Source organism: Anomaloglossus baeobatrachus, chromosome 2 (assembly GCF_048569485.1).
Source record: "Anomaloglossus baeobatrachus isolate aAnoBae1 chromosome 2, aAnoBae1.hap1, whole genome shotgun sequence".
NCBI classification, from domain to species: Eukaryota; Metazoa; Chordata; class Amphibia; order Anura; family Aromobatidae; genus Anomaloglossus; species Anomaloglossus baeobatrachus.
In genome coordinates, this window is record NC_134354.1 from 485,968,693 (window position 1) to 486,040,781 (window position 72,089).

Below are 72,089 nucleotides of genomic sequence, written 5' to 3' on the forward strand. Positions count from 1 at the left end.
CCTCAGCGACCGTATTTACTCCTGTGTCCCACAACTTCCACTGGTGTCTCCTGCTGCATCCAGTCGGGCGGGCCTGTCCTAACTGAGGAAACTCAGAAGCACCCTCCTCAGTGACAGTGTTCTTCTGTGTTCCAGACTATTCTGAGGTAAAAGTCTGTGTGTTCTCTAACTTCCCTCATGCTGCCCCCACCTTCCTGATTACTCACTAGTGCTAGGGCAGTCCGTTGCTATGGTGACCACCTCTAGCCCAGTTCCAGTGGCTGGATGCTAAGCTGTGTGTGTGTTATGTAAGTGAACATGAGATGCAATACCCTGTGGTGACTGAAGCCTCAAGGGTGCCACATTAGGTTCCTGTCTCACTTTGCAGGGGGGCGAGGGACACTGTTAAAGCCAGTACAATGCGAGCAGGTTGTGGGCTGGATGGCAGAAAATGCATCCAATCTGTTTACCAGCACCACCCTGTCTTCACAGGCAAATTTGTCCAATTTTTTAATTTAGGCCCTCTGTGTATTTGAGTTTGACATCCCTGCCATATACTATGTCACCTACTCTAATCATAGGCGACTCGCCTGATCATTTTGTAAAGATCGAGATCGGGATCAAGATAACATGATCTTGCATCCGATCACCGATCTTGGACTTTACAGTTATGGGATGGGGCGGGGGGAAATAAAATAAAGAATATAGTTAATAATAAACATTGTCATTATAATTATAGGTCCCACGACGCGTCCTGCAGACTCTGTCTCCCACCGCTTCTGCTTCCGAGTTCGATCATCGCTGTGGCCTCCCGGTAAGCACTGCTGACTAAAGGACCTTCCATAACATCATAGTCCTGTGACCAGTCAGGTGTGAATTTTATATTACCTCGTTGGTTACGGACGGACTGGTCACATGGCTATGACGTCATGCAAGGTCCTGTAGTGTCATTGGATAGGGATGGGTGAGCATGCTTGCCGATACTCAGTGATCGCTCGAGCATCTCAGTACTCGAGATACTCGGCGAGCACCGAGTACCGGCGAGATGCTCGAGCACATGCTTGTCTCCCCATCCCTGCATGTTGGTGCTCTTTACAGAGTCAGCCCACATGCATGGATTAGCTTCCACACACTATAATGCCACAGCAGGTGAATAGCGGCGCCGGAAATCAGGTGATTGGAGATCATCGTTGCTATAGTAACCCGCTCATTAGGTTACTATGGCAACGGTGGCAGTGGTAATGTCACCGCTTACGAAACCACAGTCTCTGCTAACTCATTGAATGATTAGACAGCAAAGGGAGCAGAGGTGTTCTTCCTCCTCCTGTGCTTTCTAAGTGTGTCTGTGTATTTTTTTCTAATAAAGTATTTTTCTCTGTGTGGTGTTTTTTTTTTAATCCTTTATTGGAGATTCTTAATGGCCGGGTCAAAATTGGCCTGACATTAAGAATCTCGGGCTTAATACCAGGACGCGTATGATCATAATGTTTTTTAATAATGTGTTTTTTTTTACAGCCCCTGCACCCGATCTGGACCCGATCTGTAACACGAACTTCCCAGGAATCTTTACAGTTCGGGATCACCTATCACTAACGATGAGCGGTTGGCCAGCTATTAAGGCTAAATTCAGACATTGCAACTCTGAATATTTTTTTCGCAGCATTTTAATGAGTGTGATACAAATTGAAAGCTGATTTTACAGCAACAGCAAAAGCGATAGGATTTCATAAAGCTAATGATTGCTTATTTAGCATGACTGAAATGGGAAAGTGCTGTGTTTTTGAAAGAATGCTAAGGCTGTGTGCACACAGTGCGTTTTATTACGCTTTTTAAACTGCAAGTAAATTCTTATGCTAGGAAAGAGAATGAGAAACCTGATGTGTATTTCCTATGTTGAGTTTTTTTTTCTGTTGCAGTTATGGTTCAGAAAATAATCCGTTAAAGGGGTGTAATACTCTGACAACATTGTTTTCAGCAGAGTCAGAGATGTGTCCAGGCATCTTTCCCATGCTGTTCCGATTCCATTTCAGCTGTCTTTGTATCTATTTAATTAATTTCAGGTCCCCTCAGTCCTCCTGGGGGGTCTTTCGGAAAAATGCTTGAGTTTCCCATTAACTTACATTGACTCAAAACAAGCACTCAAGCAATAGAAATTTGTCAGCTCAAGTAATGAAACCCGAGTAGTTTAGTTTTTGTCAGCTCAAGTAACAAACACCCGAGCAATTCCAGTATCTGAATGTAGAGACGGGTAAGTTGTAATATATTATCTAGCTAGATCCACCCTAAAGGCCCTGTCACACACAGAGATACATTTTTGGCAGATCTGTGGTTGCAGTGAAATCATGGACATATTGTTCCATTTGTAGACAGCCACAAACCTGGCACTGATTGTCCACAATTTCACTGCAACCACAGATCTGCCACAGATTTATCTGTGTGTGTGACAGGGCCTTAAGTATGAATCATCGTTAGAGTGGCTCTTCATCTTGTGCACTGAGGCTCTCTCAGGCTGGCAGTGTTGCTCCAAATCTACAGTGACAAGCCAAAGGGTAACTATGTTTTAAACTTTTTACTTTTATTCTCCGTGTCTCACCAGCCATTACAGATTTCAGTGTGTGACTACCTTCATTTTATAGACAATCATCTTGGCTATCCCATACATAAATTTGACTTGCAACTATTTAGCATATGATTAATTATGCACATTTTTTGTCATGTCACTGCACTGTTTCTGTTTTGCTCCTGGTGTTTATTTTTTTTTTCTTCCTGTATACTTCAAATTACAACCTGTTGTCACATTCCCTAACAGCTCAGTTTTTTAAGTTCATTCCTGAAAGGTCACTGGTTTGAACCAAGGAGCGGCCATGAAGAAGATTTCCCAGGAAAAAAGAAACATCATCATCCAGCTTAATGATAGCACTCTCTTGCCCAAGAAAATTGACAAATTGCAATATGTGAGTGTCATGACAGTTAGAACAATATGAAATTAAGTCTGTTCATCCATTCAAAAGCCAAAGGGTAAATGTCCAGGCAAAATATCAAGTCAACAAATTGGCTCATCACAAGGTCTATCAGTTCTGGCACAACAAACACGGCAGTGGAGGTGGCTTGTATGTTTCATAATAATGAGATCACAGATGTCCATGTAAGCACTGTGTGATGTTTGTTACAATAGTCTGAACATGTGGGACGGGAACTCAAGCATGTTGCTCAAGCACCTGCAATACATGATTAAGGAGCTTACCCGAGCACCCTGATGGTTGATCGAGTATTGAGCAGTGGTGATCACGCTCGCTCATCATTAACATCCACTTTTATGGCTTTCGATGATTCTTCCAGTCTCTCCGTATCTTTGTTGAAACCTGTTGATGACTCTCTGTGACACTCTAAGCTCAGTTTCAACTTTGTTCTGAGAACATCCTGCATGAAGCATGGCAATGAAAAGGTACTGTTGATCAATTGTTAGTGTCATCTTGACCTCATGATGTCAAAATGTGAACAGCCATGATGAGGAGGACTGTTTAAATACAAGTTCTAATTGATACCCGAAATGTTTTGGACGATTCATGGTTTAAACACCTGTTGTGAATTTTATCATTAAGCTCCTTGTTAGAGAAAAGTTGTGCAAAAAGTACTGAAAAACTGAACACTTGGACATGTGCATTCAAAAGTTTAGAGAAGGTCACATGAGGTTACCTGAAAAGGTTAGAGTGCATTTTATAATCAACCTGAAATTTTGACCGAAAGCCAAATATCCATGACTTCTTGTGAGTAGTGTAAACTCTAAAAATGTACTTTTTTCCTTAATATTTACCAAAAAGTAGTAGATTTTACTGATAATTTTATAGAATTAACAAGAATGGTTTATTTTTAAGACCTTATTTTTGTTTTTACAAATTTACTGAAGGTTCTAGAACATTATACATATATTGATACTTTTTCATATATTGCCTTTAAAACACATGTTTTCTAACAGGGAAAAAACTGAACTTAGAGTAACTTATTCCTGCTTAGCTAACATTTTCTTCCTCCTATATATGAATATCTGTTGCAGGTGTAGCGTTGAACCATGAAGTTCTCATTTATCTGAAGGGAGCTATTTTTCATTCTTTCCTAAAGCAGCTGTCTATCCATATTCATGGCTGTACATCATATTTCAGTCATCGTTGCTGTTTCAGAGCCATCTATTTTACTTTATCTTATTCTGCACTTGCTGTGTAATGCAGATGGCTGGCACTTCAAAACTTCTAGAAAAATAGATTTCAATTTATGTTCACAGCACTCATGAGAAATCTAAAGCATATATAAATATGAGAAGGATTTAATGAACATTTAGGGCTTAAAAATGCTGACAAGTCAAAGGGTCTTCTCCACAGTAGCTTCAGAGATGTTTATATCTAATGTGCAAAAACTACAAGACTTATAGGTTTCTCTGTATCTTTTAAAGTCCTTCCCAAATATATTTTAAAGGCTATTACGAAATAATTGTTTCTATACTCATATAATTTCAACAATGTTCTATCTGATGTTAAGAAGAAATATTCTAAAAGACTTGATGCTTGTGTATATAAATTAATATTTTCCCAGTTCAACAAATTTGTCCATAAAATTTGAAGCAGCAAAATGATTTGTCGAATGTAGTAATACTGCAAAGCTTCTAATTGCCTGTAACAACATGTAAAGGCCCCGTTACACACAACAAGATCGCTAACGAGATCGTTGCTGCGTCACCATTCTCGTGCCGCAGCAGTGATCTCGTTATGTGGGACACCTACCAGCGATCAGGCCCCTGGTATGAGATCGCTAGTCGTTGCTGAATGGTTGGGACCATTTTCTTCAAATGCGATGTCCTGCTGGGCAGGACGCATCGCTGTGTTTGACGCCTAACAACGACCTCCTAACACAGTCCCAACGCCAGCCGAGATCGTTATACAGGTCGCTGGTCATTACTGCGTCGTTGGTAAGATCTGACTGTGTGACATCTCAACAGCGTCCTCCTAGCGACTTACCAGCGATCCCTATCAGGTCACATCGTTTTCGGGATCACTGGTAAGTCGTTAAATGTGACGGGGGCTTAACACTCTAACCTTTATAAGGAGTGAAGATGAGCGAACCTGTTAGATAAAGGTTCGAGCCTAGGCTGGTTTGGCTCGGGCTCTGAAATCCGAACACTTTTCCCAAAAGTCGGCAATGTTCGGATTTGCTCGATAACTGTTTATGGCTTTTCTAACACTTTGGCTAATATAGTGATGCTGTATGATGAGTGGGAGTGGTGTATTTGATGAGGTGAAGTAGTGGGGAGAAGTCAAAGGCGCGGTGAACTTTTTTTTTTCTTAAGTGTATGTATGGATTTTCCGGCAGCCAAGCAGGCCGCAGAAAACATCCACAAAGTTCAGACGCAAGGGCTTGTGTCATTGGCTGCCTAAGTCACATGTCCCACTGCAAGTAAAATGTGGACATGTGGCTTTGGCACCATTTTGTGATTGCTAAAGCTTATGGACAATGCAGCTCCCGCTGCTGGTAGACAGCTTAGCTAGGGTTTTAATAAAAGGTAGATGAGATAGTTAGGACGTAGGGCGATAGTGTAGCATAGGGAAGTGCAGTGTAGGGTATGTTGTGTGCAACAAATTGGCATTTTATCATCAAGTGATAGCTAGTTGTGTGCTCCAGCTAAAACTTTTTATTTTTGCATATAAATGTAGCCACATCTATGTTCCAGCTTCAAATTGCTACTTCTGCAATGAAATAGGGCCACATCTGTTTTGCAGCTCCAAATTGCTATTTCTGCGTACTAATAGGGCTACATCTGTGTCACAGCTCCAAATGGCTATCTCTGCATGTAAATAGGGCCGCATCTGTGTTCCAGCTGCAAATTGCTATTCCGCATCTCAATAGGGCCGTCACTGCCTCTCTTGGGTCTTCACTGCATTACCTTCAACTTCCACTTGGTTCTCTACAGTGTCACCTTCAGCTTCATTTATGGGTCTCTGCAGCATTACCTTCTGCCAGGGTATCTCATCCCTCTGTTCCTTTTAGAGCTTTGGCACTGTATCTGTAGCACCCCTGAAGCCATCAGGGAGCTACAAAGTACTGCATCCCCACCAGGATGCAGAACCTACCCCCTAGGGACCCAGAAGACCAGTGTCAGTAACAACAAACACTCCAGAAAATCCTTGTTTTTTCCCCAACATCCCCCATAGAATGGTATAAAGCTAGGGTCGGACCAATAGATGGCCGCCTAGAGGTGGAGCCAATCCAGTCCACTAGAAAACAAAGTGGGAGGGGCAGATAGTGGACAGTCAGACAGTGGAGAGTGAAGAGTGAGGAGTGAAGAGAAAGAGTCTGACAGTGAACGTGAGCAGACACACTGACAGGGGTGAACAGTGACCTGAGGGCCCAGGCGTTTAGTTGCCGGTGGAGTACGGTGGAGTACTCTTGGAACTACGCACCAATGGGGTATAGGACCCTAGGTCAGGCAAAAGCTCCAGGCAGACCTGATAACACCTGCACAATCAGGGGACCAGCAAGGTCCTCACTGACCTTGATGTTCGGGACTCAGTAGAAAAGGGAAAACCGGGGACAGAACCAGAGTCTCCAACCCCACAGGGTTCATGCTACCGTCAAACAAAATGCTGCAAAAGACAACCTGGAGGGAACCCCCAGCTGTTCTATGCCACGGGGACCCACCAACCAAAAGATGGGAGCAGGGGAGGAAGCCACCAGGTTTCTAAACTGGCACTTGGACTAAGGGGACCTGAAGGTGAAACCAGCTGGCCTCGGGTGACCAGTTACCACCAGAAAGTGAGTAAAGAACCATTTGCACTGAAACCCTCTTGTGTGGCCTGCCTTCTTCCGACACCCATCACATAACCTACCCTCTGTGGTCCGACACTGCTTGCAGAGGGCCTAACATCCAGGCTGCCATTAAAACCAGCCCCAGTAGGGAACATTGTGCAGCTGCGGCTCCATCTATACACTGTGTGCAGAATTATTAGGCAAATGAAAATTTTGATCACATGATAATTTTTATACATGTTGTCCTACTCCAAGCTGTATAGGCTTGAGAGCCAACTACCAATTAAGTAAATAATGTAATGTGCATCTCTGTAATGAGGAGGGTTGTGGTGTAATGACATCAACACTCTATATAAGGGGTGCATACTTATTAGGCAACTTCCTTTCCTTTGTCAAAATGGGTCAGAAGAGAGATTTGACGGGCTCTGAAAAGTCCAAAATTGTGAGATGACTTGCAGAGGGATGCAGCAGTCCTGAAATTGCCAAACTTTTGAAATGTGATCACTGAACAATAAAACGTTTCATGGCATATAGCCAAAAGGGTTGCAAGAAGCGTGTTGGGAACAAAGGCGCAAAATAACTGCCCATGAATTGAGGAAAATCAAGCGTGAAGCTGCCAAGATGCCATTTGCCATCAGTTTGGCCATATTTCAGAGCTGCAATGTTACTGGAGTATCAAAAAGCACAAGGTGTGCCATACTCAGGGACATGGCCAGGGACTTTCAGGATTCCTTCTACTGTATTACTTTCTAGGATGTCATCTCCTATAGCGCTTTCCAGGATTTCTCCTCTTATAGTTCTCTCATCCAACAGACCATCAGCTTCATGCTTGGAAATCATAGGGGACACCACCATTACTGCTTTGGTCGGCTCCTTTTCTGCAATTTCATTCTGTTGATTTCTGTCATTACAATGTGTCAGTTTCAGTTCTGATTCCTCTCTCTTCTCTGCACACTCAGATTCTGGAAGGGAATCCACATTTTCAACAGAAACACAAGACACTGTCTCTATCTGAACTATATTTTCAGAGGGTGCAACTGGCTCCACCTCTCTACCCCTGTTGCACCTTTGGCAACAGGAGGTGTTTTTCCCATTTTTGCTCATCGGCATGTCACTGTACTCATTCGTCACTTTACTAGAGTCTGTGTGTTTACTGCAGTCATAGTCACTCCCCTTGGTGTCCTGGACTACCATGTCCTCATTTAACCAGGTGTCGGACCCCCTTTCTGGAGCTGTCCTGTTTTTAACAGTCACACTGTTGTTTATTCTCCCACAAGGGAAAAATATCTGAGTCCTGGCCTACAACAATTGGGTGCAGTAAGTCTGGGACTACACCAACATCATAAGTTACAAAGCTCCTCTCTGTTGCAATGACCACTCTGGTTACCGGGTACTCTCAACCATCACCGTGAAAGCAACTGGCATGGATCTTTCTTCCGGAAATCAGGTAAACTTCGGGTGTGACCCTTACCAGGGTCACCAAGGTCCCGGAGTCTACAAGTCCAGTCATGCATTGTCCATGCACTTCCATGGAACACAGATGTGGCTCCTCGTCAAACAGGCAGTCTATACTGCAGACCAAATACTTGTGACATGAACACCTTTGTCCCTGGCTGCAGTTCATCTATTCCACCGCTGCCACCCCATTGGATTTGGGATGTACCACCCCTCTCTGGGACCCCACTACTTTTTGGGCAACCACCCCTTTCTGGGAACCCCCCTTTTAGACAACCCAGTCTAGAAGGAGTACATTCTTGGGTCTCCCCAGGAGATTTTCATGTCCTAGTTCACACAGTCTCTTGGCTCGCCAAATGTTTACCTGGTCACCCCGTGTATGCATTGGGCTCAATACCACCTCATCAAATGGTTTATACAGCTCCTGCTGTTGTAGCTGCTCCTGCTGCAGCTCCTGATTCCCGGCCTGCACCAGACATGTAAACAGCTCCTTCAGTTCCTCGGAACGCGCTGCTCAACTCATGGCCGCTCTGCTCCAGGAGTCTTCGTGGACCCGGCTGATCCACAGCAATACCTCCTTGCAGCAGATAGACAGGGAAAAAGAGAGAGAGAAAAAAAACAAAACCCCGTGGACCCGGCTGATCCACAGTAACGACACCTCTGCGGTATGCAGCAAGCTTCGTGGACCTGGTTGATCCACAGTAACAACAGCTGTGATCCTACCTTGCGTGCTTCCTGGACTGCTGCCCACATTCTCCACCATACGTGAGATCTCACCTACTCACGTGATGGGGTACTCACTTTGTTGCGTTTCAGAGGTAGCACCAGGTCACTTAAAAGTTCAGCAATTCATTAAATCTCCTCATAAACTGCTCACCAGGAACATAAATGAGCCGTCCACTGGCTTTACAAAAATAACATCATACAGTTTACTGACCGTCATAAGTGTGGCTCTCCCTCACAGGTTTCAGTAACCCCAGTCAGGTTTCATCCACGGTTACCAGTCCCTTACTCTTAGAGGTTTCTGTCCCTCTTTACTGAGTCCAGCAGCCTCTTGTCCACCCTCAGAAGCTGCTCCTCAGACACCTGGACTCCTGATCCGCACACAATCCACTGGCTCCTTCCAGTGTGCTCACTTTTTCCTCTCAGAGGCTTCTCAGACAGCCTCCTCAGACTCCCAGTTTCTCTAAACATAATTCTGCCATGTTCCAAACACTGACTCCATTATACATGTGAAGTGTCAGGAGTGACACACCCATGGGTGGGGTATGTAGGTGGTCTGATCCAGGGGACCTTATAATACAAAGCTGTGGCATTACAGGTACCACAATGGAACTTCAGGCTTGCACCACTTTTGGGGTACATACCGCCCATTCACAACACAACCGGTCGCCTTTTCACAGATGTTAATATAAATAGTGAAATGGATGAATAATTATTTTTTATTATTAAGGCTCCAGAACTAAATGAATTAAACAAATGTTCCTGTGACAGAAAGGAGAAAGCTAAATGATGGCACTTCACTTCAATAATACATCAAACTCAAGGACACAGCGAGCAGAGGAATAGCTAAGGGTGGTTATCAATGATGCACTTTCTGTGGGAATTAAATATCCAAGATTTGTTTGACATTCGCTCCCTATTTATTATTATCTAGTCTTTTTCAAGTTCCTTGAATCATTGCAAGTAATTTTCAAATCTGTTTGAGTACAATGTCATCATAGCAAAACGTCTCATATGACATTGAAAGATGTCTGCCTCTTTATAGAGAACTAGATAACTGCATTAATCTCCTGTATTGTAATGAACGACATTCTCGGAAACAGTAAAATAGATGCCTTAATGGAAATGTAATCATTCAAGACATTCCAATAATAAATTGATTTTCTGGAGATTTTGTAAGCCCTTGCAGAGTATTTTTTCATTTGTTTTTAGATTTTACATTTTATTACCTAGTTTTTCTTTCCGTGCAGAACCCATTTCTTCTCTTTTTTCCCCGTTTGTATAATTAGAGATTGAGAGTTCGGAATCCTTACAGCTTCCTTTCAGCTCAGCACGGAGCCATGCTTGGTAGGATTCTGATGACTTGGAGAACTAAAGGAAAAGAACATTAGGCCAAATTAGGCCACACTGTTTAGAGAAAGCTAATTCTGCCTCGCTTCAGTAATGATGAATATGTTTTAGCTGCTGAATGAATTAAACAGCACTATTAATGCAGAATAATTGTGAAACTATCAGCAAGTCTGCTATGCTCCTTTTCTTATTTCGAGCCACTCATGTTTTATCTCAGTCAGATTCCTTGTGTGAAATCCCAGAGAAGCATTATTGATTTGCAGAAATTATCCTGTAAATAAATATTCTTTATTGATCAAACCTTTTCTCCATTTTAAAAGCAATTTAGTTGTCTCCGCTTTAGGCTGCTATATCATAAAGCAAAATACGATAAAAAAAGATATTACAATAGGATATGAAAATAGGCGCATGTTCGATGTTCCTTTTTTATTTTGACGTAATTATTATTTATTGTCCTTGTTCACATTGTTTGACCTCTTCATAACCAGGTGACTTATCATAGTTACTTTTTCATGTTTTACTTACCTCGTTCTACGAGTCATATCTTTTTTATTTTTCAATTAAAATATAGCTAAATGGGTAGAGATGAGCGAACCCAAACAGTAAAGTTTGGTGTTTGTACCTAATACAGACTTTACAAAAAAATCAGTGTTCGAGTTCGGAGTTTGGGTGCTTTACGTTTGCAAACCAATCGATCATCGCTGTGCTTGTGTATGCTCAGTACTCAGCCCTGTGCAAGCCACTTACAGTGTCTAAATGGCTCTCGTTGTGGGTAAAAACGTTATTGCATGTAGTGTGCCCCCCCAAAAGAAAAAAAAAAGAAAAACCTCTCTCTCCCAGTAATGCTCTGTCTATGGCTGGCTGTTTTTTTTGGTGGAAAGCCAAACTGTCCAATCAGTCACTTCCAATGGAATTCAGGTCAAGTCCGGGTCCTGAACTGAACTTTATCTAAAGACCGTCTGATCCCTCCAAACCCGAACACAAAACTTCATCTCTACATATGAAAGGTTGTATTTAACAGGACAAATATGGATGAGCCACAGGGCTGAACTGGGATGAGAAAGCAACTTGGCACCAGAACCTCGCCACCCCACATACTAAAACATCCTCCATCGCCAAAGATGAGGATAATGTCTATAATGAGAAAACGTCTTTAACACTAGAACTACTGAGGTAGTCATTTTGACTACTTTGCACCATGTATTTCTATATAGGTGTCACGAGTCCAGTAGTTCTAGTGTTAAAAAGGTTGTTGAGGATTAATTTTTATTTGCCCATAGAACTGTAGACAGAAAACAAAAGTCCCACCAATAATTACCCTCACTGAGTTCAATGTCACCTCTCCTTCAACAGAACATGAGAAGTGATACTGTTCAGTATATATACTGTATACAGAATAATACAAGTACTGAGAATTACGCCCAGTATACAGGATAGGAGAAGTGGCACTGTGCATTGTACATATACTGTACATAACAATACTAAGAATTGCTCCTGGAGTACTGGACATGAGAAGTGGTATATGTATACCGTATATTTTACCATATATTTTATATATGTATATATATATATATATATATATATACTGTATATATATATATATATATATATATATATATAAAATATAGCCATTCTATAGAACAAGAGAATACCAAAATATGGACTATATATGGTGTATCCTGTATATGTATATACACCATATAGGATACACCAGCCCCCCATATCCTATATGGTGTATATACATCAGCCACAACATGTCTTATCTGAATGTACATACACCAGCCGCAGAGTATCTTGCTTGCTATATATCCATTAGCCTCAGCATCTCCAATATGATGTATATACACCAGCACCAGTGTATCCTATATGCTGTATATACATCATATAGGAGATGCTAAGACTGATGTATATAAACCAAGTAGGATACCCTAGAGCTGGTGTATAGAAACCATATATTTAGATTGATAGAACCAATGGCGACAGTGTTTCTGATCTATGTAAAGCACTATGGTGCTTCTATGGTGCTATATAAGTGAATACATTCTATATTATCATTATTATTATTATTATTATTATTATTATTATTATTATTATTATTATTATATAGCAGGGGCATTGAAAAGGTAAGAAAAGATCATACATATATTTTGAACCTCATCCTGAACAAAATAAAAACACCACAGACAACACAATTATCAGAGCAATAACTCACTTAAGGGTGCTTTACACACTGCGACATCGCTAGCAATGTTGAGCATGATAGCACCCGCCCCCCTCATTCGTGCGACATTTGGTGCTCGCTGCCATAGCGAACATTATCGCTACGGCAGCGTCAGACGCGCATACCTTTTCAGCGACGTCGCTGTGACCGCCGAACAATCCCTCCCTCAAGGGGGAGGTGCGTTCAGCATCATAGCAACGTCACTGCGGTGTCACTAAGCGCACGTCCAATAGAAGCGGAGGGGCGGAGATGAGCGGGACGTAACATCCCGCCCACCTCCTTCCTTCCGCATTGCCGGTCGATGCAGGTAAGGAGATGTTTGTCGTTCTTGCGGTGTCACACATAGCGATGTGTGCTGCCACAGGAACAACGAACAACATCGTACCTCTGGCAGCAGCGATATTAAGGAAAGGAGCGACGTGTCAATGATCACCGTTTTTGAACGATTTTGCGATCGTTGATCGTTGCTCCTTGGTGTCACATGCTGCGATGTTGCTACCGGCGTGACCCCGACGATATAACGGTAGCGATGTCGCAGCGTGTAAAGCACCCTTTAGAACTTCAGATAACTTCTACTACATTATCTGTACTCTGAGAGATATCTCTGCATTCTCTGTGGTGTCATGTTGGACTGCAGGTAACATCTACCACATTATCTCTGGTCAGAGATACAGTGCCTACAAGTAGTATTCAACCCCCTGCAGATTTAGCAGGTTTGATAAGATGCAAATAAGTTAGAGCCTGCAAACTTCAAACAAGAGCAGGATTTATTAACAGATGCATAAATCTTACAAACCAACAAGTTATGTTGCTCAGTTAAATTTTAATACATTTTCAACATAAAAGTGTGGGTCAATTATTATTCAACCCCTAGGTTTAATATTTTGTGGAATAACCCTTGTTTGCAATTACAGCTAATAATCGTCTTTTATAAGACCTGATCAGGCCGGCACGGGTCTCTGGAGTTATCTTGGCCCACTCCTCCATGCAGATCTTCTCCAAGTTAGCTAGGTTCTTTGGGTGTCTCATGTGGACTTTAATCTTGAGCTCCTTCCACAAGTTTTCAATTGGGCTAAGGTCAGGAGACTGACTAGGCCACTGCAACACCTTGATTTTTTCACTCTTGAACCAGGCCTTGGTTTTCTTGGCTGTGTGTTTTGGGTCGTTGTCTTGTTGGAAGATGAAATGACGACCCATCTTAAGATCCTTGATGGAGGAGCGGAGGTTCTTGGCCAAAATCTCCAGGTAGTCCGTGCTATCCATCTTCCCATGGATGCGGACCAGATGGCCAGGCCCCTTGGCTGAGAAACAGCCCCACAGCATGATGCTGCCACCACCATGCTTGACTGTAGGGATGGTATTCTTGGGGTCGTATGCAGTGCCATCCAGTCTCCAAACGTCACGTGTGTGGTTGGCACCAAAGATCTTGATCTTAGTCTCAACAGACCAGAGAACCTTGAACCAGTCTGTCTCAGAGTCCTCCAAGTGATCATGAGCAAACTGTAGACGAGCCTTGACATGACACTTTGAAAGTAAAGGTACCTTACGGGCTCGTCTGGAACGGAGACCATTGCGGTGGAGTACGTTACTTATGGTATTGACTGAAACCAATCTCCCCACTGCCATGAGATCTTCCCGGAGCTCCTTCCTTGTTTTTCTTGGGTTAGCCTTGACTCTTCGGACAAGCCTGGCCTCGGCACGGGTGGAAACTTTCAAAGGCTGTCCAGGCCGTGGAAGGCTAACAGTAGTTCCATAAGCCTTCCACTTCCGGATGATGCTCCCAACAGTGGAGACAGGTAGGCCCAACTCCTTGGAAAGGGTTTTGTACCCCTTGCCAGCCTTGTGACCCTCCACGATCTTGTCTCTGATGGCCTTGGAATGCTCCTTTGTCTTTCCCATGTTGACCAAGTATGAGTGCTGTTCACAAGTTTGGGGAGGGTCTTAATTAGTCAGAAAAGGCTGGAAAAATAGATAATTAATCCAAACATGTGAAGCTCATTGTTCTTTGTGCCTGAAATACTTCTTAATACTTTAGGGGAACCAAACAGAATTCTTGTGGTTTGAGGGGTTGAATAATAAATGACCCTCTCAATAAACTTTTCACAATTTAAAAAAAAAAATAAAAAAAGAAATAACATTCTTTTTGCTGCAGTGCATTTCACACTTCCAGGCTGATCTACAGTCCAAATGTCACAATGCCAAGTTAATTCCGAATGTGTAAACCTGCTAAATCTGCAGGGGGTTGAATACTACTTGTAGGCACTGTATCACTGTATTATCTGAGCTGCTATATAGGACTACAGGTGACATCTACCACATTATCTGTAATCAGAGAATTATCACTGTCTTATCTGTGATGTTGAATGAAGTCCTATGTAAAACCACTGATAACATAGTGATAAGTAGATGGGGTGAATAAGATCATGGCAGAGGCTGTTTCAGCCTGAATTCATCAGAGCATTAATGACAGCAGTCCTGTCTAGAGTTAAGCACGGTCCGTGATTCGTGGTTCTCAAGTGCGCGGTTCGAGTGATTTTGGGGGCTGTTCTGGATCGAACTAGAACTCGAGCTTTTTGCTAAAGCTCGATAGTTCTAGTTACGTTTGAGAACGGTTCTAGCAGCAAAAAGGCAAGCTAATTACTAGCTGGCTTTCCGCTGTAATAGTGTAAGTCACTCTGTGACTCACACTATTATGAAATTTCAGCGTATAGTGTGCGGGAACAGCGCATTCAGATCACTGCTGCTGGGATAATGGCGATCGCCATTTTTTTTTTCCTTGTCTTCCTTCCCTAAGCGTGCACGTGTAGTGGGGCGGGCCAGCATGTCAGCCAATTCCAGACACACGCACAGCTAAGTGGACTTTTAGCCAGAGAAGCAACGGCATGTTTGATAGGATGTCCATGTCACATGTCCCTGCATTATAAAAACGGGTATCTGCCCGTCAGGACACCATTATCTGCCTTCTGCGTCTGGGGGTCAGTCACCGCTGGCATAGCTCCTGTCTCCGATACTGCTGTGTACGCTCTACACACAGCGTTATACAGAATAGGGATAGAAGTTTCTTTTAGCCCTTGTAAGGGCTAATAACAGCAGGCTCAGAGCCATAGGTGACAGTCAGGTCCGTGGAAACAGATTTTAACAGCTACAGATAAGAGCGTGTGTAGCTAAGGTCAGGGACTTCCTCGCTGCATTTCACCATTAGGAGAAATATAAAGTGAGGCTTCCTTTCCTCTACACAGACCCACAACCCTTCCACTGTACCCTCCTGCCCTTTGCACACTCCAGCTCATTGTTACTAAGCCATTATACTAGCAAACACTGAGTAAACTTAGTGGCATCCTAAAAGTGGCTGTTGGACTTCCATTAGTGTCCCACTAGTGCAAATCTATTTGCAGCACCTCTGCATTGCACACTCAAGCTCATTGTTACTAAGCCATTCTAATAGCAAACTATGCTGCCAGTTTAAGGGCCGTAGTTGCATTGTCAGGGATAGTTATTGTTGTTTATTCAGCTGTTACTAAAGCTAGACCACCGCTGCAATCTACACCACCTCTCAATTTTTACTACCATATTTTAAGTGCACAATCTTGTCGCAATCAAAATGAGTGGCAAAATGACAGATGCTGGTGGAAAGGGGAAGAGGCGTGTTGGAAAAGGAAAAAAGGGTTTGTCCGTGGGGAAGGTGGCAAAGCTCCATTAACATCTGCTGAAGATAAACCATCTTCCAGCAAAAGTAAGATATCTACTACTTACCGTGGACAATCCGATGTGCTCCCTTTTTTACGGACACGAACAACTGGAACAAAGGTAGATGATGGCCAAAAAAAGAAAATGCTTGAATGGATCTCAAGTGGTCCAACAAGTGCCCTCTCCGCCACCTCAACTACCGCATCCAAAAAACACCAGTCCTCTGAGTTGTCATCCCAATCACACTTGATTTCTCCCAGCTCTGAAGTCTCCATCCGCCCTGCACAGTATGGTGGAACTGAGAGGGCTGAGTCTGCAGAGCTGTTCAGTCACACTATAGCCTGGGAATCTGAGGTCTGCTCCCAAGCTACAGTGAGTACAGACCAGGAAATGGTCTGCAGTGATGCCCAGAACCTTTGTGACTCTGATTCAGGCCGTGAGGACCAAGTTTCTGAGCATAATGTTGACCCTTATTCACAAACTGTAACACCTGTTGTAATAGACAATGAGGAACATACTGATGACGATGAGACGCAGATACCAGATTGGGATGACAACTTAAATATTCGGTCAGGGCAAGAAGAGGCTTGGTCTGAGGGTGAGGGGAGTGCAAACACAACAATTGATGAGGAAGTTCTAGATCCCACTTACTGTCAACTCACAGTCAGGCACTCGAGGAGGTCAACAGAGGTGGTGGAGAAGGATGCTACTGACGATGAAGTTACCTTGTGCCTTCCTGGACAGAGTCGGAGTACTGGTAGCATGTCTACAACTGCATCCTCAGCCACCACTCTGCCTCTGAGAACTAGTCGGGGTGGATCAGCAGGTCGCATGCCCTCTAAGCCTTGCCTAGCCTGGTCCTTTTTTAACATAGAAAAAGATCGCCCAAATCATGTGATATGTAAAATGTGCTGCAATGCGGCCTAGCGGAGCGAACAATCCACCGCCTGCCCCTTCCAGTGCATCCACGCGCTCTTCATCTTCTAGGACTGTGGGGACAGCTGTCACACCTGGTTTTCCACGCACAACTTCCACGACTGTAACACAGGCAGTTTGCTTGGTAGGTCATCAGTTGGTTTGGAAGGGGAAACAAGTGCATGTGCACAGCTCTCTCAGACATCGATAGCACCAACGTTGGATAAAGGCAACATCATGTCTACGCCTGTACTTTCCTCACAAACCTGCATTTTTCCAGGGACACCCTACTCAACACCGTCTACACACAGCAGCCAGATCTCTGTCCCTCAGATGTGGACAAATAAAAGGCCATTTCCTAGATGGTGAAGGGTCTGCTGCACAAGTCTTGGAGTCCCCACGACTTGTGTGTCAATCCTCTGTCTGTCCAAGTTCCGCCACTGCTTCTGCCTCCTCCACCTCGTCTGGGTCCTCCACCTTCGCCCCAAGCCTGCCTGGTCAGGCCACCAGCGTTCTAACTGCGCAGAAGGAATCACGCACCCCTCATTACTATGCTGGTAGCAGAGCGGCTTCAGGCTGTCTTTAGCTTGAAATGTCTTGGAAATAAGAGTCATACAGCGGCTGAGTTTTGGGCAGCTCTGGAGACTGAGTTTGGTAAATGGTTGTCTCCACTCAACCTGCAGCCTGGTAAGGCCGTGTGCGACAATGTTGCAAACCTAGGTGCGGCCCTTCGCCTGGGCAAGGTGACACACGTGCCTTGTATGGCTCACATGTTAAACCTTGTTGTCCAGCAATTTTTAACACACTATCCCGGCCTACATGGCCTTCTGAACAGGGCACGAAAACTGTCTGCTCACTTTCGCCGTTCAACCACCGCTGCTGAGCGACTTGCATCGCTCCAGAAGTCTTTCAGCCTGCCGGTTCATCGCCTGAAATGCGATGTGCCGACACGCTAGAATTTGACTCTCCACATGTTACAGCGACTGTGGCAGCACCGTCGAGCCCTGGTGCAATACGTCATGACGTATAGCCTGGGCCAACGAGATGCAGAGGTGGGGTAGATAACTCTGATGGAGTGGTCTCAGATCAAGGACCTATGCACCCTTCTGCACAGTTTCGACATGGCGACGAATATGTTTAGCGCTGACAATGCCATTATCAGCATGACAATTACAGTCATTTACATGCTGGAGCACACGCTAAACACTATTCGGAGTCAGGAGGTGGGACAACAGGAACAGGAGGAACTACAGGAGGATTGATATGCGCAAGAGACAACAACATCACCAAGGTCCAGACGTTCATCATCACCAACGTGGCAGGCATGGCACCATGGGGGACAGGGATCAACAAGGGCGCATGGTAGCAAGCGAAATGTTGAGGAAGGTGCAGGAGAACATGAAGAAATGGAGGACGAACTGTCCATGGACATGGAAGACTCAGCGGATGAGGGAGACCTTGGTCAAATTTCAGTTGAAGGAGGTTGGGGGGAGATGTCAGAGGAAGAAAGAATGGTTAGCACCTCTATGCCACAAACACAGCGTGGACTTGGTCCGCATGGCTGCGCAAGACACATGAGCGCCTTCTTGCTGCACTACCTCCAACATGACCCTCGTATTGTCAAAATTAGAAGTGATAAGGAGTACTGGCTTGCCACACTATTAGATCCCCGGTACAAGTCCAATTTTGTGACATAATTGCAGCCATAGAAAGGGACGCACGTATGCAGGAGTATCAGCAAAAGCTGTTACTCGATCTTAGCTCGGCTTTTCCACTAAACAACCTTGGTTCAGGGAGTGAATCTCCCAGATGTAACTTGACAAACATGGGACGGTCTCGTCATCTTCAACAGTCTACATGTACCAGCAGCACCGTATCTGGTGCTGGTAACAGCAATTTTATTGAATCTTTTCATACTTTTTTTAGACCATCCTTTGCAAGGCCACCAGAGACAACAAGTCTGACACATAGTCAACGGCTGGAAAGGATGATACAGGAGTATCTCCAAATGAACATCGATGCCATGACTTTGCAAATGGAGCCTTGCTCATTTTGGGCTTCAAATCTTGAAAAATGGCCAGAGCTCTCCACTTTCTCCTTTGAGATTTTGTCGTGTCCAGCTGCCAGCGTTGTCTCTGAATGTGTCTTCAGTGCTGCTGGGTGTGTGCTGACAGATAAGCGCACGCGTCTGTCCAGTGACAATGTGGACAGACTAACGTTCATCAAAATGAACAAGTCATGGATCCACAAGGAATTTACTACCCTGTGTCATCCTGGGGAGAGTAAATGCTTGTGGATTTGGAATGTGCTTGATGCAAATCTACCTGTGAAGTGTACAACTGGGACACAAGTGCTGCCACTGAAGGGGTGGGTGTGTTTGTGGCCCAATTTTTGGAAAAAAAGGGAGACTCCGCTTGGAGTAACCCTTGCTTGATGTGTTTTTTAAAAGGAGCCAAGATGAACAGAGCTGGGATCAATAAGGACTTAGATACCTACCCCAGTGTCATCCTGGGGACGGTTAAATATGGTGTATTTTTGAATGTGCTTGATGCAAATCTACCTGTGAACTGTACAACTGGGGCACAAGTGCTGCAACTGAAAGGGTGGGTGTGTGTGGCCCAATTTTTGGAAAAAAGGGAGTCTCCGCTTGGAGTAACCTTGCGGTGTTTTACATGATTTTAGAAGGGCTTGCCATACCTATATCTGTGTCTCGTCCTCTTTTTTCCTCGTCAAGCTATTTTGTTTTCGCATGAAAATTTTTTCTTGTCACTTTCCCATGTGTTTTTGTTGTGTTGTGAGTTGTTTGTCACCTTTTGGACACCTTTGAGGGTGTTTTCTAGGTGTTTTATGTGTTTGTGATTGCCTCTCATTGTTTCCTATGCGGTTCGAGTGGTTCGCCGAACCGGTTCACCGAACTCGAACGAGACCTTCGTTCGGCGAACCGAACTCGAGCCGAACCACGGCCGGTTCGCTCATCTCTAGTCCTGTCACAGATTACATTCAGTGATTAGTGACTAGTGATGGGCAGATTCGCAGATAACCATGACCAGCGGGTCCCTGTTATCTGGTTTTTAAAATCCGGATATGGACTGGATGCCAGTCCCCATATAAGTCTAAGGGGACTAGAATTTGGTGATTAAAAATGTTGGTAGAAGGAATAGGGAGATAGGAGCAGGTGTGCTGTACTTAATGAGGCTCAGTTGTTGCTGTACACTGCTTCCAGGCCATCCATTCACTTTCGGGGCCTCTAATTTAGCTTTTATTGCATATGTACTGCTTTCCCTGCCCATCGGCACCTGTGATTGATTGCAGTCAGATGCGCCCCCACCCTGAGTGTCAGCGTGTCAGCTGTCTGCTTCCAATCTATGTGTGTCTATCGTGGTATAAAAATAAATAAGTAAAAAATTGGCTTTATGTCTCCCCATATTATGATACCCAGCACAGATAAAGCATACGGCTACAGGCTGCAGTCCATAGCCATGTGCTTATTTTGGCTGTGTATTAAAATAAGAGGAACCCATGTGGGTTGTTTTTTTTTAATTATTTAAATAAATAATTTAAAAACAGCGTGCAGTCCCCCCAATTCTGATACACAGCCAAGATAAATCCCGACAGCTGGGGGCTGGTATTTTCAGACTGAGGAGACCCATGCTTACTGGGCCGTCCCCGAGCCTAAAAGTAGCAACCTGCAGCCTCCCAGAATTGTTGCATCCATTAGATGTGACAATCCCGGTGCTTTACCCGAATCTTGCCGATTGACCTCGTGCAGTTAAAATTGGGGTAATAAGGGGTTATTAACAGCCCACCGCTGCCACTAAGCCCTGGATTAGTATTGGGGTGGGTCTATGAGACCCCCCACTACTAATCTGTAAGTTAAAGTAAATAAATACAAACAGAAAAAAATCATTTATTTGAAAAAAAATACAAAACACTCTCTTTCACCACTTTATTAACCCCCAAAACACCACTGCAGATCTGACGTAACCCAGATGAGGTCCCACGATTATTCCAGCTCTGCTAGCTGAATTCATACCGAGTGGCCATAGAACATGACCGCTCGATGAGAGGTTCAGGCAGAGAATGAATGAGCCGCGCAATCAGTGGTGATGTCACTCAGTTTATTTGTAACAGAGAGTGGTAGAGATGGGTTTTCACGCTGCGCCAATGACCAATGATGAAAGTTTGTAAGATTAATGTTACTTTTATTTCATGCTCAGGTCAATGCGTTTCAGGAGTCTCAGCTCCCTTCCTCAGGACAGACAGGCAAAAGAACATCAAAGCGCGGCTGCTGCCGTGACCTGGAGTTTCATGCATATATAGGAGTTGGGACTTTCACAACTCCATTTGGTGAGTAATACCACTTCATTCACACTCCGAATATATTGGGGTAAGACCCTATTGCGCTTTTATACCCACAGCTCTTTATCTCCTCAGTTTATTTGTAGTCACACCTGGAGGTTCCCACGGTCCTCCAGCTGTAACTCCAGCCTGAGAATACCATCCCCCAGCTGTCAATTTTTATCATGGCTGGGTATCAAAATTGAAGGGACTGCACACTGTTATTTTTAAATTATTTTTTATTTATTTGTTTATTTATTTATTTTTTAAAAAGTTGCATGCGGATCCTCTTATTTTGATACACAGCCAAGATAAGCGCACGGCTGGGGGTGCATTATCTGTGCTGGATATCATAATATAGGGGACCCTATGCCAAATATTTTATTTATTTATTTATTTTTTTATTTTTACTGTTTGATATAGACAGCTCCTGTAATTGGTTGCAGGCAGACTCTGTCACACATGCTGGGTGCGAATCTGACTGCAACCAATCACAGACGCCGGTGGTCATGGAAAGCCGTGCATATGCATGAGCCTGATGCACGGCCCTTAAAGTGAATGGGCGGATTAGTTCTTATTTTCTTTTATTTTTCCCTTATTTTATTTTTTTATTTCCCCAGTTGCCAGATCTGGATTAATACCTGGAATCCTGGGCCTGGTTCCGGCACTCGGTTAAGTTTGAAACTGTTCAAATCTGGACTTTTAAAGTCCAGGTCCACCCATTACTATTAGTGACTGCTTGGAGCTCCATGCTTAGGTTGTTGCTGTGTGTGGATGAGAAATCTGATCCTGAACCTACCAGCTGCCATGGTGCCCCAGCATAACAGTCACTAAATCACTGATTCTAATCTTTGTGTTATTATTTCTCTGCAGAAGCTGACAGGCAGCAGTTTGCATTCCTGGCAATCATTATCTCTTGTTGAAAAGTACCTGGTTCTGTCTGTTCAGATGCTGCTCTGCACAGGTTGCAAAACAGGAGTGGGTGGCTGATAGTAACCGGCTGAGCAGTAGTGATGGGGAGTCCAGCTCTTTTTGGGGATTTGGCTCAAATGGCTCTGTTCACCAAAAAGTGCCGTTTTTTATGGATCCTAAATGGATCCCTTTTAAATATGTGTCCACCCCAGGTGAACACCTATTTAAGACGATGTTAGCATGATCGATACACTGCCTACCCACTGACAAAGCCCGCCCACCTGTAACAGGTCAATTAAAATGTAAATTGAGCAAGGTTTTGTGCGTTGAGCACCGGAATTTTACGCCCAGTGAGAGCCATTAAGAGAATTAAGTGTCTCTCACTGGTGAGCCGCCTCCCGTTGTTCACAGTAGGGAGCTGACTCTTTGTGTCAAGACACATCACTAATGAGAAAAGAAAGAGCTAAGAGGAGGAGCAGCCTGTGTGCATGGCCTGAAGACCGGTGTGTCAGCATGTATTTTATGTGAATAAAATAAGCTTTACTTAAAATTGAAAAGCAGCACTAGAGATGTGGAGTTTTGCACATATGATTTAGCGCACATACCCCACTATATAGGAGATGTCGAGGTTGGGAACTCCTCTGAGTCTGTACTCTGGCTGTGTAAAAGTCGCCGGCTGGGGAGTACTAAATGCGTGTTTGCACTCACGCAAGCACCCTTTAGCTGTGAGGATAAATTAAAGGGTCAGTAGCATTAAAACCAAAGTCGGCAGCTCACTCAGTACCTAAGCGCTGCAGCTCACAAGGAATTTGCCCAGTGGAGAACTTGGCCAATCAGGGCCTGATGAGCCAGCTGCAAACACCCATACCCGACATAGGATGTAACATGTCGATTGGAGAGGTTTAAAGCTCAGTTAACAGAAGTGTCATAACTTTGGGGATTCTGCGCAGACAATCCAAATAGTCTTTATGGACTCCCTCTTGGTTCACAACATGGGCCCAGTGATTATGGGGGCTCACTGCAGATTTTATTTATTTATTTATTATGCATTACTTATACAGCATCATCATATACCTAAGCAGTTTACAGCGATTATTATCACTGTCCTTACAAATTTAAATTATATTGTAAACTTTAACTCCTCCACAACACTGGGCATACTGGTATGTCCAAGGTCGTGTCTATCCCTTGGATGCAGGCTCATGCGCCGATCTCTTATCCACTTGTGCCTGTTAACTAGTTAAATCTTGCTGTTAATATCTGACAGTGGAATTTAACGAGTGCCGGTGGGGACCGCATCAATCCCCGCTCCCATCAGCAGCTACGTGACATGGTCACAGGGTGCCAATGGTTTGTCATGACAGCCAGACATCTGTCATGACGTAGTTCCTATGAACGTCAACTGAGCACTGGCATTTATAGAAAAACAGCATTTGTTATGTACAGAACAGTGCTGAAGCATTGCTCTATACAGCACAAGTGATTGTAGTATCTTAGCTACAAGTCTTCTATTTTAAAAACCTGAAAAAACAAAACCCAAAACACAAAAGTTCAAATTACCCCCTTTTGCCCCATTGAAAATAAAACAATAATAATAATGAAAAAAACTTTATTTGCTTTATCTACGTCTACGGCAATCAAAAATGGGCAGGAAGCCACATCATTTTTTTAAATTATTTATTTAAATATTGATAACGTTGATAACCAGCCAAGATAAGGCACACAGTTGGGGGCTGCAACCTACAGCAGTCTACTTTACCTGTGCAGGTTATCACAAATAGCTGGGAAACTGCACCCCCCCTTTTTTTTTCACTGCGCCTACCAATGACATTAATGCCAGTAGCAAAGATGTCTATGGCATTTTTGTAATTGGCTGCTAATCTCAGCATTTTTAGTGGCTGAAAATAAGGCACCAAGCATGCAGGGAGGGGACTTGCAACTCATGTGGCGAATACCAAAATACTCGAGGAGTTACAAATATCCCGAATACTTTAATATTCACATGAATAATGAACAGTGCCAAATATATTCTATCATCACTAGAGATGAGCGAACCGGTCCCGGTTCGGCTCGAGGTCGGTTCGCCGAACGGAGGTCCCGTTCGAGTTCGGCTCGTCGAACGTTTGACGAACCGAACTCGAACTGCATAGGAAACAATGGCAGGCAATCACAAACACAGAAAAACACCTAGAAAACACCCTCAAAGGTGTCCAAAAGGTGACAAACAACTCACAACACATGGGAAAGTGACAAGGACATATACTCATGTGAAAACAAAAGAGCTGGACAAGGAAAAAGAGGAGAACACACAGATATATGAGTATATGCAAGGAAACATCGATTCCATTATTGTGCAACTTGAGCCCTGCTCATTTTAGGCTTCCAATCTGGATAAATTGCCTGAGCTCGCCACGTACGCCTTGGGGATCTTGTCGTGTCCTGCAGCCAGCGTTCTCTCGGAACCTGTCTTCAGTGCTGCTGGGGGTCTGCTGGCAGATAAGCACACGTGTCTGTCCACTGACAATGTGGACATGGCTCTCAGAGGACTTTTCTTCCCCTGGGTCAGCCAGGGGACGGGAAAGGCACGCATATTTTTGAGAGTGCTTCATGCAAAGCATCTTTTTCTTTTTCAAAAGGGGGGTCAACCGATGCCAGTCAAGTGGGGTGTGTGTGGCCCAATTAGTGGCAACGAGGGAGACTGTGGTTGGAGTCCCCTCGCTGTGTTTCTAAAAGAACCAAGCTGAACAAGTCATGGCTCTCAGAGGACTTTTCTTCCCCTGGGTCAGCCAGGGGACGGGAAAGGCACGCGTATTTTTGAGAGTGCTTCATGCAAAGCATCTTTTTCATTTTGAAAAGGGGCATCAACTGATGTCAGTCAAGTGGGGTGTGTGTGGCCCAATTAGTGGCAACGAGGGAGACTGTGGTTGGAGTCCCCTCGCTGTGTTTCTAAAAGAACCAAGATGAACAAGTCATGGCTCTCAGAGGACTTTTCTTCCCCTGGGTCAGCCAGGGGACGGGAAAGGCACGCGTATTTTTGAGAGTGCTTCATGCAAAGCATCTTTTTCTTTTTCAAAAGGGGGCTCAACCGATCCCAGGCAAGTGGGGTGTGTGTGGCCCAGTTAGTGGAAACAAGGGAGACTGTGGTTGGAGTCCCCGCGCTGTGTTTTTAAAAGAACCAAGATGAACAAGTCATGGCTCTCAGAGGACTTTTCTTCCCCTGGGTCAGCCAGGGGACGGGAAAGGCACGCGTATTTTTGAGAGTGCTTCATGCAAAGCATCTTTTTCTTTTTCAAAAGGGGGCTCAACCGATGCCAGTCAAGTGGGGTGTGTGTGGCCCAGTTAGTGGCAACGAGGGAGACTGTGGTTGGAGTCCCCTCGCTGTGTTTCTAAAAGAACCAAGATGAACAAGTCATGGCTCTCAGAGGACTTTTCTTCCCCTGGGTCAGCCAGGGGACGGGAAAGGCACGCGTATTTTTGAGAGTGCTTCATGCAAAGCATCTTTTTCATTTTGAAAAGGGGCATCAACTGATGTCAGTCAAGAGGGGTGTGTGTGGCCCAATTAGTGCCAACGAGGGAGACTGTGGTTGGAGTCCCCTCGCTGTGTTTCTAAAAGAACCAAGATGAACAAGTCATGGCTCTCAGAGGACTTTTCTTCCCCTGGGTCAGCCAGGGGACGGGAAAGGCACGCGTATTTTTGAGAGTGCTTCATGCAAAGCATCTTTTTCATTTTGAAAAGGGGCATCAACTGATGTCAGTCAAGAGGGGTGTGTGTGGCCCAATTAGTGGCAACGAGGGAGACTGTGGTTGGAGTCCCCTCGCTGTGTTTCTAAAAGAACCAAAATGAACAAATCATGGCTCTCAGAGGACTTTTCTTCCCCTGGGTCAGCCTGGGGACGGGAAAGCCACGCGTATTTTTGAGAGTGCTTCATGCAAAGCATCTTTTTCATTTTCAAAAGGGGCATCAACTGATGTCAGTCAAGTGGGGTGTGTGTGGCCCAATTAGTGGCAACGAGGGAGACTGTGGTTGGAGTCCCCTCGCTGTGTTTCTAAAAGAACCAAGATGAACAAGTCATGGCTCTCAGAGAACTTTTCTTCCCCTGGGTCAGCCAGGGGACGGGAAAGGCACGCGTATTTTTGAGAGTGCTTCATGCAAAGCATCTTTTTCATTTTGAAAAGGGGCATCAACTGATGTCAGTCAAGAGGGGTGTGTGTGGCCCAATTAGTGCCAACGAGGGAGACTGTGGTTGGAGTCCCCTCGCTGTGTTTCTAAAAGAACCAAGATGAACAAGTCATGGCTCTCAGAGGACTTTTCTTCCCCTGGGTCAGCCAGGGGACGGGAAAGGCACGCGTATTTTTGAGAGTGCTTCATGCAAAGCATCTTTTTCTTTTTCAAAAGGGGGCTCAACCGATCCCAGGCAAGTGGGGTGTGTGTGGCCCAGTTAGTGGAAACGAGGGAGACTGTGGTTGGAGTCCCCTCGCTGTGTTTTACATGCTTTTAGAAGGGCATGACATGGCTTGGAGGTTGACTTTCAGCATCTGCAAACTGTTGGCTACCAAAATGCTGCCTTTCCAACACCTGTGGTTATAGACAATGAGGAACATACTGATGAAGATGAGACGCAGATACCCGATTGGGATGACAACTTAAATATTCGGTCAGGGCAAGAAGAGGCTCGGTCTGAGGGGGAGGGGAGTGCAAACACAACAATTGATGATGAAGTTCTAGATCCCACCTACTGTCAACCCACAGTCAGACACTCGAGGAGGTCAACAGAGGTGGTGGAGGAGGATGCAACCGACGACGAAGTTACCTTGCGCCTTCCTGGACACAGTCGGAGCACTGGTAGCACGTCTACAACTGCATCCTCAGCCACCACTCTGCCTCTGAGCATTATTCGGGGTGGATCAACAGGTCGCATGGCCTCTAAGCCTTGCCTAGCCTGGTCCTTTTTTGACATAGAAAAAGATCGCCCAAATTATGTGATCTGTAAAATTTGTCATGGTTCTCTTAGTAGAGGTCAAAACCTCAGCAGTTTGACAACTTCTTCCATGAATCGTCACATGAATAAATATCATATGGCCTGGTGGGAAGCTCACCATGCTGCAATGCGGCCTAGCGGAGCGAACCATCCACCGCCTGCCCCTTCCAGTGCATCCGCGCGCTCGTCATCTTCTAGGACTGTGGGGACAGCTGTCACACCTGTTTTTCCACCCACAACTTCCACCACTGTAACCGCAACAGGCAGTTTGCTTGGTAGGTCGGCAGTTGGTTTGGAAGGGGAAACAAGTGAGTGTGTACAGCTCTCTCAAACATCGATAGCACCAACGTTGGATGAAGGCAACATCATGTCTCCGCCTGCACTTTCCTCACAAACCTGCATTTTTCCAGGGACACCCTACTCAACACCGTCTACACACAGCAGCCAGATCTCTGTCCCTCAGATGTGGTCAAATAAAAGGCCACTTCCTGCCACCCATGACAAAGCTAAGAGGTTGACTCTATCCCTCTGTAAGCTGGTGGCTACCGAAATGCTGCCTTTCCGCCTAGTGGGACACACAGGATTTTAGAGACCTTATGTCTGTCGCTGTGCCCCAGTACCGGATGCCCAATCACCACTGCTTCTCCAAGAAAAGCATGCCCGCGCAACACCAGCATGTCGCACACAACATCACCACTTCCTTGAGAAACTCTGTGTGCGACAGGGTGCATTTCAACACAGATACTTGGACCAGTAAGCATAGACAGGGTCATTACATGTCACTGACTGGGCACTGGCAAACTATGGTGAGAGATGGAGAAGGGTCTGCTGTACAAGTCTTGCCGTCCCCACGAGTTGTTTCAATCCTCCTTCTGTATGTAGAAGTTAATACACTGCTTCTGCCTCTTCAACCTCGTGTGGGTCCTCCACCTTGGCGCAAACCCTGTGTGGTCAGGCCACCCTTCCTTGTAACTGCGCACAAGGACTACCACACACCTCCTTACTATGCTGGCAGCAGAGCTCAATGCCATCAGGCGGTCAAAGTTTTACTTTGAAATGTATGGGAAATGTGAGTCACACCGCTGAGAAGTTGTGGACGGTTAGCTCTGGATACCGAGTTTCATCAATGGTTGTCTCCACTCAACCAGCAGCCAGGGAAGGCCGGATGCGACAATGATGCAAACATGGGTGCGGCCCTTCGCTGTGACAATGTGACACACATGCCTTGTGTGGTTCACGTGTTGAACCTGGTTGTCCAGCAATTTTTAAAGCACTATCCTGGCCCACATGGCCTTCTGCAGAGAGCACGGTGTAACGCCTTCCTTGATCCACACACTCAGATGGGCTGTTAATGATAGGCTAGAGGGAAGCCACTCAACAAGCAGGACCCCTAGAACCCTGAAACCCTTTAACCCCTATACAGGGATTAGGACTTGCACAGGGCCCAAGGTGATTAATACCTGTGGAAGGGTGCAGTTCCAGAGAATAGTAGTCAGGCAGGGTCAAAACATTAATTGAGGAACAGGAACACAATGGGACGGCCAGGACTTAATCAGAAAACAAGCAGAGGTGAAATGCGGATCGGCCAACAAGGTACATAAACAGCAAGCAGGAAAAGTAGTCAGGTAACAAGCACACAAAATCATAAAACTGAACTGGGGGTAAAAGTAACCAGAGGTCATAGCTATGTCTGGCAGTGGTCTGCAGACAGGATGGGCATAAAAAAGGGTGTGGTGTCTTCCCATTGGTTGTAGCTGAATGATGGTATTTCATCTGTGAGATACCCACCAGCTACATTCAGCCAGAGATTCTGCATCTGTCAAGGTAATGCAGCCCAGTGGGTGAGCATAACCTGCGTCCACCTGCGCCGCTGGCATCGACTCCTCTCCCATCATCAGCACTATTCATGAAAGGAACACGTTGTCACCTGGCGACCGGAGTACAAATTGACGGAGCGGACTCCGTTGGTGACTTAATAGCCGTGTGCGGCAATGATGCAAACCTGGCTGCGGGCCATCGTCAGGGCAATGTGACACACGTGCCTTGTATGGCTCACGTGTTGAACCTAATTCTCCAGCAATTTTTAAAACACCATCACGGCCTACATGGCCTTGTGCAGCGTGCACGCTCGCTATGTGCTCACTTCCATCGTGCGCACACAGCAGCTCAACAACTTTCGTCGCTACAGAAGTCTTTAGGTCTGGTGGTTAAACGCCTGAAATGCGATGTGCCCACACGCAGGAATTTGAATCTGCACATGTTGCAGCGTTTGTGGCAGCACCACCGAACCCTGCTGCAATACGTTATGACATATAGCCTGGGATAACTTGATCCAGAGGTGGTGCAGATCACGCTGCTGGAGTGGTGTCAGATCAAGGACCTATGCACCCTGCTACACAGTTTAGAAATGTCGACGAAGATGTTTAGCACTGGCAATGTCATTCTCAGCGTGACAATTCTGGTCATCTACATGATGGAGCACACTGTAATTATTATTCGGAGTCAGGTGTTGGGACAAGAGGAAGGGGAGGAAGTACAGGAGGAGGCATATGCGGAAGGGATAACAAGATCTACGAGGTCCAGATGGTCAGCGGCACCTATGCGGCAGTCATGGTGAGGGAGAGGGATTAACAAGGGCGCATAGTATCAGCAAAAAGTGTTGAGGAAGGTGCAGGAGCCCATGAAGAAATGGAGGACGAACTGGCGATGGGCATGGAAGACTCAGCAGATGAGTGAGAGCTTGCTCACATTTCGGTTGTGCGAGGTTGTGGGGAGAGGGCAGATGAAGGAGGCACGATTCTCACCTCTCTGCCACCAACACACCAAGGACTTGGTCCTCCTGGATGCACAAGACACATGAGCGGCTTCTTGCTGCACTACCTACAACATGACCCTCGGATTGTACGAATTCAAAGTAATCCAGAATACTGGGTTGCCACACTGTTACATCCCCGGTACAAGACAAAATTTGGCAAAATAATTCCTGCCATAGAAATGGACGCACGTATACAGGAGTATCTGCAGAATGTGGTACGCAATCTTAGATCTACTTTTCCACTAAACACCAGTGCTGCACAGAGTGAATCTCAACGCTTTGTCATGGTTAGGAGGAAATGGTCTTTTACTTGTCCAGACCGAGGGCTGGCTGTTGTGCTGAGATGGCGTTGAGTACGGTGTCCCTGCACAGTTGCACTTTTGGTCATATACCAAAATGAGTTGAAAAAGGACAGATGCTGGTGGAAAGGGGAACAGGTGTGTTGGAAAGGGGAAAAAAGTTTTGGTCCGTGGATTTGGTGGTTAAGCAACAGTAACATTTGCTGAAGAAACACCATCTGTTACAGTGGGACTGGCAGATTTGGATAAAATGGTATATACTATGTTACCGCTATATAACGAAAATTAATAAGAAAAGAAAGATAAAGGTATATATCCCCATCAGCAGTCAGTGTCCACCGTGCTCCCAGTTGGAAAAGGAGAGGTTGGCAACTGGAAGGTTTGGTGGAGGATACAGAGCTGTGTGTCTATGAAACTAATAGTAGCCTGAACCGAGTTAGACGCCATTCGGATCTGGAGACTGTGAGCCCTGTTAGCGTCACAGGGTCCACATGCCCACCCAGCCCAGGAACTCCCTGTTAACAACACAGGGGCCATTGAGTACGCTGACCGTGTGCGTAGGGGCACACCTGTGGACAGCAGGTGCATCAGCAGCAGCAGGCCTGTTAATGCCACTGGGCTGCACAAGCAGGACTGGTAGGACAGGAGCTGGTCTTAACCGTTCTGCGTTACCAACTGTGGTGGTGGCCTGCATCGACACCCTATCCTTGCCTACCTCTGGCCTAAAGCCGCAATGGGTTCAACACATGGAGGTGTGCTCTTTCGGAGCATAATAGAAGACTGCGCACCTCCTTGTTGGCTCCAGCCCCTTTTATAACCTGGGTCCGCCCCAAACCAGGGTGAACCACAATGCACCTCCTGGAGACAAAAGTAGAGTGACACGTCATGAGTGGCATAACTAGCGTCCTATTTGGAACCGCAACTTCAATGATGACCTCATGGCTGCCATGACCCAAACACCTCACCAGTCATCGTCTGACCATCAATAATGCGGTGACAAGTCATAGGGGTGGCCCTCTGCAAGCCATTTGGGAGGACACCTGATGCCGTGTGGTCTATATGTGCCCCCCCACATCAGGGGCAGGGCCAAAGAGTTCATTACCGGACCTAGTCTCTGATGCAGTAAGTGCCTGAGCATGCTCAGTAGCATGAAATACAGTCTCTGAAAAAAGACTATCAGCTTTAGCATGGTGTCTAGGCACAAAACAGGACTTAGACCCGGCACGTAATGCAAGCACCTGTGCAAAGAGGCTTTTCACACTTAGTGTGGGAGCATGCGCTGTATCCCGAAATGAAGACTTAGCGTCAGGAATAGCACAGTCAGGCTGAGCATACTCACTAGGCGAAACACTGTAATTAGGCTGCAGCTGGGGTAAATCGGCACACGCATGCACACTAGCTGCCTCTCCACACTTAGACGTGGAGGGGAAATTGCTCTTGGAGATGCTGTCTATGAACAGAAGGAAAAGCTAAAGGAAGCCTGACTTTCTATCCCTCCGAATTATCAAATGTAGCAATGAATTCCATGAGTTTGCTATAACATTAGCGTAGCAAAATGTGCATGAGGGTGTCATGTAGAGGTGCTATAAATAGCTTGGCACCAGTGGGGCACTAATGGAATACAACAGCCAGTTCTATGATGCCACTAAATGGCAGTATTTTTTGCTATCATTATAGCTTATTAAAAACAGAGCAGGAGGGTGTCATGCAGAGGTGCTGCACATAGATTTGCACTAGTGTGACTAGACAAAAGTACAATAGCCACGTTTAGGATGCCACTAGGTACACTGACTGTTTGCTAGCATAATGGCTTAGTTAAAAAGAGTTGGAGTGTGCAATGCAGGCAGACGTGCTGCAAATATCTTTGCACTACTGTGACTACACAAAAGTCCAATAGCCACGTTTAGGATGCCACTAGGTAAACTGACTGTTTGCTAGCATAATGGCTTAGTTAAAAAGAGTTGGAGTGTGCAATGCAGGCAGACGTGCTGCAAATATCTTTACAATAGTGTGAATAGACAAAAGTACAATAGCCACGTTTAGGATGCCACTAGGTACACTGACTGTTTGCTAGTATAATGGCTTAGTTAAAAAGTGTTGGAGTGTGCAATGCAGGCAGACGTGCTGCAAATATCTTTACAATAGTGTGAATAGACAAAAGTACAATAGCCACGTTTAGGATGCCACTAGGTACACTGACTGTTTGCTAGTATAATGGCTTAGTTAAAAAGAGTTGGAGTGTGCAATGCAGGCAGACGTGCTGCAAATATCTTTACAATAGTGTGAATAGACAAAAGTACAATAGCCACGTTTAGGATGCCACTAGGTACACTGACTGTTTGCTAGCATAATGGCTTAGTTAAAAAGAGTTGGAGTGTGCAATGCAGGCAGATGTGCTGCAAATATCTTTACAATAGTGTGAATAGACAAAAGTACAATAGCCACGTTTAGGATGCCACTAGGTACACTGACTGTTTGCTAGCATAATGGCTTAGTTAAAAAGAGTTGGAGTGTGCAATGCAGGCAGACGTGATGCAAATATCTTTGCAATAGTGTGACTAGACAAAAGTACAATAGCCACGTTTAGGATGCCACTAGGTACACTGACTGTTTGCTAGTATAATGGCTTAGTTAAAAAGAGTTGGAGTGTGCAATGCAGGCAGACGTGCTGCAAATATCTTTACAATAGTGTGAATAGACAAAAGTACAATAGCCACGTTTAGGATGCCACTAGGTACACTGACTGTTTGCTAGTATAATGGCTTAGTTAAAAAGAGTTGGAGTGTGCAATGCAGGCAGACGTGCTGCAAATATCTTTACAATAGTGTGACTACACAAAAGTCCAATAGCCACGTTTAGGATGCCACTAGGTACACTGACTGTTTGCTAGCATAATGGCTTAGTTAAAAAGAGTTGGAGTGTGCAATGCAGGCAGACGTGATGCAAATATCTTTGCAATAGTGTGACTAGACAAAAGTACATTAGCCACGTTTAGGATGCCACTAGGTACACTGACTGTTTGCTAGTATAATGGCTTAGTTAAAAAGAGTTGGAGTGTGCAATGCAGGCAGACGTGATGCAAATATCTTTGCAATAGTGTGACTAGACAAAAGTACAATAGCCACGTTTAGGATGCCACTAGGTACACTGAGTGTTTGCTAGTATAATGGCTTAGTTAAAAAGAGTTGGAGTGTGCAGAGGACAGGAGGGTACAGTGCCAGGATTGTGGGGCTCTGGGTAGAGGAATGGAAGCCTGCCTTTCTATTCCCTCCTAATGGGGAAATGCAGCGACGAAATCCCTGACCTTGGCTACATAGACGCTGTCTCTGTTTTCAGGACCTGTCACCTATGGCTCTGACCCTACCGGTTTCAGCCCTTAAAAGAAAATGAAAGTGCTGTCCCTATGCTGTCTAACGCTGTGTATGGAACGCATACAGCTGTATCGGCGATAGGACTCAGGAGGACGGAGCTGCGACAGTGATGTCTGACACCAAAGACGCAGAAGAGATAATGGCGTCCTGGAGGAAAATGTCCGGTTTTATAATGCAGGGACATGTGACATGGACATCCTATCACACATGCCGTTGCTTCTCTGGCTAAAAGTCCACTTAGCTGTGTGTGTGTCTGGGATTGGCTGACATGCTGGCCCGTTCTCGAACGTTTCTAGAACTATCGAGCTTTTGCAAAAAGCTCGAGTTCTAGTTCGATCTAGAACAGGCCCCAAAATCACTCGAGCCTAGAACTGGAGAACCTCGAACCACGAACCGCGCTCAACTCTAATCATCACTAGTAAGTAACACAATTTATCATTTTGTTGAAGAACATTAACTATGCATATCTTGTAACTTGCTAAAGTGAATTTTAATGTTCTTTAATAAGGAATCAATATTGTTTTCTAGCTACTGAACTTATCATCTGACCTTGCTTTATTACATAGCAAACCAAAACAGTAACCAGGAAAGATAATACATAGATCTAATACACCAGTGATCTGCCACCAAGGACATATAATCAATAAGGTTTAGTTACTTGAAAATTTGTAAATCTAATATATAAAGCTGAGTGTATGTACTGTATGTATCGTATGTGTGTGTATGTCTGCTAAAGGAATCCGCATTGTCCATTTACAATCGCAATTTTTTGCGCAGCTGCCTCACTTGACTCAGGGAACATCATAGACTATGTTTTGAGGGGAAAATTTAACCTTGTGCTTTACAGTTATTCGCCAAAAAACCTGCTTACATTAATGTCAATGGAGCTGGGAACAGATCTATTATTATAGACTCCTATTATGGATAGAGAAAGACACACGCAGAGAGACCCACACACATGGAAAGAGAGACACACACACACACACACACACACATAAAAAGACACTCACACACATAAAGAGACACACACGTAAAGAGACACAAGGAAAGAGACATAGGCACAGAAAGAGACACAAAGACAGAAATAGACACATACACAAAGAGAGATACGCAGAAAGAGACACACACACAGAAAGACACACACAGAAAGAGACACACAGAAACTGTTTGGATGGTAATATATTGGCTGTTTTGATAGCTACTATGGATATTTATCAGGTGGCCTATAGCAACCAATCACAGCTCTCATTCTATTTTGTTAGAGGTCAAGGAGCTCTGATTGGTTGCTATAAACAACGAAGGACATTGTTAGTACAGGACAGATTATGTGGGAGTTATGCTTTCGGTGGTGACGCTAAAGGGGGTGTTACAGGCAGCGATATCGCTAGCGATATCACTGGTGAAAGCACCCGTCCCCGTCGTTTGTGTGTCACGGGCAAATCGCTGCCCGTGGTGCACAATATCGTTCGGAGCCATCACATGGGACTTACCTGCCTAGTGATGTCACTGTTGCCGGCGAACCGCTTCCTTTCTAAGGGGGCGGTTCGTGCGGCCTCACAGTGGCGTCACTAAGCAGCCGCCCAATAAAAGTGGAAGGGCAGAGATGAGCGGGACGTAACATCCCGCCCACCTCCTTCCTTCCGCATTGCCGGTGGCCGCAGGTAAGCTGCAGTTCTTCATTCCCAAGGTGTCACATGTAGCAATGTGTGCTGCCTCGGGAATGACGAACAACCTGTGTGCTCAACAATCAACAATTTTTTAAAAAGGAACGACGTGTCAACGATGGACGATTTGGTGAGTATTTTCCAAAGTTTACGGTCGTTCGTGCGTGTCACACGCAACGACGTCGCTAACGATTCCGGATTTGCATCACGGAATCCGTGACCCCGACGATATATGGTTAGATACGTCGCTGCATGTGACGGGGCTTTTAGACTAATCTGTTTTCATTTGTACACCAATTTTTCAACTGTCTCTTCTCATACATTTTTAAAAACTGAAGGAGAGAGACACATTTTTAATCAAAATTGAAATAAAAAAATGTAATAAAAATGTAATAAAAAAAAAGGGAACAGCTAATAAAAAGGATGAAACACTAGTTTTGGTCTACACTTACCCCAAAGAAGTATGCAAAATGAAATTTGCATCCTTAATCTTAATTTCCAGTTGGTTTTGAAATGTTAATATATTCCGCAAACTCGCCACTGCTCAATAGTCGATCGTGCATTGGTGTGCTAGGGTACGCTTGTTACTAGATCAAAAAATACGTCGCTGCGTGTGACGGGGCCTTTAGCCAACGCTGCTGTAGTGGCTGATGTAAGTCACATGACCTTACCTGTATACTAATTGTGTGGGGTTTTATGAGGCAATATATTGGCTGTTTTGGCAGTTAGCCTGGAGATTTATCAGGTGAACTATAGCAACCAATCACAGCTCTGCTTCTATTTTAATATGAGCTCTGATTGGTTGCTATAGGCAATGAAGGACATTCTTAGTATAATACAGCTTATGTTTGAGGTAATATGATGGCTCTCAAATAAGGAGTTCAAGATAAAGTACTTCACATTATTTTGGTAATCATTTAATTTGTGTTGCATATCTGAGCTGTTGAATATATGATGTGGAATTACTTTACTTTTTTTAGTTTTAATAATAAAACTTCTGTATGTTTAGTTTGTGACTTTTATGTGCAAAATAATTTTTTGTTAACGCATTTTATTTTGTTATAGTTAAGAATAGTTAGTTACTATCCCGAGCAATGCCGCTAATACAGGTAGTCAGCTAATAAAAACAAATCCTACTAAAGTTAGCTACAAATGAGATTATTATGTTTTGAAATTTTGGGGCCCATTATTAGCCATCACTTGACAATCTTCATGAACTCTTATGGGTCAGTCTAGCCATGGTCATCTGGTTCCATGTCCCAAAAAAAGACCATAGAATCAAACCACAAAAAAAAACTATCTAGAATAACAAGGTTATTTTTTATGAAGTGTAAGGAGTTTAATAAAAATACATTAAGCCTTTTTTTTTTACTTATTTTCTTTTCTGATAGTTCTCATGCCAAGAGCAAGAGTTTCTAAGAGATCATTAATTTATAGCGGGGGATTCCAAGCATTTCTCCGCTTGCTCATTGAAGTTAACGAAAGAGATGGACAACTATTGATTTTAGTAGTGCTCTGTCATGTTCAGGTGCTGGCATGTGTAAGATGTATTGGTGTGCTTATCTGATAGACATCTCTAAAATTAGATGAAATTACTGAAACTGTATGAATACAATGTTGTACTTAATTTAAATATTTGAGGAGCCAAAATACAAAAATTACATTACTAAACAATATAAAATCATAATTTCAGAAAATGAGTCTTTTGGACCCCTTTAAGGTTTAGTTATATAAACTGGCTAAAGGTATGCGAAAATAACTAATATGTTAAAAGGCTAATAGAGACTGAAAGCAGTATGATTTATCAAGTGCATTAATAATTAAAAAAAAAATAAAAATGACATGCACAAAGTCAACAAAGTAATATATTAAATGTTACCAATATATATTTTAGCAAGTAAATAAATGTGTCAATAACACTTTTATTAAACTTTAATGTTTATAAGTTACAAATTTGAAAAAAATAAAATTCCTAAAGTTTATTATTTAGTAAGATGTACCATATGGCCAAACAAATGCCTAATTAACCTATGTAAAATGCATCTTATAGAGTGTCAAATTTTCTAAAAATGATGCATGTAAAATGCCTGCAGTCAAACTTGATTTACTGTTTCTGGTTTGTACTCACAATTAATCAAATCATTTGACAAGCTTATCTTTCTAGGAATTCTATTTTAATGTTTTAGACATAACAGCAAAAAGCGATGCAAACAGCAAACTATACAAAACTATATATATTTTTGTAAGGATGATAACATTTACTTTATAAGTCAGAAATAAAGATAATATATATATAAATATAATATATATGTGACGCCCTGGACTAGTCAGGTAGTCACAGGTAGGCCCTTACACAAAGACCTCCCCCCCTAATAAGGTGACAGCAGCCAACCTACAAAACCTTTGTCACCTCTCTCAGTGTTCAATAGTCACACCAGGGGGGCAGAGCCAGGCGGTTGGCCATGCCCACCTAGGAGTCCAGAGAGCCTGAGACAGGAAACAAACAATCAGTCTAGTTTGCAGTTGAGTTTTGAAGTCGAGTTTGGAGTGGAGTTAAGTTCAAGTGCAGCAGGCCTGAGGTGTCAGGTCTGCAGCGACAACACTGACCGGTGCCAGGGTCGTAGCCCTGGTACCGTGGCAAGGAGGCAGACAGTGGTGGCTGCCTGCAGGAGCTGGGATTATAGCCGGTGGAACCGTAAGGGACCAGGACCGGGTAGCGGCCCACCAGTAGCGAACCGGGGAACCTATTGGAAACCGGAGCACCAGGAGGAGTACTCAGACCCAGTATGAGGCCCAGAAAACACTGGACCGAGTCGAATCCACTGATTGAGGACTGGACTTTAGGTCCTCTCCCACCCAAGACCCAGTTGAAGACAACAGCCCAACCATAGGGATAGAAAGCCACTGCCCAAGCATCGAGATCCCACGGGCCAGCGTCTGCGGGCAAACGGGCTCTACCGGCACACACAAAGCTGGGGAGCGAAAACCATTGCTCAGGCATAGGAGTCAGCATTTCTACCAAAAGTGAGGTGCAGGAGAAAGGCGGAAACCACCAACCTGAAAAGGGGAAAAGCGCAGCCAGCTGCGGGCACCGTCCACCATCTTGTTTGGTTTACCAGAGATTCCAGTGTGTCTATAATAGTGAGTACAACAGTGCCCTCGGGCAGCGCACCGCGCCGCACTACACTGATACGCCAGCACACATCCATCCCCTACCCTCGGAGGGGTCAACACCAAGATGCACGACACCATCCCCGGGAGCCTAGCCAATGGCAGCGGTGGTGTCCATCCATTCACCACAACCCGTGGGTGGCGTCACGAACTCAAACGCGGCTCCGGCCGTGCACCTACCTACCCCCCTCCCCATCCAAAAGCGCCAGCACCCCCCTTTCAGAGCGAAGTGACCCCGGGTCCGGAGGCGCTCGACCCAACCACCAAACAAGCCCGGACCCGAGCGGCTCAGCTGTAGCCAAGCACGGGGCGGTACATATATATATATACACCAGGATGGGGAACTTATATAACAGGATGAGCAACATATATATCAGGATGGGCTCAGGATGGGGTTCATATATCCAATTGACACCAGAAGTTTACAAACACTATCTAACAAGATACATATGCATGTTTTTTCTCACTTTCTGTCTTGAAATCAGAATAAATCTTTCCCATTTTAGGTCAATTAGGAACCAAAATTATTTATGCTTGCCAAATGCCAGAGTAATGAGAGAGAGATAGAATGTATGCAAAGTCAAAAGTTTACATACACTAAAAGTACTAAGCCTTTAAACAATATGGGACAGCCCATATGATGATGTCATGTCTTCCGAAGCTTCTGATAAGTTTATTGGTAACATATGAGTTAATTAGAGACACACCTGTGGATGTATTTTAATACACACCTGAAACACACTGCTTCTTTGTGTAGCAACATGGGAAAGTCAAAAGAAATCAGCCAAGATCTCAGGAAGAGAATTGTGAACTTGCAAAAGTCTGGTTCATCCTTGGGTGCAATTTCCAGATACTTGAAGGTGCCCTGTTCATCTGTACAAACAATTATATGCAAGTACAAACAACATCTCAAGACATCAGATAGGAACTTAAAGCTTGGGCGTAAATGGGTCTTTCAAATTGATAATGACCAGAAGCAAAGTGGTTACAAAGTGACTTAACTCTTTAACGACCATGGGCAGTAAAGTTACGTCCTAGCGGTCATAGTGTTAATCCCCTCCGACTGTTGCAGGCTGTCGGTGGGGATCTGCACACATGTCAGCTGATTTGTACAGCTGACGTGTGCCTTGCAGGCACGAGTGGAATTGCTATGCATCCATATATGTTAACCCCTTATATGGCGCTGTGAATATGTGACAGCGCCATTTTAATGGTGATCGCGGTAGATCTGTACTCCCTGCCTGCCACCGGAAGTCACGTGACGTGATCACGTGGATCTGATGGTTGTCATGGTAGCACAGGGTCATGTGACTGCTGTAGCTCACATGGCTCAAGTCCTGTAACAAGCAACTGAGTACTGCAGGTTGCAAGAGATGATCCTTTCACCTGATCTCAGCGGTGCTGCTGTGATCGGGAGAAAGAATGAGTGATCAAACTACTGATGCTTATAGCACCTTAGGGGGACTAGTAAATAAAAAAAGTTTTGAAAAATAAAAAAAAAATAAAAAAAAATAAAAGTTCAAATCACCCCCCTTTCGCACCATTGAAAAGTAAACTGTTAAAATAAAAAAAAACACACATTTGGTATTGCCGAGTTCAGAAATGCCCAATCTATCAAAATATAAAATCAATTAATCTGATCGGTACACGAGATAGCAGCAAAAAAATTCCAAAAACAAAAATTACGTTTTTTGGTCACCGCAAATTTTGTGCAAAACGCAATAACAGGCAATCAAAATGTAGCATCTGCACATGTATGGTACCTTTAAAAATTTCAGCTAGAGACACAAAAAATAAGCTATCACTGTGCTATACATCCCGAAAAATGAAAACGCTACATTTTGCAGAAAATGGCGCAAAACGTGCGCCACTTTTTTTGGACAAACGTCTGATTATTTTTAACCCCATAGATAAAAGTAAACCCATACATGTTTAATGTTTAAACTCACACCAACCTGACACATTACACCGACACATCAGTTTTACCATATAGTGAACACAGGAAATAAAATATCTAAAAAAAACAATTGAACAATCACACTTTTTTTTGCAATTTTTCAGCATTTGGAATTTTTTTGACATTTTGCAGTACACTATATGGTAAAACTCTTGATTTTATTTAAAAGTACAACTCATTCTGCAAAAAACAATCCCTCACATGGCTATATTGACGGAAAAATAAAAAAGTTCTTGGAAGAAGGGTGGGTAAAAAATAAAACGGAAAGCGCAAAAATCGGCCGGTCGTGAAGGGGTTAAGGATAACAAAGTCAATGTTTTGGAGTGGCCATCACAAAGCACTGATTGCAATCCTATTGAAAAATTTTGGCCAAAGCTAAAAGCAAGCAATGTGACCTACAAAAATGGCTCAGTTACACCAGTTCTGTCAGGAGGAATGGGCCCAAATTCCTACCAACTATTGTGAGAAGTGTGTGGAAGGATAACTAAAATGTTTGACCCAAGTCATACAGTTTAAGGACAATGGTACCAAATACTAATACTAAGGTATGTAATCTCTTGACTTGGCAAAAAATAATAAAAAAGCCTTAAAACTTTCTCTCTCTCTCTATTCTGGTATTTGGCAAATATAAATAATTCTAAAATTGGAAAGGTTTATTCTGATTTCATGTCAGACAGTGAGAAAAACCTGCTATTATTCGACCACTTCCTTTCTTTGGCAAAATGGCTCAAAAGAGAGATTTGACGGGTTCTGAAAAGTCCAAAATTGTGATATGTCTTGCAGAGGGATGTAGCAATCTTGAAATTGCCAAACTTTTGAAGCATGATTACCAAACAATCAAGCGTTTCATGGAAAATAGCCAACAGGGTCGCAAGAAGCGTGTTGGGCAAAAAAGGCGCAAAATAACTGCCCATGAATTGAGGAAAATCAAGCGTGAAGCTGCCAAGATGCCATTTGCCACCAGTTTGGCCATATTTCAGAGCTGCAACATTACTGGAGTATCAAAAAGAACAAGGTGTGCCATACTCAAGGACATGGCCAAGGTAAGTAAGGCTGAAAAACGACCACTTTTGAACAAGAAACATAAGATAAAATGACAAGTCTGGGCCAAGAAATATCTTAAGACTGACTTTTTAAAGGCTTTACTCTTGATGGGCCAGATGGATGGGCCAGAGACTACATCAGTAAAGGGTAGAGAGCTCCACTCCGACTCCGACACCAGCAAGTTGGAGGTGGGGTACTGGTATGGGCTGGTATCTTCAAAGATGAACTTGTGGGACCTTTTCAGGCTGAGGATGGAGTGAAGCTCAACTCCCAGACCTACTGCCAGTTTCTGGAAGATAACTTCTTCAGGCAGTGGTTTAGGAAGAAGTCGGTATCGTTCAAGAAACACATGATTTTTAAGCAGGACAATGCCCCATAATAATATAATAATAATAATAAAGTTTATTTATATAGCGCCAACATATTACGCAGCACTTTACAATCAGGTGGGGGCTTGTATAGACAAAAACAAAACAAAATAGTACATAATTCAACAGCTACAGTAGGAATGAGGGCCCTGCTCGAAAGCTTACGATCTATGGAGAAGAAGGGGGACACAAAAGGTGAAGCACACTTGTAGATCTGGCCGGCCATCGTTATGCTAGTTTATTGGTTACAGTCATATATAAAAGTTTGGCCACCCCTATTAATGTTAACCTTTTCTCTTTATAAAAATTTGGGTTTTGCAACAGCTATTTCTGTTTCATATATCTAATAACTGATGGACTGAGTAATATTTCTGGATTGAAATGAGGTTTATTGTACTAACAGAAAATGTGCAATCCTCTTTAAACAAAATTTGACCGGTGCAAAAGTTTGGGCACCTCAACATAAAAGTGACATTAAGATTTTGTAGATCCTCCTTTTGCAAAAATAACAGCCTCTAGTCGCTTCCTGTAGCTTTTAATGAGTTCCTGGATCCTGGATGAAGGTATATTTGATCATTCCTGTTTACAAAATAAGTCCAGTTCAGTTAAGTTTGATGGTCGCCGAGCATGGACAGCACGCTTCAAATCATCCCACAGATGTTCAATGATATTCAGGTCTGGGGACTGGGATGGCCATTCCAGAACATTGTAATTGTTCCTCTGCAAAAATGCCTGAGTATATTTGGAGCGGTGTTTTGGATCATTGTCTTGCTGAAATATCCATCCCCTGCGTAACTTCAACTTCGTCACTGATTCTTGCACATTATTGTCAAGAATCTGCTGATACTGAGTTGAATCCATGCGACCCTCAACTTTAACAAGATTCCCGGTGCCGGCATTGGCCACATAGCCCCAAAGCATGATGGAACCTCCACCAAATTATACTGTGGGTAGCAAGTGCTTTTCTTGGAATGCCGTGTTTTTTTGCCTCCATGCATAACGTCTTTTTGTATGACCAAAGAACTCAATCTTTCAATCTTTGTTTCATCAGTCCACAGGACCTTCTTCCAGAATATAACTGGCTTGTCCAAATGTGCTTTTGCATACCTCAGGCGACTCTGTTTGTGGCGTGCTTGCAGAAACGGCTTCTTTCGCATCACTGCCCCATACAGCTTCTCCTTGTGCAAAGTGTGCTGTATTGTTGACCGATGCACATTGACACCATCTGCAGCAAGATGATGCTGCAGGTCTTTGGAGGTGGTCTGTGGATTGTCCTTAACTGTTCTCACCATTCTTCTTCTCTGCCTTTCTGATATTTTTCTTGGCCTGCCACTTCTGGGCTTAACAAGAACTGTACCTGTGTTCTTCGATTTCCTTACTATGTTCCTCACAGTGGAAACTGACAGTTTAAATCTCTGAGACAACTTTTTGTATCCTTCCCCTGAACAACTATGTTGAATAATCTTTGTTTTCAGATCATTTGAGAGTTGTTTTGAGGCGTCCATGATGCCACTCTTCATAGGAAATTCAAATAGGAGAACAACCTTCCAACCAGGGGTTGTGCAGGAGGAATCAGCTGTCAGATAACTTATCTTGTAGCAAAATAACATTGGAGTCTCATACGTGACATGGCGTCACTGCCGTCTGCACATCACATGTAATGGTTTAGTGTAGGTATGAAGGTCTATCAATGTAATGCATCGCTAGCAGCTGAGGTGTATTATGAGGATCTGGAGCAGCTGAGATGTGTATTATGCAGTTCTGCAGCAGCTCAGATGTGTATTATGGGGTTCTGCAGCAGATCAGGTGTATTATGAGGATCTGCAACAGCTGAGATGTGTATTATGGGGTTCTGCAGCAGCTGAGGTGTATTATGAGATTCTGCAGCAGCGTAAATATGTATAATGAGGTTCTGCAGCATCGAAGGTGTGTATGATGTGGTTCTGCAGCAGCTGAGGTGTGTATTATGAAATTCTGCAGAATATCACATGATTCGGCATGGATTTATCTTACAAATTTTGCAACAAAATTATTTGCAGCATTGCCAGCAGGTGTGAGCCCAAACTTGTTAATAAAGTGATTACTGTATATATGCCATAGTTCTTCCATACACAGGGCCCCTGCCTCATGGTGTGTATGTGATTTTGCAGCTCAGTCTGCAGTCTGTTCAGGTCAGTGGAGCTAAGAGGCAGTGACAGATACACAGCGCTCCCCCATCCTCATGGCCTCATGTTGTGTATGTGGTACTGCACCTCAGTCTGTTCAGGTCATTGGAGCTGAGAGGCAGTGACACATATAACTTGAGGACTCTTTATTACATAAAAAGCAGAGATTTTTTTCTAATTTCATATATTCTATTTTAACATTTGTATTTTGGACTTTTTGGTCCAGAGTACATGCAGCATCGGCCGCCGGCTCCATCGTGCATTGTCTGGCATCATCCTGTATGTTTATCTTCAGGATTTGTATTGTAGATGCTGATCCCACCAATGGGGCCATGACCTGCGCCGCTCTAAGTGTATAGGAATTTATATAATCTCTCTACGAAGAACGGCAGTGCCTCATTCTCCAGATACATGTGCACCCCATTGGTGAGATCCGCATGTACCATCCATGATGTAATATCCAGGGACACAGCATAAATGTTTGATATCGGGAGACCTCTAAAAGAACGAGATCAAACGTAGTGGATTTGAGATGCAGATTCTCCAGCACAAATTTGGAGTTTATTGTACATTTGAAGAGATCAATTTTATTAGGATATAAAAAAAAATGGCCTCCTGTCCTCGTTTGTTTCCTGGAAAACTGGGTAAAAAATCAGTAGGGGGGCACCAAAAGACAGTTTTGCACAGGGCACCATTCAGGCTAACGCCGTCCCTGATGATGGCCACCCTCCTGCCTTTCCCTCAACCATCCCACCCTGTGAGAAGGCTCTTAAGCTGTATGTAAGGTGTGAATGTGGAACACCGATGATTAATCCCCCCTTACCTGAGATTGATACCACACCTTAACTGAGCTGCAGTACCCTGTGACGACCAGAGACCCAGGGGAGCCATATTAACACAGAATATGTTGGTGCTATATAAATACAATTATTATTACTATTATATTGACAGGTTCCTCTTAAACTCTTAATTCAATTGGTTTTCAAATGGCCCTATCAGTATGTTTTATTTATTTGTGAAAATCTTGTTAATTTTGATTTTACTTCTAGCACATTTATTTTATTTACTTACATAGCACCATCATTTTCCATCATGATTTAAAAATATTATTATCACTGTCCCTAGTGGATGCACAATCTAAATTCCCTACCTGTATTGTCATTAAAGTGTGGGAGGAAACCCATGGAAACATAGGAAATCATAGGGAAAACATGAAAACTTTTGGCATATATTGTTTTTTGTTGGGATTTTATCCTAAGGGTTGAAAAACAACAGTGCTTAGCCATTGAGCCAATGTAAGGTGGTGATCGAGTTCCTACCCCTGAAGACAACAAATATGTTCTTAAATATATATACATGTATATGTGATAAGGTATAAGGTGTAATGTTATGTAGTATGTAATGGAGGATGCTTAATAAGGTATTATTAGTGTGTTATAGGTATGCAGCTGAAAAGTTAAATCTGCCCGGTGACAGACAGATGACAGTTGGTATTTTAGGATTAGTCAATAGGGGATGAGCTATTGCTGAGGGAGAAAAACGGTTGCTGTGGTAACGTCAGTTAGGGCCCAGCCTGTGACAGGAACAGACCTCAGGTCTGAGGAGCAGCAGAGCCGCATGATATGGGTGAACTGTAGAAGGAGAGGAGACAAAGAGCCACGAAAGTGAGATTCTGAGCAGAGAAAAGAGCCATCTACAACACAGAGTGACTGGAGTCGAGTCTGAATCCATTGAGTGAATGAGTGACCGAGAGACTGATCCGTAAGGGAGACGCTCAGCAGTACGGCCCTTAGTGGCTTATAGCTCAAGAAGGGATAGGCCTAGAAAAAACAGTGCATGAGTCAAATAGATAGTCCTGGGTGACAGATCCAGAAGCGTCAGGAAGCGATTAGCCTGGTCCAGCCATATTGGCACAATCTCTACAGTAGAGGAATATTACGCGAAGCCGCAGAGAGGACGGAACGACTCTAGAGGACTGTGATGTCAGGTGGAGCTGGGTGGTGGTGATTTGCTCAGACCTATGTGGAAGTGCAGGGACATATGAGAATGAACACGCTGCAGGAATATGTCTGGAGTTACTCTTTTATGCATATGAAACGTCCGAGAAGCAATGTGCCCACTTTTGTGTGTATAGTGTTATCATCAGCCGTCTGTTGAGTAAAGACTTTGTGTTCATAAAGAAGTTGTGGTTTCCCCTCTGGAACTGTGTACCATCTGGTCCTGGCTGGCCAAATTATTGCTACTGTAGTTCACCACACACCCAGCCAGGACCCCCATTTTCATGTAGTGTGTCAGGGTGCGGCAGACAATTACCTCGCCCACAACTACCACCCCGCTAAATGTTACACCACCATGCTGCGTAGCCGTAAATAAAATAAAATTAACGTTCAGCTCCAAAAGTTTTATAATTCAGACAATGTGCAGAGGACATATACCCTGAGGACCTATTTTACAAGAATATGAACACACATACTTTTTTATATATTTATTTTTTCAATGAAATTAAAAAGAGCAAGTGATTTAACTTTGATGAACTTTTAATAAAGCAGTAAGTAGCCTCAAAATCACCCAAATTATATCATATCATGTAAATTGATTTATGACTTTTAATTATGCTTTATATTTTTATCTGTCTGTATTGTAGATGCATTTGTATTGCTTATATTGTTTGTAGTGATTTCTTTTGATGCCATCTGGTCGGATCTCTAATATGAAAGGGCCACGTTTTTGTTTGGCTTTTATCTCTCCCATTGTTGATTGGCAGCACGACATTTATTCTCCATAGTCATCTCTTTTCATTAAATTTCTTATCATTCTCCAATCTAGAATTTGATTGCATTAAAGTCAGTCACAGGTATTTTGAAGTGATGCCAAAGCCAGTATATTACAGTAGAACCCCATATAAGTAGGGAACAGTTTTATCACATTGTGTATTTGGTCAGGAATATAATCCAGTGCTGCCAAGAGTACATCACCTCCTAAATCCTAAACATGCTGCATGTCTCCTTTATGCTGAATAAATGAAACATTAATTGGTTTGTTTGCATATAGCAATTATATATACAACAACATTCATAAAGGTGTCAGATGGAAATGTCAGCAGAATGGATGTGCTTTAAAACTAAGAAGACAATTTAACGCTTAGTGCTGACTTACCTTTTAGAAGTCAGTGATGCAAAAAGGCCATAAATCCTTTGAAATGTTAATTAAAAGAAGGTGCTAAACAAGACATGGTGCTTGCTGCTTCACAAATTAAAGAGCATAAGCAGATGTGTTATAATAAATGCTATTAAGGAAGAGCAAATTTATTGGAAGACTATATTGTATTCTCCTTGTGACAAGGAGGAGCCATTTTTGATTACTATTTGTTAGGTCCTGGTGGTGGTGGATCCTCTGGGCCGTGCACCGGACTCCCCCAGTGAGGCAACCCGGAGCAAACCCCTATACAGGGACTGTCCAGTCACCCCACCAGAGGGCCTAGGTGCACGGTAGCCGGAGTACTAGCGGAGCAAGGATAGCGTCCTTCAGGAGACGGTTAGAACGAAGTCTCTGGAGCCACAGCGTTCCTGACGGCAATTACTAGGGACCGGTACAGGTGCCAGGTATGGACCTCGGGTGGGATCCTGGTTTAGCTGGGCATGCTGGTAGAGGTTGCTGGACGAAGTCGGGGTTCCGAGACAGGCACAGGCAGATGAAACGGTGATGGTACTCCCCGCTGACAGTCCTCGGAGAACCTCTAGGCAATTCCGGAATCAGGAACCGGATACGGAGGCAGGACAGGCTCTACAGAAAAGACAGGATTAATATCCACAAGGCACAAGGAGACCTGGACTTCTAGCTTAATGAAACTCGACGAACAGGCACCGCCCACATGTAAGGAACCTCCTAATATACCTTATAGCTGAAGTAGGCAATATCCTGTTTCGGGGACGCTGGCCCTTAAAGAGGAGGTCAATGACCGCGTGCGCCCTAATGTGCATGCGCAAAGCCTGAGTGCCGGAAACCAGAGCAGGAAGCGGTGCCGAAGATACAGGAGCGCCTGTCAGTGTGTCCTGGGTCACAGAGGAACGGCGGGAGCGGGGAATTGGACGCAGGGGGGATGCAGAGGGAGAAGGGGGAGCTGTGTAGCCGCGGGCAGGAGGACCGGGGACTGGAGCGGTGAGTAAGGAACGGCGTCGGGCCCTGGGAAGTGTGACAGTACCCCTTCCCCCCACGCCCCCCCTCCCCACAACCTGGACAGGAAGTAACGAATCAAGGGGGTGCCAACATTTTCCCGGGGTTCCCAGGACCTGTCCTCGGGGCCATAACCCGCCCAGTGCACAAGGAAGTATTGCTTACCCCTCACGGTCTTCATGGCTACAATATCCCTTACCGCATAGATGTCGTCGTCAGCAATTGGAGGAGGAGGAGTACTGGCATCAGCAGAGAAGGGTCCAAGGACAACAGGCTTGAGTAAGGAGACATGGAAGGAGTTGGGTATCTGCATCGTGGCCGGAAGCTGCAGTTTGTAGGAGACCTCATTGATCCTTCCGATAACCTTGAAGGGACCGATGTATCATGTACCCAATTTGTATGAAGGCATCTTCAATCGGATGTATTTGAATGCAAGCCAGACCAGATCGCCCGGAGAGAAACAGAGGGTCCAGGCATCTCTTGTCCGCATGTCTCTTCATCTGTAGGGAAGCACATTTAAGGGAAGTCTTAACAGAGTTCCATATAGCAGAGAAATCTCTGGCCAGGGCGTCAGCAGCAGGGACATTGGAAGCCGAAGATACCGGTAATGGAACAGAAGGTTGGAGTCCATAGACAACATGGAAGGGAGAGCAGGAGGTGGACTCGCTGACATGGTGGTTATGAGAGAACTCTGCCCACGGAAGAAGCGTGGACCAGTTGTCATGATGTACGATGTTTACAGAGAGACCTTCAGAAATGCGAGGTTAACTGCATTCCTCTGTCAGACACAATGTGTGCGGGAAAGCCATGCAGCCGGAAGATATGCTGGATGAAGGCGTCAGCGAGCTCCTGGGCAGAGGGTAATCTGACCATGGGAACGAAATTAGCCATTTTCGAGAACCGAACCACCACGACTCAGATGACCGTATGGCCGGAGGACAAGCGCAAGTCCGTGACGAAGTCCATGGCGATGTGTAGCCACGGAACCGAGGGGATCGGCAGAGGCAGAAGGCGACCATAGGGCAGGTGCTTAGGCGACTTGTTCCGGGCACAGGAGGGACAAGTGGAGACGAAGGACATGACATCCTTACGGAGAGACGGCCACCAATAGTGAGGAACGATGGTGCCCCAGGTTTTCTTCTGACCAGCATGGCCGGCCACTTTCGAGGAATGTCCCCACTGAAGGACCTTGAGTCTGTCAGTCTCCGTGACGAAGTTCTTCCCAGGAGGTATCTGTGCCAGTATGACGGGAGTCACCGGTATGACTTTACTCGGACAGATGATGGGTTGATTTGTTTCTTCTTCTTGCTCCACTGGAGCAAAGGACCGGGAGAGGGTATCAGCCCGCTCGTTTTTAAACGCGGGCCGGAAATGTAGTTGGAAGTCAAACTGGGCAAACAATAGAGACCAACGGGCTTGGCGTGGGTTCAGCCTTTGAGCGGACCGCAGATATTCCAGGTTCTTGTGGTCTGTGTAAATGATCACTAGGTAAACTGCCCCCTCCAAGAGGTAACGCCACTCCTCCAATGCCATCTTGACAGCCAGGAGCTCTCGATCACCAATGGTGTAGTTGCGTTCAGGTGTAGAGAAGGTCTTGGAAAAGAATCCGCAGGTGACCATCTTCCCGGTGGAGGACTTCTGCATAAGCACGGCCCCGGCCCCTGAGGAGGAGGCGTCTACCTCCAAGGTGAATAGGTGGTTCAGCTCTGGTCGGTGGAGAACGGGAGAGGAAGCAAAGGCCTGCTTCAGGGAGCAGAACGCGGCATCGGTCTCAGGTGACCAGTCTTTCGGGTTGGCCCCCTTCTTGGTCAAGGCGGAGAGAGGCGCAGTCAGGGCAGAGAAGTGAGGGATGAACTGGCGGTAGTAGTTGGCAAAGCCGAGGAAGCATTGAATGGCCTTCAGTCCGGAGGGAGAGGGCCAGTTGAGGATAGCAGAGACCTTCCCAGGATCCATCTGCAGGCCAGTATCGGAGATCACATAGCCCAGAAAGGGGAAAGACGATTGTTCAAACACACACTTCTCGTACTTGGCGTATAGGCGATTCTCCCTAAGCCTTTGTAGCACGAGCTGCACATTTTCTCTGTGGGTCTGTAGGTCCGGGGAATAGACCAGGATGTTGTCCAGGTATACGACCACACAGACGTAGAGGAGGTCCCTGAACACATCGTTCACCAGCTCCTGGAAGACAGCCGGGGTGTTGCAAAGACACAATACTCGTGGTGCCCATCACGGGTGTTGAAGGCGGTCTTCCATTCGTCACCGGAGCGAATACGAACCAGGTTGTAGGCCCCACGGAGGTCCAACTTGGTGAATACACGAGCCCCTCTGAGCCGATCGAAGAGTTCAGGGATACGAGGCAGGGGATATTTGTTCTTCACGGTGATCTGATTAAGACCCCGATAATCGATACAGGGGCGTAGGTCGCCTTCTTTCTTCTTGATGAAGAAGAAATCTGCTCCAGCCAGAGACGAGGATTTTCGAATGAGTCCCCTTGCCAGGTTCTCGGTGATATAGTCAGACATGGCCCAGGTTTCAGCAGGAGACAAAGGGTATATCCGACCCCGAGGAGGAGTGGTTCCAAGCAGTAGGTCGATGGCACAGTCGTAGGGTCGATGTGGTGGTAATACCTCCGACTCCTTCTTATCGAACATGTCCACGAAGGACCAGTAGGCGGGAGGTAGTCCTGGTAGGGTTTCCGGCACTGGAGGGCGACGGACGGGCTGGATAGACTGCATGCAGTTTTCGTGACAAGACAGCCCCCATCGGGTAATCTCTCCAGTACACCAGCTGATCGTAGGTTCATGTACCCGTAACCAGGGTAAGCCCAGCAGGAGGGGATGAGACATGCGTGGGAGGACATAGAGAGCAATTTCCTCGGTGTGCAGCGCACCGATACGAAGTCCCACCGGTTTGGTGACAAACAGGATGGTGTCAGACAGGGGTTTCCCATCCACAGAGGCAATCACAAGGAGTTTCTTAAGCGGGATAACGAGCACCTGGTACTTGTCCACCGTAGCCTGCTGGATGAAGTTACCCACTGCCCCCGAATCAAGATACGCCTCTGCCGTGAAACAGGTTTTCTCCGTCGTCACCTGGACAGTCTATGTAACGGGATCTGAGAGTGTCCCGGAGCCTAGGGTAGCCTCTCCTACCAAGCCTAGGCTTTAGAGTTTCCCGGTTTCTCAGGACAGCAACATAGCAGGTGTGTGCCGTCTCCACAGTAAAAGCAGAGGCCCTTGGCGAGCCATTCCGCTCGGCGTTGTTCGGACTGCCTCAGCCGGTCTATCTGCATGGGTTCATGGGAGGAGGTGCCAGAAGGCGCTGACAGAGGAATGGTAGGCTTTAGTGGAAACCTTCCATGAAGGTGTGTGTGTGATCTGCTTCTCCTGCACCTGTGATGCCTTCACTTAGTGGGGGTTTAGCTGTATCCTGCTAAAGCATCAGTTTTTGGCCAGGGCGATGTACACACTGCAGCCCAACTTGCTGTGAGTAATACTTGATTTTTGGAGGACATTATCCTCTTATTGTTGCTTTTTTTATATTTAGTGTAGGGACCTACAGACATGAGGTCCCTTGACGAGGGTGTAGGCTTACGTTTTATGGCCATAAATACCAACAAAAACCTCATATTTTTTTGTTTGTACAGGATACAGCCAGGCCCCTTTCTGTTGGGCCTTGCATTGTAGAGTGTCTGTCCGTGCATGATATACAGTGGAGTACGGCTTGGCAGCCCGCCTGATCTAATAGAAGGGCGTTACCTAATAGGCTGCGGGTTTGTGACTGTGTCATCTGCATGTGAACAGCGCTCTATGCAAGCCACTTGTGTGCAGTTTTATCATCTAGCAGTCACCTCCCCTCCATTCCATGAAGGTGTGTGTGTGATCTGCTTCTCCTGCACCTGTGATGCCTTCACTTAGTGGGGGTTTAGCTGTATCCTGCTAAAGCATCAGTTTTTGGCCAGGGCGATGTACACACTGCAGCCCAACTTGCTGTGAGTAATACTTGATTTTTGGAGGACATTATCCTCTTATTGTTGCTTTTTTTATATTTAGTGTAGGGACCTACAGACATGAGGTCCCTTGACGAGGGTGTAGGCTTACGTTTTATGGCCATAAATACCAACAAAAACCTCATATTTTTTTGTTTGTACAGGATACAGCCAGGCCCCTTTCTGTTGGGCCTTGCATTGTAGAGTGTCTGTCCGTGCATGATATACAGTGGAGTACGGCTTGGCAGCCCGCCTGATCTAATAGAAGGGCGTTACCTAATAGGCTGCGGGTTTGTGACTGTGTCATCTGCATGTGAACAGCGCTCTATGCAAGCCACTTGTGTGCAGTTTTATCATCTAGCAGTCACCTCCCCTCCATTCCATGAAGGTGTGTGTGTGATCTGCTTCTCCTGCACCTGTGATGCCTTCACTTAGTGGGGGTTTAGCTGTATCCTGCTAAAGCATCAGTTTTTGGCCAGGGCGATGTACACACTGCAGCCCAACTTGCTGTGAGTAATACTTGATTTTTGGAGGACATTATCCTCTTATTGTTGCTTTTTTTATATTTAGTGTAGGGACCTACAGACATGAGGTCCCTTGACGAGGGTGTAGGCTTACGTTTTATGGCCATAAATACCAACAAAAACCTCATATTTTTTTGTTTGTACAGGATACAGCCAGGCCCCTTTCTGTTGGGCCTTGCATTGTAGAGTGTCTGTCCGTGCATGATATACAGTGGAGTACGGCTTGGCAGCCCGCCTGATCTAATAGAAGGGCGTTACCTAATAGGCTGCGGGTTTGTGACTGTGTCATCTGCATGTGAACAGCGCTCTATGCAAGCCACTTGTGTGCAGTTTTATCATCTAGCAGTCACCTCCCCTCCATTCCATGAAGGTGTGTGTGTGATCTGCTTCTCCTGCACCTGTGATGCCTTCACTTAGTGGGGGTTTAGCTGTATCCTGCTAAAGCATCAGTTTTTGGCCAGGGCGATGTACACACTGCAGCCCAACTTGCTGTGAGTAATACTTGATTTTTGGAGGACATTATCCTCTTATTGTTGCTTTTTTTATATTTAGTGTAGGGACCTACAGACATGAGGTCCCTTGACGAGGGTGTAGGCTTACGTTTTATGGCCATAAATACCAACAAAAACCTCATATTTTTTTGTTTGTACAGGATACAGCCAGGCCCCTTTCTGTTGGGCCTTGCATTGTAGAGTGTCTGTCCGTGCATGATATACAGTGGAGTACGGCTTGGCAGCCCGCCTGATCTAATAGAAGGGCGTTACCTAATAGGCTGCGGGTTTGTGACTGTGTCATCTGCATGTGAACAGCGCTCTATGCAAGCCACTTGTGTGCAGTTTTATCATCTAGCAGTCACCTCCCCTCCATTCCATGAAGGTGTGTGTGTGATCTGCTTCTCCTGCACCTGTGATGCCTTCACTTAGTGGGGGTTTAGCTGTATCCTGCTAAAGCATCAGTTTTTGGCCAGGGCGATGTACACACTGCAGCCCAACTTGCTGTGAGTAATACTTGATTTTTGGAGGACATTATCCTCTTATTGTTGCTTTTTTTATATCATAGAATAATAGAAACCTAAAACATAACTTTTAATATTGAATCATTAAAAGCGAACCAGGAGTTCACTAATATAAAACGTGAGGATAAAAGAAAAATAGCAGAACTTTTGATTACCGTCCTGATGAATACAGACGTGCGTGTCTAATTGGGCAATTGTTGATATGTACTGCCACGAGCGGTTAGCATTGGCAGTAATGAAGAATATACTTTGACTCCCCGGAAGAATGTCTCTAATAAAATGCGTTGGGAGTATATGTTTCACCTGCCTAATATATCCATGAGGTTTAATATAAGGCTGATTCTGGGATTTAATCAGCTGGTTGACAGCCACCTCTACAAACCTGAACCTAAAAAAGCCCTGAGAGCCTACCTTTTGACCTATTAAGACCATTCTCTTTTATTGGGATCCAAAGCTGTGGTTTGCAGTTCCAGGCTGAGGTCCGACCATTCTATTCCAATAATATCTATTATTCTATGATATTCAATATCTGATCCATATATCTGCCACTGTGATTACTTTGGATCTGTCTGTTATTTTGATATTTCTCCAGATAGCATTAGGCATGCTCATGTAGTATACAGCCCGTATATAGCACGGTGCAGGCCCAGATAGCATTAGGCATCCTTATGTAGTATACAGCCCGTATATTGCACAATACAGGCCCAGATAGCATTAGTCATCTTCATGTAGTATACAGTCCCCATATAGCACAGTGCGCATTAGGCACCCTCATGTAGTATACATCCCTCATGTAGCACAATGCAGACCCAAATAGCACAGTGCCGACCCAGATACCATTAGGCACCCTCATGTAGTATAAAGCGCGCATATAGCACAGCGCAGATCCAGATAGCAATGGGCATCCTCATGTAGTATACAGCCCTCATGTAGCACAATGCAGACCCAAATAGCACAGTGCCGACCCAGATACCATTAGGCACCCTCATGTAGTATAAAGCGCGCATATAGCACAGCGCAGATCCAGATAGCAATGGGCATCCTCATGTAGTATACAGCCCTCATGTAGCACAATGCAGACCCATATAGCACAGTGCCGACCCAGATACCATTAGGCACCCTCATGTAGTATAAAGCGCGCATATAGCACAGCGCAGATCCAGATAGCAATGGGCATCCTCATGTAGTATACAGCCCATATATAGCCCAGTGCAGACCCAGATAGCATTAGGCACCTTCATGTAGTACATAGCCCGCATATAGCACAATGCAGTCTCAGATAGCATTAGGAATCTTCATGTAGTATACAGCACCCATATAGTACAGTGCAGACCCAGATAGCATTAGCCACCCTTATATAGTATACAACATATATATAGCACAATGCAGACCCATATAGCACAGTGCATACCCAGAAAGCATTAGGCACCCTCATGTAGTATACAGCGCGCATATTGCAGAGTGCAGACCCAAATAGCATTAGGCATCCTCATGCAGTATGCAGCCCGTATATAGCACAATGCAGACCCAGAAAGCATAAGGAACCCTCATGTAGCATACAGCCCGCATATAGCACAATGCAGTCTCAGATAGCATTAGAAATCTGCATGTAGTATACAGCACCCATATAGTACAGTGCAGACCCAGATAACATAAGGAACCCTCATATAGCATACAACCCGCATATAGCACAATGCAGTCTCAGATAGCATTAGAAATCTTCATGTAGTATACAGCACCCATATAGTAGAGTGCAGACCCAGATAGCATTAGCCACCTTTATGTAGTATACAACCCGTATATAGCACAATGCAGACCCAGATAGCATAAGGAATCTTCATGTAGTATGCAGCCCCCATATAGTACAGTGCAGACAAAGATAGCATTAGACATCCTCATGTAGTTTACAGCCTGCATATAGCACAGCGCAGACCCAGATAGCATTAGAAATCCTCATGTAGTATACAGCCTGTATATAGCACAATGCAGACCCAGACAGCCTGCATATAGCAAAATGCAGACCCAGATAGCATTAGGCACCTTCATGTAGTATACAGCTTGCATATAGCACAATGCAAACCCGGATAGCATTAGGCATCTTTATGTAGTATACAGTCCACATATAGCACAATGCAAACCCAGAAAGCATTAGGTATCTTCATGTATTATACAGCCCGCGTATAGCACAATGCAGACTCACATAGCATTAAGCATCTTCATGTAGTATACAGCCTGCATATAGCACAGTTCAGACCCAACAGCATTAGCCACCTCTATGTAGTATACAGCCCCAATATAACACAATGCAGACCCAGATAGCATTAGGCATCTTCATGTAGCACACAGCCCACATATAGCACGGATGCGCATTAGGCACCCTGATATAGTAAACAGCCCTCATATAGCACAATGCAGACCCATATAGCACAGTGCCGACCCAGATAACACTAGGCACCCTCATGTAGTATACAGCGAACATATAGCACAGTGCAGACACATATAGCATTAGGCATCCTCATGTAGCATACAGCCAATATGTAGAACAATGCAGACCCAGATAGCATAAAGCACCTATATGTAGTATACAGTCCGCATATAGCACAGTACAGACCCAGATAGCATTAGGCACCCTCATGTAGTATAGAGACTGTACATTGCACAATGCAGGCCCAGATAGTATTAGCCACCTTTATGTAGTAACAGCCCACATGTGGCACAATGCACACCCAGATAGCATTAGGTATCTTCATGTAGTATACAGCCCGTGTATAGCACAATGCAGGCCCAGATAGCATTAGGCACCTTCATGTAGTATGCAGCCTGCATATAGCACAATGCAGACCCAGATAGCATTAGGCACTTTCATGTAGTATACAGCCCGCATAAAGCACAGTGCAGACCCAGATGGCATTAGGCACCTTTTTGTAGTGTGCTGCCCCATATAGCACAATGTAGACACATATAGCATTAGGCATCATCATGTAGTATACAGTTTGTATATAGCACAATGCAGACCCAGATAGCATTGGGCCCCTTCATGTAGTGTACAGCCCGCGTTTAGCACAATGTAGACCCAGATAGCATTAGGCACCTTCAAGTGGTATTTATTCCGAAAATAGCACAATGCAGACCCAGATAGCATTAGGCATCCTCATGTAGTATACAGCCGATATATAGCACAATGGAGGCCCAGATAGCATTAGGCATCCTCATGTAGTGTACAGCCGATATATAGCACAATGGAGGCCCAGATAGCATTAGGCATCCTCATGTAGTGTACAGCCCGTATGTAGCACAATGCAGACCCAGCTAGCAAGCGTGGCAGATAGCTGGATCAGATATTGGACATCATAGAATAATAGAAACCTAAAACATAACTTTTAATATTGAATCATTAAAAGCGAACCAGGAGTTCACTAATATAAAACTTGAGGATAAAAGAAAAATAGCAGAACTTTTGATTACCGTCCTGATGAATACAGACGTGCGTGTCTAATTGGGCAATTGTTGATATGTACTGCCACGAGCGGTTAGCATTGGCAGTAATGAAGAATATACTTTGACTCCCCGGAAGAATGTCTCTAATAAAATGCGTCGGGAGTATGTGTTTCACCTGCCTAATATATCCATGAGGTTTAATATAAGGCTGATTCTGGGATTTAATGAGCTGGTTGACAGCCACCTCTACAAACCTGAACCTAAAAAAGCCCTGAGAGCCTACCTTTTGACCTATTAAGACCATTCTCTTTTATTGGGATCCAAAGCTGTGGTTTGCAGTTCCAAGCTGAGGTCCGACCATTCTATTCCAATAATATCTATTATTCTATGATATTCAATATCTGATCCAGATATCTGCCACTGTGATTACTTTGGATCTGTCTGTTATTTTGATATTTCTCCAGATAGCATTAGGCATGCTCATGTAGTATACAGCCCGTATATAGCACGGTGCAGGCCCAGATAGCATTAGGCATCCTTATGTAGTATACAGCCCGTATATTGCACAATACAGGCCCAGATAGCATTAGTCATCTTCATGTAGTATACAGTCCCCATATAGCACAGTGCGCATTAGGCACCCTCATGTAGTATACATCCCTCATGTAGCACAATGCAGACCCAAATAGCACAGTGCCGACCCAGATACCATTAGGCACCCTCATGTAGTATACATCCCTCATGTAGCACAATGCAGACCCAAATAGCACAGTGCCGACCCAGATACCATTAGGCACCCTCATGTAGTATAAAGCGCGCATATAGCACAGCGCAGATCCAGATAGCAATGGGCATCCTCATGTAGTATACAGCCCATATATAGCCCAGTGCAGACCCAGATAGCATTAGGCACCTTCATGTAGTACATAGCCCGCATATAGCACAATGCAGTCTCAGATAGCATTAGGAATCTTCATGTAGTATACAGCACCCATATAGTACAGTGCAGACCCAGATAGCATTAGCCACCCTTATATAGTATACAACATATATATAGCACAATGCAGACCCATATAGCACAGTGCATACCCAGAAAGCATTAGGCACCCTCATGTAGTATACAGCGCGCATATTGCAGAGTGCAGACCCAAATAGCATTAGGCATCCTCATGTAGTATACAGCCCGTATATAGCACAATGCAGACCCAGAAAGCATAAGGAACCCTCATGTAGCATACAGCCCGCATATAGCACAATGCAGTCTCAGATAGCATTAGAAATCTGCATGTAGTATACAGCACCCATATAGTACAGTGCAGACCCAGATAACATAAGGAACCCTCATATAGCATACAACCCGCATATAGCACAATGCAGTCTCAGATAGCATTAGAAATCTTCATGTAGTATACAGCACCCATATAGTAGAGTGCAGACCCAGATAGCATTAGCCACCTTTATGTAGTATACAACCCGTATATAGCACAATGCAGACCCAGATAGCATTAGGAATCTTCATGTAGTATGCAGCCCCCATATAGTACAGTGCAGACAAAGATAGCATTAGACATCCTCATGTAGTTTACAGCCTGCATATAGCACAGCGCAGACCCAGAGAGCATTAGGTGTCCTCATGTAGTATACAGCCTGTATATAGCACAATGCAGGCCCAGATAGAATTAGGCATACTCATGTATTATACAGCCCCATATAGCACAGTGCAGACCCAGATAGCATTAGGCACCTCATGTAGTATACAACCTGTAAATAGCACAATGCAGACCCAGAAAGCATTGGGCACCCTCATGTAGTATACAGCCCATATATAGCACAATGCAGACCCAGATAGCATTAGGAATCTTCAAGCGGTATGCAGCCCCCATATAGTACAGTGCAGACTCAGATAGAATTAATCATTCTCATGTAGCATAAAGCCCCTATGTAGCACAGTGCAGACCCATAGAGCATTAGGCATCTTTATGTAGTTTACAGCCCGTATATAGCAGAATGCAGGCCCAGATAGCATTAGGCATCCTCATATAGTATACAGGCCCATATAGCACAGTGCAGACCCAGATAGCCTTAGGCACCCTCATGTAGTATAGAGCCTGAATATGGAACAGTGCAGACCGAGATAGCATTAGGCATCCTCATGTAGTATACAGCCCATATATAGCACAGTGAAGACCCAGATAGCATTAGGCACCTTCATGTAATACACAGCCTGCATATAGCACAATGCAGACTCACTTAGCATTAAACATCTTCATGTAGTATACAGCCTGCATAAAGCAAAATTCAGACCCAACAGCATTAGCCACCTCTATGTAGTATACAGCCCACATATAACACAATGCAGACCCAGATAGCATTAGGCATTTTCATGTAGTATACAGTCCCCATATATTACAGTGTGCATTAGGCACCCTCATGTAGTATACAGCCCTCATATAGCACAATGCAGACCCAAATAGCACAGTGTCGACCCAGATACCATTAGGCACCCTCATGTAGTATAAAGCGCGCATATAGAACAGCGCAGACCCAGATAGCATTAAGCATCCTCATGTAGTATACAGCCCATATATAGCACAGTGCAGACCTAGATAGCATTAGGCACCTTCATGTAGTACACAGCCTGCATATAGCAAAATGTAGACCCAGATAGAATTAGGAACCCTCATGTAGCATACAGCCCGCATATAGCACAATTCCGTCTCAGATAGCATTCGGAATCTTCATGTAGTATACAGCACCCATATAGTAGAGTGCAGACCCAGATAGCATTAGCCACCTTTATGTAGTATACAACCCATATATAGCACAATGCAGACCCATATAGCACAGTGCATACCCAGATAGCATTAAGCATCCTCATGTAAGTATACAGCCCATATATAACACAGTGCAGACCCAGATAGCATTAGGCACCTTCATGTAGTACACAGCCTGTATATAGCAAAATGCAGACCCAGATAGAATTAGGAACCCTCATGTAGCATACAGCCCGCATATAGCACAATTCTGTCCCAGATAGCATTCGGAATCTTCATGTAGTATACAGCACCCATATAGTAGAGTGCAGACCCAGATAGCATTAGCCACCTTTATGTAGTATACAACCCTTATATAGCACAATGCAGACCCATATAGCACAGTGCATACCCAGAAAGCATTAGGCATCCTCATGTAGTATACAGCCCGTATATAGCACAATGCAGACCCAGATAACATAAGGAACCCTCATGTAGCATACAGCCCGAATATAGCACAATGCAGTCTCAGATAGCATTAGGCACCTTCATGTAGTATACAGCACCCATATAGTACAGTGCAGACCCAGATAACGTAAGGAACCCTCATATAGCATGCAGCCCGCATATAGCACAATGCGGTCTCAGATAGCATTAGAAATCTTCATGTAGTAAACAGCAGCCATATAGTTCCATGCAGACCCAGATAGCATTAGCCACCTTTATGTAGTATACTCCAATAACATACAGTTAGGGACTTTAGATTGTGAGCCCCAATGGGGACAGTGTTGCCAATGTATGTAAAGTGATATGGAATTAATAGCGCTATATAAATGAATAAATTATTATTAATATTATTATTATGCAACCCATATGAACCGTAGATGAACCGACGAGGGGAGATAATTTGCTAGATTTGGTCCTGTCAAATAGACCGGATACAATTTCAGATCTACAGGTCTGGGAGCACTTGGGCACCAGCGATCATAATATGGTAAGCTTCAACGTAATATTCAATAAAACATTTCAAAAGGGTAATGCTAAAACCTGGAAATTTAGGAAATCTGATTTCAACAAATTAAGGGAAGAGCTTAAATGTGTAGGTTGGGACAAAGTCATGGTAACTGGGGATACTGAACATAAATGGGGAAAGTTTAAGGATACACTGCTAGAGTCCTGTAAAAAACTTATACCCTCTGGTAATAAAACGTCCCGGAATAAAAAGAAACCACTATGGATAAATAAGACTGTACAAAGTATAATAAAACAAAAACAAAGGGCGTTTAAAATCTTGAAGGCTGAGAATACAGAAATAGCATTTCAGGAGTATAAAGATATCAATAGGCAATGCAAAAAAGAAATCAAACAAGCAAAACTAGCTACTGAAACAAAAATCGCCAATGACATTAAAATAAATCCCAAAATCTTTTATAAATACATTAATGCCAAAAGGAAAACAAAGGATAGTATTGGCCCCTTAAAATATAATAACAAGTTAGTTATAGAGGACAAACAAAAGACTGAGATATTAAATAGGCATTTCTCTTCTGTGTTCACCAAGGAACTGACTGTACCAGGCATCATTCAACAAGTGAAAAATCAAAGTTCACCACCCGATATAATTAATTTAACACAATAAGAAGTACGCCTACGTCTGAGTAAATTAAACATTGACAAATCCCCAGGGCCAGATGGCATTCATCCACGAATATTGAGGGAATTGAGCTCCGTAATTGACAGACCGCTGTATCTTACCTTTTTAGACTCGCTTGTAACAGGGTTGGTGCCTCAGGATTGGAGGATTGCTGATGTGGTACCGATATTTAAGAACGGTAAGAGGGTAGATCCAGGCAACTGCCGTCCAGTAAGCCTGACATCAGTAGTATGCAAAGTTTTTGAGGGCATTTTAAGGGATGACATGCAAAAATATGTTGCAGAAAATAATATAATAACTGACAGACAGCATGGATTCATGAAAGATAAATCGTGTCTAACCAACCTGTTGGGGTTCTATGAGGGGGTAAGTGCAAACCTGGATATTGGTAATGCAGCTGATGTGATTTATTTGGACTTTGCAAAGGCATTTGATACTGTACCACATAATAGCCTTATACTAAAGCTCCAGAAGCAAGGACTAGGGGAAACTATATGCAACTGGGTAAGGAATTGGCTAAAAGATAGGAAACAAAGAGTAGTCATAAATGGAACATTCTCTAAATGGGCCATAGTCAGCAGTAGGGTGCCGCAGGGATCTGTGCTAGGACCAATTCTTTTTTATCTCTTTATTATTGACCTTGTGGATGGGATTGATAGTAAAGTGTCAGTCTTTGCTGATGACACCAAACTATGTAGGATATTAAAAACTGACCTTGATAGTATAATATTACAAAAAGATCTGGATAAGATGTCAGAATGGGCAGATACTTGGCAAATGAGATTTAATGTTGATAAATGTAAAGTAATGCACCTAGGACGGAGTAATCCTATAACTGCGTATACATTAAATGGAAGTAAATTCGGGACTACAGAACAGGAGAAGGACTTGGGTATTCTCATTACTAGAGTTGAGTGCGGTTCTAGATTCGAGGTTCTCCAGTTCTAGGCTCGAGTGATTTTGGGGCCTGTTCTAGATCGAACTAGAACTCGAGCTGTTTGCAAAAGCTCGATAGTTCTAGAAACATTCGATAATGGTTCTAGCAGCAAAAAAACAGCTAATTCCTTGCTGGCTTTCCGCTGTAATAGTGTAAGTCACTCTGTGACTCACACTATTATGAAATTTCAGTGTATAGTGTGCGTGAACAGCGCCTTCAGATCACTGCTGTTTGTATAATGGCGATCGCCATTTTCTTTTTTTTCCTTGTCTTCCGTCCCTAAGCGCGCGCGTCTTGTGGGGCGGGCCAGCATGTCAGCCAATCCCAGACACACACACAGCTAAGTGGACTTTTAGCCAGAGAAGCAACGGCATGTGTGATAGGATGTCCATGTCACATGTCCCTGCATTATAAAACCGGACATTTTCCTCCAGCACGCCATTATCTGCCTTCTGCGTCCTTGGTGTCAGACATCACTGGCGCAGCTCCGTCCTTTGTCCTATCGCCGATACTGCTGTATGCGCTCCATACACAGCGCTGGACAGCTTAGGGATAGCACTTTCTATAAGTCCTTTTAAGGGCTCGTACCGGCAGGGTCAGAGCCATAGGTGACAGGTCCTGAAAACAGAGACAGCGTCTGTGTAGCTAAGGTCAGGGATTTCGTCGCTGCATTTCCCCATTAGGAGGGAATAGAAAGGCAGGCTTCCTTTCCTCTACCCAGAGCCCCACAACCCTGGCACTGTACCCTCCTGTCCTCTGCACACTCCAACTCATTATAACTAAGCCATTATACTAGCAAACACTCAGTGTACCTAGTGGCATCCTAAACGTGGCTATTGGACTTTTGTCTAGTCCCACTAGTGCAAAGACATTTGCAGCACGTCTGCCTGCATTGCACACTCAAACTCATTATAACTAAGCCATTATACTAGCAAACACTCAGTGTACCTAGTGGCATCCTAAACGTGGCTATTGGACTTTTGTCTAGTCCCACTAGTGCAAAGATATTTGCAGCACGTCTGCCTGCATTGCACACTCAAACTCATTGTTACTAAGCCATTATACTATCAAACACTGAGGAAAATTAGTGGCATCCTAAAAGTGGCTGTTGGACTTCTGTATTGTCCCACTAGTGCAAAGATATTTGCAGCACGTCTGCCTGCATTGCACACTCAAACTCAGTGTTACTAAGCCATTATACTAGCAAACACTGAGTGAACTTAGTGGCATCCTAAACGTGGCTATTGGACTTTTGTCTAGTCCCACTAGTGCAAAGATATTTGCAGCACGTCTGCCTGCTGTTAGGGCCAGGTGGACGGGCAGACCCAGGAGGTGGATCTACTGGGCCGAACTCCTCACTGAAGGCAAGGGGTCCGGTAGCCGGAGCACTACAGGTAGCAGGATAGTCCGTGCAAAATAGTAGAATGTAGAAGTCCCTGGGACCACGGAGTCACAGATGGTAGTCCGGGTGACGGAGCTCAGGTTCGGAGGCCAAGATGTTGTCAGGCAGAGTCCGGAACAGATGGAGCGAGAGGACGGGTCACCACAGGAATCAAAGATGGTACGGACTGACGGGATGGCAGGTAGTCAGCGTGCGGGGTTCGGGAATCGGCAGGACCGGATGGCGAGGCAGGTGCGGCTCTAGAAGAGAGAGAGGTGAATATATCACAGGGACAAGGAGACCTGACTCCTAGCTTAGGAAACACGAAGAACAGGCCCCGCCCACTTGGACATTAAACCCCTTTATACCCTGTACCTGTGTGTTCAATATCCTGTCTGTTGACGCTGGCCCTTTAAGAAAGGGTCAATGACCGCGCGCGCGCCCTAATGCGCATGCGCGAGGCCCGGGTGCCAGAAGCCAGGGCAGGGAGCGGCGAACAAGAGGCAGGGGAGCCGGGCCGGAGCGAAGCTGACAGCGGACGCTGGTAGCGGGGACCGGGACGCCTGGGGATCCTAGGTAAGGAGGCCTGGAGGCTGTGGAGCGGTGGACGCCGAACAGAGGAGCCGGGGAGCGCGCCAGGGAAGCCGGGGAGCGTGGCAGGGGAGCCGGGGAGCTGGACAGGGGACCCGGGGAGCGCGCCAGGGAAGCCGGGGAGCGTGGCAGGGGAGCCGGGGAGCTGGACAGGGGACCCGGGGAGCGTGACACCTGCATTGCATACTCCAACTCATTATAACTAAGCCATTATACTAGCAAACACTCAGTGTACCTAGTGGCATCCTAAACGTGGCTATTGGACTTTTGTCTAGTCCCACTAGTGCAAAGATATTTGCAGCACGTCTGCCTGCATTGCACACTCCAACTCATAACTAAGCCATTATACTAGCAAAAACTCAGTGTACCTAGTGGCATCCTAAACGTGGCTATTGGACTTTTGTCTAGTCACACTAGTGCAAAGATTTTTGCAGCACGTCTGCCTGCATTGCACACTCAAACTGATAGTTACTAAGCCATTATACTAGCAAACACTCAGTGTACCTAGTGACATCCTAAACGTGGCTAATGGACTTTTGTCTAGTCCCACTAGTGCAAAGACATTTGCAGCACGTCTGCCTGCATTGCACACTCCAACTCATCATAACTAAGCCATTATACTAGCAAACACTCAGTGTACCTAGTGGCATCCTAAACGTGGCTATTGGACTTTTGTCTAGTCCCACTAGTGCAAAGACATTTGCAGCACGTCTGCCTGCATTGCACACTCCAACTCATTATAACTAAGCCATTATACTAGCAAACACTCAGTGTACCTAGTGGCATCCTAAACGTGGCTATTGGACTTTTGTCTAGTCACACTAGTGCAAAGACATTTGCAGCACATCTGCCTGCATTGCACACTCCAACTCATTATAACTAAGCCATTATACTAGCAAACACTCAGTGTACCTAGTGGCATCCTAAACGTGGCTATTGGACTTTTGTCTAGTCCCACTAGTGCAAAGATATTTGCAGCACGTCTGCCTGCATTGCACACTCAAACTCATTATAACTAAGCCATTATACTAGCAAACACTCAGTGTACCTAGTGGCATCCTAAACGTGGCTATTGGACTTTTGTCTAGTCCCACTAGTGCAAAGACATTTGCAGCACGTCTGCCTGCATTGCACACTCAAACTCATTATAACTAAGCCATTATACTAGCAAACACTCAGTGTACCTAGTGGCATCCTAAACGTGGCTATTGGACTTTTGTCTAGTCCCACTAGTGCAAAGATATTTGCAGCACGTCTGCCTGCATTGCACACTCCAACTCATTATAACTAAGCCATTATACTAGCAAACACTCAGTGTACCTAGTGGCATCCTAAACGTGGCTATTGGACTTTTGTCTAGTCACACTAGTGTAAAGATTTTTGCAGCACGTCTCCCTGCATTGCATTCTCAAACTGATAGTTACTAAGCCATTATACTAGCAAACACTCAGTGTACCTAGTGGCATCCTAAACGTGGCTATTGGACTTTTGTCTAGTCCCACTAGTGCAAAGATATTTGCAGCACGTCTGCCTGCATTGCACACTCAAACTCATTATAACTAAGCCATTATACTAGCAAACTCTCAGTGTACCTAGTGGCATCCTAAACGTGGCTATTGGACTTTTGTCTAGTCCCACTAGTGCAAAGACATTTGCAGCACGTCTGCCTGCATTGCACACTCAAACTCATTATAACTAAGCCATTATACTAGCAAACACTCAGTGTACCTAGTGGCATCCTAAACGTGGCTATTGGACTTTTGTCTAGTCACACTAGTGCAAAGACATTTGCAGCACGTCTGCCTGCATTGCACACTCCAACTCATTATAACTAAGCCATTATACTAGCAAACACTCAGTGTACCTAGTGGCATCCTAAACGTGGCTATTGGACTTTTGTCTAGTCCCACTAGTGCAAAGATATTTGCAGCACGTCTGCCTGCATTGCACACTCAAACTCATTGTTACTAAGCCATTATACTAGCAAACACTGAGGAAACTTAGTGGCATCCTAAAAGTGGCTGTTGGACTTCTGTATTGTCCCACTAGTGCAAAGATATTTGCAGCACGTCTGCCTGCATTGCACACTCAAACTCAGTGTTACTAAGCCATTATACTAGCAAACACTGAGTGAACTTAGTGGCATCCTAAACGTGGCTATTGGACTTTTGTCTAGTCCCACTAGTGCAAAGATATTTGCAGCACGTCTGCCTGCTGTTAGGGCCAGGTGGACGGGCAGACCCAGGAGGTGGATCCACTGGGCCGAACTCCTCACCGAAGGCAAGGGGTCCGGTAGCCGGAGCACTACAGGTAGCAGGATAGTCCGTGCAAAATAGTAGAATGTAGAAGTCCCTGGGACCACGGAGTCACAGATGGTAGTCCGGGTGACGGAGCTCAGGTTCGGAGGCCAAGATGTTGTCAGGCAGAGTCCGGAACAGATGGAGCGAGAGGACGGGTCACCACAGGAATCAAAGATGGTACGGACTGACGGGATGGCAGGTAGTAAGCGTGCGGGGTTCGGGAATCGGCAGGACCGGATGGCGAGGCAGGTGCGGCTCTAGAAGAGAGAGAGGTGAGTATATCACAGGGACAAGGAGACCTGACTCCTAGCTTAGGAAACACGAAGAACAGGCCCCGCCCACTTGGACATTAAACCCCTTTATACCCTGTACCTGTGTGTTCAATATCCTGTCTGTTGACGCTGGCCCTTTAAGAAAGGGTCAATGACCGCGCGCGCGCCCTAATGCGCATGCGCGAGGCCCGGGTGCCAGAAGCCAGGGCAGGGAGCGGCGAACAGGAGGCAGGGGAGCCGGGCCGGAGCGAAGCTGACAGCGGACGCTGGGAGCGGGGACCGGGACGCCTGGGGATCCTAGGTAAGGAGGCCTGGAGGCTGTGGAGCGGTGGACGCCAAACAGAGGAGCCGGGGAGCGCGCCAGGGAAGCCGGGGAGCGTGGCAGGGGAGCCGGGGAGCTGGACAGGGGACCCGGGGAGCGCGCCAGGGAAGCCGGGGAGCGTGGCAGGGGAGCCGGGGAGCTGGACAGGGGACCCGGGGAGCGTGACACCTGCATTGCATACTCCAACTCATTATAACTAAGCCATTATACTAGCAAACACTCAGTGTACCTAGTGGCATCCTAAACGTGGCTATTGGACTTTTGTCTAGTCCCACTAGTGCAAAGATATTTGCAGCACGTCTGCCTGCATTGCACACTCCAACTCATAACTAAGCCATTATACTAGCAAAAACTCAGTGTACCTAGTGGCATCCTAAACGTGGCTATTGGACTTTTGTCTAGTCACACTAGTGCAAAGACATTTGCAGCACGTCTGCCTGCATTGCACACTCCAACTCATCATAACTAAGCCATTATACTAGCAAACACTCAGTGTACCTAGTGGCATCCTAAACGTGGCTATTGGACTTTTGTCTAGTCACACTAGTGCAAAGATTTTTGCAGCACGTCTCCCTGCATTGCACACTCAAACTGATAGTTACTAAGCCATTATACTAGCAAACACTCAGTGTACCTAGTGGCATCCTAAACGTGGCTATTGGACTTTTGTCTAGTCCCACTAGTGCAAAGACATTTGCAGCACGTCTGCCTGCATTGCACACTCCAACTCATTATAACTAAGCCATTATACTAGCAAACACTCAGTGTACCTAGTGGCATCCTAAACGTGGCTATTGGACTTTTGTCTAGTCACACTAGTGCAAAGACATTTGCAGCACGTCTGCCTGCATTGCACACTCCAACTCATTATAACTAAGCCATTATACTAGCAAACACTCAGTGTACCTAGTGGCATCCTAAACGTGGCTATTGGACTTTTGTCTAGTCCCACTAGTGCAAAGATATTTGCAGCACGTCTGCCTGCATTGCACACTCAAACTCATTATAACTAAGCCATTATACTAGCAAACACTCAGTGTACCTAGTGGCATCCTAAACGTGGCTATTGGACTTTTGTCTAGTCCCACTAGTGCAAAGACATTTGCAGCACGTCTGCCTGCATTGCACACTCAAACTCATTATAACTAAGCCATTATACTAGCAAACACTCAGTGTACCTAGTGGCATCCTAAACGTGGCTATTGGACTTTTGTCTAGTCCCACTAGTGCAAAGATATTTGCAGCACGTCTGCCTGCATTGCACACTCCAACTCATTATAACTAAGCCATTATACTAGCAAACACTCAGTGTACCTAGTGGCATCCTAAACGTGGCTATTGGACTTTTGTCTAGTCACACTAGTGTAAAGATTTTTGCAGCACGTCTCCCTGCATTGCACACTCAAACTGATAGTTACTAAGCCATTATACTAGCAAACACTCAGTGTACCTTGTGGCATCCTAAACGTGGCTATTGGACTTTTGTCTAGTCCCACTAGTGCAAAGATATTTGCAGCACGTCTGCCTGCATTGCACACTCAAACTCATTATAACTAAGCCATTATACTAGCAAACTCTCAGTGTACCTAGTGGCATCCTAAACGTGGCTATTGGACTTTTGTCTAGTCCCACTAGTGCAAAGACATTTGCAGCACGTCTGCCTGCATTGCACACTCAAACTCATTATAACTAAGCCATTATACTAGCAAACACTCAGGTGTACCTAGTGGCATCCTAAATGTGGCTATTGGACTTTTGTCTAGTCACACTAGTGCAAAGACATTTGCAGCACGTCTGCCTGCATTGCACACTCCAACTCATTATAACTAAGCCATTATACTAGCAAACACTCAGTGTACCTAGTGGCATCCTAAACGTGGCTATTGGACTTTTGTCTAGTCCCACTAGTGCAAAGATATTTGCAGCACGTCTGCCTGCATTGCACACTCAAACTCATTGTTACTAAGCCATTATACTAGCAAACACTGAGGAAACTTAGTGGCATCCTAAAAGTGGCTGTTGGACTTCTGTATTGTCCCACTAGTGCAAAGATATTTGCAGCACGTCTGCCTGCATTGCACACTCAAACTCAGTGTTACTAAGCCATTATACTAGCAAACACTGAGTGAACTTAGTGGCATCCTAAACGTGGCTATTGGACTTTTGTCTAGTCCCACTAGTGCAAAGATATTTGCAGCACGTCTGCCTGCTGTTAGGGCCAGGTGGACGGGCAGACCCAGGAGGTGGATCCACTGGGCCGAACTCCTCACCGAAGGCAAGGGGTCCGGTAGCCGGAGCACTACAGGTAGCAGGATAGTCCGTGCAAAATAGTAGAATGTAGAAGTCCCTGGGACCACGGAGTCACAGATGGTAGTCCGGGTGACGGAGCTCAGGTTCGGAGGCCAAGATGTTGTCAGGCAGAGTCCGGAACAGATGGAGCGAGAGGACGGGTCACCACAGGAATCAAAGATGGTACGGACTGACGGGATGGCAGGTAGTAAGCGTGCGGGGTTCGGGAATCGGCAGGACCGGATGGCGAGGCAGGTGCGGCTCTAGAAGAGAGAGAGGTGAGTATATCACAGGGACAAGGAGACCTGACTCCTAGCTTAGGAAACACGAAGAACAGGCCCCGCCCACTTGGACATTAAACCCCTTTATACCCTGTACCTGTGTGTTCAATATCCTGTCTGTTGACGCTGGCCCTTTAAGAAAGGGTCAATGACCGCGCGCGCGCCCTAATGCGCATGCTCGAGGCCCGGGTGCCAGAAGCCAGGGCAGGGAGCGGCGAACAGGAGGCAGGGGAGCCGGGCCGGAGCGAAGCTGACAGCGGACGCTGGGAGAGGGGACCGGGACGCCTGGGGATCCTAGGTAAGGAGGCCTGGAGGCTGTGGAGCGGTGGACGCCAAACAGAGGAGCCGGGGAGCGCGCCAGGGAAGCCGGGGAGCGTGGCAGGGGAGCCGGGGAGCTGGACAGGGGACCCGGGGAGCGCGCCAGGGAAGCCGGGGAGCGTGGCAGGGGAGCCGGGGAGCTGGACAGGGGACCCGGGGAGCGTGACACCTGCATTGCATACTCCAACTCATTATAACTAAGCCATTATACTAGCAAACACTCAGTGTACCTAGTGGCATCCTAAACGTGGCTATTGGACTTTTGTCTAGTCCCACTAGTGCAAAGATATTTGCAGCACGTCTGCCTGCATTGCACACTCCAACTCATAACTAAGCCATTATACTAGCAAAAACTCAGTGTACCTAGTGGCATCCTAAACGTGGCTATTGGACTTTTGTCTAGTCACACTAGTGCAAAGACATTTGCAGCACGTCTGCCTGCATTGCACACTCCAACTCATCATAACTAAGCCATTATACTAGCAAACACTCAGTGTACCTAGTGGCATCCTAAACGTGGCTATTTGACTTTTGTCTAGTCCCACTAGTGCAAAGACATTTGCAGCACGTCTGCCTGCATTGCACACTCAAACTCATTATAACTAAGCCATTATACTAGCAAACACTCAGTGTACCTAGTGGCATCCTAAACGTGGCTAATGGACTTTTGTCTAGTCCCACTAGTGCAAAGACATTTGCAGCACGTCTGCCTGCATTGCACACTCCAACTCATTATAACTAAGCCATTATACTAGCAAACACTCAGTGTACCTAGTGGCATCCTAAACGTGGCTATTGGACTTTTGTCTAGTCCCACTAGTGCAAAGACATTTGCAGCACGTCTGCCTACATTGCACACTCAAACTCATTGTTACTAAGCCATTATACTAGCAAACACTGAGGAAACTTAGTGGCATCCTAAAAGTGGCTGTTGGACTTCTGTATTGTCCCACTAGTGCAAAGATGTTTACAGCACGTCTGCCTGCATTGCACACTCAAACTCAGTGTTCCTAAGCCATTATACTAGCAAACACTGAGTGAACTTAGTGGCATCCTAAACGTGGCTATTGGACTTTTGTCTAGTCCCACTAGTGCAAAGATATTTGCAGCACGTCTGCCTGCATTGCACACTCCAACTCATTATAACTAAGCCATTATACTAGCAAACACTCAGTGTACCTAGTGGCATCCTAAACGTGGCTATTGGACCTTTGTCTAGTCCCACTAGTGCAAAGATATTTGCAGCACATCTGCCTGCATTGCACACTCCAACTCATAACTAAGCCATTATACTAGCAAACACTCAGTGTACCTAGTGGCATCCTAATCGTGGCTATTGGACTTTTGTCTAGTCCCACTAGTGCAAAAACATTTGCAGCACGTCTGCCTGCATTGCACACTCCAACTCATTATAACTAAGCCATTATACTAGCAAACACTCAGTGTACCTAGTGGCATCCTAAACGTGGATATTGGACTTTTGTCTAGTCCCACTAGTGCAAAGATATTTGCAGCACGTCTGCCTGCATTGCACACTCCAACTCATTATAACTAAGCCATTATACTAGCAAACACTCAGTGTACCTAGTGGCATCCTAAACGTGGCTATTGGACTTTTGTCTAGTCACACTAGTGCAAAGATTTT